Below are 72,089 nucleotides of genomic sequence, written 5' to 3' on the forward strand. Positions count from 1 at the left end.
CTGCACAACCCGATCTACTGCTTTTAATTCTCGTGGGGTTGGCAAGTATGCTGAGCTTTATCAAAGTACAAATTATATTGAACAATATGAAAGACCAAAAAGTATGACTCGGCCAAGATTAAACTCATTCAAATGTCTCACCCATGGGGTGGCACAGTGGTGTAGTGGTTAGCACGGTCGCCTCACAGCAAAAAGGTTCTGGGTTCGGGCCCAGTGGCCAACAGGGGCCTTTCTGTGTGGAGTTTGCATGTTTCCCCGTGTCTGCGTGGGGTGTTCCAGTTTCCCCCACAGTCCAAAGACATGCAGATTAGGTTAATTGGTGGCTCTAAATTGACCGTAGGTGTGAATGTGAGTGTGAATGGTTGTTTGTCTCTATGTGTCAGCCCTGCGATGATCTGGCGACTTGTCCAGGGCATACCCTGCCTCTCACCCATAGTCAGCTGGGATAGGCTCTAGCCTGCCCACGACCCTGCACAGGATAAGTGGTTACAGATAATGAATGGATGTCTCACCCTATTACTTACGCATTTGAGAGATCTTGGAAAAAAAACCCAGACTAATCTTCAGTAATGCACCTTTAGCATTAGACCTGCATCTTCATCCTCCACAAATATTATCAAGGGTTATACTGCTTTAGGAGATCATTAAAGGGTCAGAGGAAGTCCTCAGAATGGGTTCTGCTTCTTTAGGAGATCCACTAGACCAGGGCTTTTCAAAGTGTGGGGCGCGCCTCCCCTGGGGGGCGCCAGAGTTCTTCGGGGGGGGCGCAACATGAGGAAACATAAACCAGAATAAGTTACTATTGCGGACATTTAGCGAACTTCAGCTAGACTTTGCCAGAGACAAAATGGATTGATTTTTAGTACCTAAAGCTACAGTGAGTGAGGAGACAGAGTATGGGCCAAGCAAAAAAACAGACCCTCCAGGATTTCGCGATGTTGCGATTTGCAACTTCAACGCAAATTCAACCAATCCTCGCGAATTCAGGGCGGTGTTGCAATTATATCCAATCACCGCAACCTTCCTGCAAATTTGACCAATCGTTGGCGTCGTCTTGAGGTGACGTCGACAAACTACCTTCCGCCTTACTTCCGTGTATACGTTCAAGAGAAGCAGCATGCTCGCAGTGTTGCCAGATTGGGTGGTTTCAAGTGCATTTTGGCGGGTTTTGAACATAGTTTGGACTGGAAAATGTCAGCAGTATCTGGCAACACTGCATGTGCGAGACAATGTTCTGTTACTGAAAGTGTGTAATGTTTACAGTGAAGGACTGTGTGCACTTTACATTACTTTTTTACTTAATACAAGAAATTAATGGACGCCAACATTTTTGCCAAAATGGTATTTTATTTTCCATTGTTTAGGCAGCTTCGGCATCATACTGTGAGATTCTGTTCAAATTGTTTTTTTTCTTCTATGAAGCCTGAGCCATTTATTTTATTAGTTTATAATTATTGTTTAATTTAGTCTTCAGGAGAGACTGCCTGCACACAGTACTAGTATTAATAGTTTTTTTTCTTACATGAAAGCTGAGGCATTTATATTATATTTTAAGGTAATTTCATGTTGTGCTGTGAGGTTCTCTGCACTTTTGAACCAACAGGTGCATTTGGATAAGTAAAGCCTATTTTTCTGCATTTTTGTAGTCCTGGTAATCTTTTATATTGGTAAAGTTGTTTATAGGACCATTTCTCATTGTCTTTGTTTTTTTAATCAATAGTTTTTCGGTAATAACTTAATATTTAACATATCACTCAATTTTAATCACAAAAAGAGAAAATCGCAACAATTTCTCGCAACTTTCACTTCCTCCCACAATGTAATCGCAACAAAAACCTAAAAAACACCGCAACTTTCATCGCAATTTTTTGGAAACCCCCCCGCAACATCAGACATTTTAGCCCGCAACAATCACAAAAAAGGCCCGCGAAATCCTGGGGGGACTGAAAAAAGAAGGAAGTATGACCACGATTATTTAAAGTTTGGATTTTCATGGACTGGATCTGAAGATGCTCCACTGCCACAGTGGAGCCAAGAGGTGCTAGCTAACGATGCTGAGATGTTTAAAGGAACAGTCCACCGTACTTCCATAATGAAATATGCTCTTAACTGAATTGAGATGAGCTGCTCCGTGCTCTCCGAGCTTTGCGCGACCTCCCAGTCAGTCAGACGCAGTCAGACGCACTGTCACTCCTGTTAGCAATGTAGCTAGGCTCAGTATGGCCAATGGTATTTTTTGGGGCTGTAGTTAGATGCGACCAAACTCTTCCACGTTTTTCCTGTTTACATAGGTTTATATGACCAGTGATATGAAAAAAGTTCAGTTACACAAATTGAAACGTAGCGATTTTCTATGCTATGGAAAGTCCGCACTATAATGACAGGCGTACTAACACCTTCTGCGTGCTTCGGCAGCGCATTGATACGGAGCTCAGATATCAATGCGCTGCCGAAGCACGCAGAAGGTGTTAGTACGCCTGTCATTATAGTGCGCACTTTCCATAGCATAGAAAATCGCTACGTTTCAATTTGTGTAACTGAACTTTTTTCATATCACTGGTCATATAAACCTATGTAAACAGGAAAAACGTGGAAGAGTTTGGTCGCATCTAACTACAGCCCCAAAAAATACCATTGGCCATGCTGAGCCTAGCTACATTGCTAACAGGAGTGACAGCGCGTCTGACTGCGTCTGACTGACTGGGAGGTCGCGCAAAGCTTGGAGAGGTACGGAGCAGCTCGTCTCAATTCAGATAAGAGCATATTTCATTATGGAAGTACGGTGGATTGTTCCTTTAAAATGTGTAAAACAAGATGTTTTAAAAAGAAAAGCACAGATGTTGAAAATGTGTAAAAAAGATGTTTTAAAAAGCACAAATGTTAAAATGTGTAAAAGAAAAAAATAAAAATGTGTACAACAACCATTTTTTTTAAATACGAATGGAACATTAAGTATAGCAACAACAAAAATTGTGAGGGGGGTGCTGTTGTTTATTTGCTCTCTGAGGGGGGGCTGACTCTCCCACACTTTGAAAACCCCTGCACTAGACCATTCTGAGATCAAGTCATAAGTAGGACTTTACCTGATTTTCTTTTCCTTATCAAGCCACAAGCTGCTAAAGTGCAGGTCAGCTGGCCAGCAACAGCCAAATCTTGAGATGATGAAGACACATTGTAGCAAATGATAATGTGATTTTATTTACATATGAACCAAATGATAAGCCCATGTCAAGGTCCTTAACTGTAGCTACAGCAGCAGTCAAAGTCAGTCATGTTATCGGAGGCAGACTTATTACTCAACATTATTATTTTTTCATCAGTCTTTCATTTTGTGTAGCTGCACTGATAAATCTGTCCTGAAAAGTATAACTGTGTCGTCAGCATCATGAATGCCAGTGTTATGTTTGTGAATTCTATTATTCAAGAGGTTGAATATGAAAAGAAATCAACAAGGGACCTAAGCTTGCACCTTGAGGGACACCATATCAGAAGACTCTACATTAATGCAAATAAACTAGTAACCTTTTGTCAAATAAGCTCTAAAGCGGGAAACTGATAAAGGGAGGAAGGGAATGAGAAAAAGACATTATGTGATGAAGAAACGGGAAAAGAAAGGGGTGCGTGAAAAGGAGGCGGTAGAAAAAGAGAAAGAAGAGGTGGAAGATGGTGTGAGAGGGAAAGAAAAAAAATGGACCTAGAACAGAGCCTTGTGGGACACCATACAGCACATTTTTCAAAGAACGTTCATTAATGTGAATTAACTCGTAACAGTATTATCAGATCTACACGAGATACGTTTTCAAGCCTGTCTAGCATAATATCATTAACGGATTTGGGATTAAGATGCTTCCATAAATCAGAATGACATTTCGAATGAAAAAGAATAAGAGCTGTTGGATTAAAATTTTCTAAAATAATAAATGTTTTAAATAATTTCATAAGAATATCCTGGAAAAGAAGACATTATTTTTCTGTGTATGATTTTTACTATTAGTTAATAGAGTAATGCTGACACATTTTTTGTGCTTTATCCATTTAAATGAGTAAATATTACAATCATACAATCACCTCAATAAAAGAAATCATTATTTATACGAGTTCCGTTCATTCGTTTCACTTGTTCCGTCTATCAGGTCACGTTTGAGTGTAAATATCAGTCATGTGAAATATTTCAGTTTGGTTGTTTCAGGATTGTTCTTCCTCTCCAAAAGGATGATAGTGTCCTGTTATAACAAGTTCTAAAATAAAGTGGAAGCGTTTATCCACTCTAGAGATGAAGCTGATGATGATGGTGAAGAAGACCTCTCGGTTTCATTACGAGTGGAAAAAATGGGTCGGTATGTAGAGGATGAGTTCAGTGTTCCTGATGACGCCATTGTGTACAAAAGTGTATGAAGGTGTGTATAAGCGTGTTTCCTCAGAAGCCTTTGATGTGGCAGTACGCCTCCAGGCTGGAGACGGTGATGTAGAAGAGCCACAGGCAGGTGAACAGCATGGACGTGAGGATTTTGAAGACTTTAGGCCCACCCAGTTCTCCGCCCACAGAGGGGCGGCGCCGCAGCATGAGCACGCCCATGCTGACGAAGGCGCAGATGGTGAAGAGTGTAACAGAGAAGGCCAGCGAGCCTGGCTCCACGTGGAACGACTGACCTTTGACCTCCCAGTAGATTGCTGAGATGGACCAGGCCACACCGATCCCCAGGAAGACGTTCACGGCGTTGCTGCCGGTCACGTTTCCCACCGAGGCGTCGGCGTACTGATCCTGAACCGCCGCGACCTTACTTGCAAAGGTATCTGAGAGAGACAGGTGGAAAGGTAGAAAAATGAAAAAAGAAGATGCGAAAGAGTCAGAAAACAACAAAGAGGAAGAAAGGAAAGAAATAAAAATTAGATCAATAAAAGAAGGGGGACATAAAAAAATAGAAAAAGAAAGAAAAAGAAAGTGAAGGAATGACAGGGAAAACAAAAAAAGAAAAAATAGAGGGAGAGGATGAAATTAATAAACAGAAAAAAAATGAAAAGCAAAAAAGGAGAGAAGTATCATTAAGTGTTGAAAATATCCTAATTAAAGAAAGCAAAACAACACACACACACACACACACACACACACACACACCAGGGATGGAGGTGCCGAGGGCGACGAACACCACAGCCGTGACGGTGTCCCGTAGCCCCACGGTGCAGCCGAAGTGAGACGCCAGGTCTCCGATGACGGCCGTGAGGAGGCCAATGACGGAGATGGAGACAATGAAGCAGGCCCAGCCATTCCAGTACCCAGTGGGCGGGACAAAGGCGAATATCAGCTTCCAGAACACCGTCATCATGTGCATGAAGTAATCGCAGTAGGACGGCCGGCGTGGCTCGCCCCCTTCACCCTCATCGTTCTCTCCTGAGAGACACAAACAACAATTCATGACACAACTTCCTCTGCTCTCCAGCGACTCCGCCCACAAACACACTTTACACACTTGACATACTTTCAGCATTTCATCTTTCCCAGAAGAAGGGCAACATTTTGTGGAAGAAGCCCGTAGTTTCAGCTTCAAACGCTCCTCCCATGGCCCACAAACCATCCCGTACGTGTTGTACACGTTTCTGGCCACAAGCTTCAGAATCTTCAGAAAGTTCAGTGCACTGTTTTTGGAATTTTTTAAGACTTTCAAAGCAAGACGCTGATTAAAACTAGTTCATTGCATCATGTTCTTAAATCTTATTCAACATTTTATTTGACACAACTGAAAGTCACGTTAGGCCACACCCCCAAACTGGACTGAATGATAAAAAACTCTGTGCTGAGGAAGAAAGTGATTCAGCTTCAGGATGGAACGATGACTGTTTTTAGATCTGTGATGCCTTTTTGCCCGCTTATAGATAATAGTTTATCATACAGTGTAACACACACACACACACACACACACACACACACACACACACACACACACACACACACAGTACCTGCACTAACAGTGACAGCCTCAATGAACTGTTCTCTCCATGAGTGTGTTCCAATCACTTCAGCCAGGTTAGTGTCCTTTAACAGACGATCGACTGTGTCCTACACACACACACATACACACACACAGGGATCATTGTAAAATATGTTAATTCATCAGAGTTTTGGTTTGCACACATCAATCCTTCTGAACACACACACTCACACACCAATCTGAAAAGTGAAACGAGACTGAAAGAAGGAAAGAATCATTGGTCAGTCACGACAATCCGAATACACACGGGTGACTCTGATTGGTCAGTGCTTTCTTTTGACAGCCCAATCGCCAGCGTCCTGAGGACGGAACCCGAGACTCAAAAGCATCCAATCAGAGTTCTGACCAATAAACTATCTACCAATCCATGAACATGTCTCATGCAGAGGGGTGGAGCCTTCTCTACCGGGTCTATCGTGCCATTGGGGGCCATTCCCTGGCGGATCTAGGGAAGTGGGAGAGGAAGTGTGTGGTGTTAGCACAAAACACACACGCGTACAAAGAAACTAACAGGCCGCTGGGAATTAATGCATCCGTCCACATCAACTAAATGACAACAAGTCTCAAAGTATAAATATTGGCACCCCCATTCAATGTGTGTGTACCTTAAAGGCCATACTCTCTTCAATAATGACCTCCAACTTGCTGTGTTCCCCCAGAACCGGCCGCCCCTTCTCAGCGATCCTCCTCGCCTCTTCCTGCTCAGCACTGGGAGTACCTGAGAATGTCAGAGAGAGAGAGAGAGAGAGAGAGAGAAAGGAAAATCACACAACCCCTCTCAAAATATAGTATAGTACTGTAGAGCATGTACTATATTTAGTGTTATAATAAAAAAATTCTAATAATACATCATCATTTCCATAGCAACAGCTCATTCTCAGGGACTTGTACAGCTCAACAGAAATGGATCGTTTCACATAAATGGCGAAGTTTACTTAACATTTATGGAGTTTAAGGAGTCTCCAGCATCAGCACTGAAGTAAAGCTGTAACAATGTAAGTTTTCAGAGGCGTTTACACGCGTCGCGGTTTCTCAGTTACACGATAAGACATGGTTTTTTTTTTTTTGCCTTATTAACTTTAAGAGAGAGAAGAAAAATAGATGCTGGTGAGGAAACAACTGTTTATAATTCAGGCCTGGATCCATGGAGGGGCCAGGGTAGGCCTGGCCCACCCAATCACAAGGCTGGCCCATGCATCCAAGAAGAAGAAAGAACATTTTTAGATATATTATATCTGTATATACAGTGGTGCTTGAAAGTTGGTGAACCCTTTAGAATTTTATATATTTCTGCATAAATATGACCGAAAACATCATCAGATTTTCACACAAGTCCTAAAAGTAGATAAAGAGAACCCAGTTAAAGAAAGGAGACAAAATATTACACTTGGTCATTTATTTATTGAGGAAAATGATCCAATATTACATATCTGTGAGTGGCAAAAGTATGTGAACCTTTGCTTTCAGTATCTGGTGTGACCCCCTTGTGCAGCAATAACTGCAACTAAATGTTTCCGATAACTGTTGATCAGTCCTGCACACCGGCTTGGAGGAATTTTAGCCCATTCCTCCATACAGAACAGCTTCAACTCTGGGATGTTGGTGAGTTTCCTCACATGAACTACTCGCTTCAGGTCCTTCCACAACATTTCCATTGGATTAAGGTCAGGACTTTGACTTGGCCATTCCAAAACATTAACTTTATTCTTCTTTAACCATTCTTTGGTAGAACGACTTGTGTGCTTAGGGTTGTCGTCTTGCTGCATGACCCACCTTCTCTTGAGATTCAGTTCATGGACAGATGTCCTGACATTTTCCTTTAGAATTTGCAGGTATAATTCAGAATTCATTGTTCCATCAATGATGGCAAGCCGTCCTGGCCCAGATGCAGCAAAACAGGCCCAAACCATGATACTACCACCACCATGTTTCACAGATGGTGAAACATGAACGAACTTCCGTGAGTGAACTTCCGGTTGTGAGTGAACGCTGGAGCGCGTCTGGCTGCCGCTGCTCCCCCGGAATTCGGAATTTGTTTGCGGCTACCTTTAAAACTTTGTTGTGGACTAACTCTGGCTATTTTCTGCACTATTGGTGCAGATAACGAACTACTTCACTCATGAGTCAGACTTGCTCCTGATTACTTTTCTGGATGAGATTTGCTGGTCTGTTTACCTGTGCGATGGCCTGTTCTACCTGTGCAACTCTGCCTGTGGATTACGAGTAGACTGTGTTGCTGCTGTGGATTACTTGTGGGCTGTATTATACCTGGACCATCTGTCTCCGTGGGATGCTCTGGCGGTGTGCCTGCTTGTGCTTTTCTGTGCGAGCCCTCTCGTGAGTACTCTGCTGGGTCTGCTTGGTAAGTGCCTTGCTTGCTATTTTAGTGGGTGAGTCTCTTGCTTATGCATGTCGGTGGTTACTCGTGTTGGCTAACATACTAGATACGCATGTAGGTTTTATCTGTGCAAGCCCTCTCATGGTTCTCTGCTGGGTCTGCTTGGTTGGTGACTTGCCTGCTACTTTAGTGGATGAGTCTTTTACTTAGGCGGCTCAGTGGTCACTCGTGTTGGCTAACGTAATAGATTCTGCCTACTGGCTACCGCCAGAGATTAATGTCCCTGTTGTGAATAAATCGGTGACTGATTCCCACCCCTCTGATGCGACCTTCGATGGTGTTGCTCTGGCTCCTGGTTGAGCTTTGGCTGTTGTCACCAAAGCCCTGTCAAATTCCGCACAAACTGTTGCACTCGTCAACCATGGTGAAATACTCAGCTGCGTTCTTTCATAGCCTACGTAAAGACTCTTATAAACTCTCCGATGCCCTTAAAATGCACCAACATCTTGGCATTCTGCGTCGTCGGCCTAAATACATGCACAGAGGCTCTCGCAGAAAGTTTGCTCGTTTTTCTCACCCCAACAACATTGACTCTGTTTGGAGCCGGTGTCGCAACCACACTGGTCCTGATGCTGTGAAGCGTAATGCGAATCAGGACAATCTATGTGCTGTAAAGTTTACCAAGCCCTCTCCAATCTGCGGCTCAAATGCACTGGCGATGTTTGCTCTCTGTAATGTGCGATCCCTTAATAACAAAGGGCCGTTCATTAATGATGTAATTACAGACTTGGACTTGGACTGTATGTGCCTAACAGAGACGTGGCAGCTTCCAAACGAACATATATCGCTAAATGAAGCTGTACCTCCAGGCTATACTTTTCTTGATAAACCCCGCCTGTCAGGGCGTGGGGGAGGTTTGGCTGTAATACATCGCTCTGGTTTTAAGGTTGTGGCTGTGCCCCTGCAGGATTTTACATCTTTTGAGTGTCTTGGCCTAAGTTTTACTGGCAGCCAACCTCTACTCATTTTACTGGTGAATAGGCCTCCAAAGGCATCCTCTGTTTTTATAAGTGAGCTTACTGAGCTACTCTCCTCTGTATGTCCCAAGTACTCCATCCTGGTTCTGGGTGATTTTAATATACATGTTGATTCTAATCATTGTAATTTTGCTGACCAATTTCTAAATGTTTTAAACTGCTTTGATTTTACCCAGCATGTTAATTTTCCTACACACTCAAAAGGTCACACTCTGGATCTCGTCTGCCCTAGTGGTACATTGCCGTCTGACATCTCACCTAAAGACCTCTCTATTGCCGCTTTTCCACTACCAACGCGTCTGAGTTGGGCTGAGCCGTGCCGTGCTGAGTTGGGCTGAGTCGAGCTGAGTGGGGCTGTTGGAGTTGCATTTTGACTACAACCGTGCTGAACCGTGCTGGCTGGAAGTGGGTGGACACATTGGGTGGAGTTAGCGAAAGTGGGTGGACGTCAGGTGATGTTGTTAGGCGGCGCAAACAGTGACATCAGTGACCTTTTAAGCGGTAGTCTCACAACCCGGAGAGTAAACAATAAACATGGAGGACATGGAGTCGTTAGTGTTGCTGGTCTTGGTGCTGTGGCTTGCTGTCGCCAACAACGCCAACAGATACTGGCAAGAGCGTATAGATGAGGCGAGGCGCATAAGGCTTCATAATTCTCTTAATTCTCCTTCTTCCGGGTTTACGGTGTTTGCAGATCCCAGCGTGCTCGCAGGGCGTGTGTGGGCGTGTGAGGACACTCCTCCTCACCAATCAGTGCACAGGGGAGTGTCTCCTCATGCCCCTAGCCCCACTCGGCTCGGTTTGGCTCGCTTCAGTCCCACTCCAAAACCGTGCGAGTTTTGGGGGCTGAGCAGGGCTGAAGCGAGCTGAGTCATGCTGTTCTTAGATAGTCGAAACGCGAGCCGTGTCAGGCTGAAGTGAGCTGAAGTGAGCTGAAAAAGGGTAGTGGAAAAGGGCCATAACTCAGATCACATAGCTGTTCTCTTCTGTATGGCTATCCCTGAGCCTCAGCACCGCCTCCGCCCCCTGCGCTCCATCACATACCGGAACACTAGGAATATCAACACGACTGAGTTAGCTAGCTTACTACGTTCACAGCTTTCAGTGCAACCACTCAGTTCATGCTCTGATGACCTAGTGTTTTCCTATAACTCAACCCTCACCAGTACATTGAATCAGTTTGCTCCCCTGAAAACCCACACTGTCTCTTTTTCTCACTCAGCTCCTTGGTATACACCTGAGCTGAGGGCAATGAAGGCTGCTGGCCGAAGGCTTGAGCGGCTCAGTAAAAAGACTGGGCTCACTGTCCATGCACAAGCTTTTAAAGACCATGTTCTGGTTTACAAGGAGGCCCTAAACAAGGCTAAGTCCTTGTATTACTCCACTGTCATTGCGAGAGGTCAGAAAACCCCAGAGCCCTGTTTTCCACTGTACATAAAATCCTTCAACCATCTAAATCCTTCCCACTTACTCCCTCAGCAGATCTCTGCTTTGATTTTCTAAATTATTTTGGAAATAAAATCAGCACCATCTACAGGCAGCTCCAGTCGTTCTCTTCTCCTACTCTGAGGGACGGTCCATCTCTGCCTGCAACACCTACTCAATCACTCTCCTGTTTCTCTGCTGTTGATGAGGAAACCGTCCATGATCTTGTCACCAAGGCAAGGCCTACTACCTGCCTCTTGGACCCCATGCCCACCCCTCTTGTTAAAGCCTGCTTGTCAGCTCTCTGTCCCCTTCTTGCCAAAATTATAAATACATCTCTCCAGACAGGTGTGGTCCCCCACTCCCTAAAAACTGCAGCCATTACGCCTGTCCTCAAAAAATTTGGAGCAGCTGTGGATGATTTTAAGAATTACCGCCCCATTTCAAATCTACCATTCATTTCTAAACTGCTAGAACATACTGTGGCCTCCCAGCTTCAAGACCACTTAACATCACACAGCCTGTGGGAGGAGCTTCAATCTGGCTTTAGGGCCAAGCACAGCACTGAAACGGCCCTGGTCAAGGTCGTAAATGACCTGCTGATTGCTGCTGACTCAGGCCACTTCAGCACCCTCCTACTGCTGGATCTAACAGCTGCATTTGACACTGTCCGCCACAGCACTCTATTCACACGGCTGGAATCACTTCTGGGCGTCACTGGCACTGCACTTTCCTGGTTTAGGTCATATCTCACAGGAAGGGAACAGTTTGTCTCCATTGGTGATTTCTGTTCCCCTAGTGCACGCCTCCCACATGGTGTTCCACAAGGTTCTGTCCTAGGTCCCTTGCTTTTCATCATCTATATCCTTCCCCTGGGTCATATCCTCCGTCAGCATGGCCTATATTTCCACTGCTATGCTGATGACACACAAATTTACATTCACACTAAACCCTCTCATCCACTCCCCCTCTCACAATTGTCCACCTGCCTGTCTGATATTAGTAATTGGATGACACACAATTTTCTTAAACTCAACCATCATAAGACCGAAGCCATAGTCATTGCCACTCCAACACTGCTGAAGAAGTTAAATCTTGCGCAGTTCTCCATCCCAGGTTACTTCACCACCATCTCCTCTGAAGTGAAAAACCTGGGCGTCATCATTGACTCAGCTCTTTCTTTTGACTCACACATAAAACACATTACTAAAACAGCATTTTTTCATCTCAAAACTATCTCCAAACTCTGCCCCTCACTAAGCCTCCCCACTGCAGAGACCCTAATTCATGCTTTCATTACCTCCAGACTTGATTACTGCAATGCCCTGCTCATTGGGCTTCCAAGTAAATCAATAAACAGACTGCAACACATCCAAAACTCTGCAGCTAGACTCCTCACCCATACTAGACCTTGGCATCACATCACACCCATTCTCCATCAGCTACACTGGCTTCCTGTTAAATTTCGCATCCATTTCAAAATCCTCCTCCTTGTTTACAAGGTCCAGCACAACCTAGCACCCACGTACATCTCTAGTCTTCTCACTCCATACTTACCCACCCAAAATTTACGCTCCTCTGATACACTCCTTCTCACCACCCCCTCCACAAATCTCCGATCTATGGGTGATAGGGCTTTTAGTGTGGCTTGCCCCAAACTCTGGAACAGCCTCCCACTTTCATTGCGTCAATGCACCTCCCTTTCATCTTTTAAAACCATGCTCAAAACTTATCTTTTTACCCTTGCTTTCTCATCATAATGCTGAATGATTGAGGTTATTATTTTTATTAATAATTTATTTTATTATTATTATTTTTAATTGTATTGCTGCATTATCTGTTTTTTTTTTTACTTTGTTGTTGTTTCTGTGTCATGCTTCTGTGCTTTTTAACTAGTTCTACTTTGACTTTTACTTACAATTTTTACACTCTTTGTAAAGTGTCCTTGGGTATCTTGAAAGGCGCTCCAAATAAAATTTATTATTATTATTATTATTATTATTATTATTATTATTAGATGGGATAAGGTTCTTATGCTGGAATGCAGTGTTTTCCTTTCTCCAAACATAACACTTCTCATTTAAACCAAAAAGTTCTATTTTGGTCTCATCCGTCCACAAACATTTTTCCAATAGCCTTCTGGCTTGTCCACGTGATCTTTAGCAAACTGCAGATGAGCAGCAATGTTCTTTTTGGAGAGCAGTGGCTTTCTCCTTGCAACCCTGCCATGCACACCATTGTTGTTCAGTGTTCTCCTGATGGTGGACTCATGAACATTAACATTAGCCAATGTGAGAGAGGCCCTCAGTTGCTTAGAAGTTACCCAGGGGTCCTTTGTGACCTCACCGACTATTACACGCCTTGCTCTTGGAGTGATCTTTGTTGATCAACCGCTCCTGGGGAGGGTAGCAATGGTCTTGAATTTCCTCCATTTGTACACAATCTGTCTGACTCTGGATTGGTGGAGTCCAAACTCTTTAGAGATGGTTTTGTAACCTTTTCCAGCCTGATGAGCATCAACAACGCTTTTTCTGAGGTCCTCAGAAATCTCCTTTGTTCGTGCCACGATACACTTCCATAAACATGTGTTATGAAGATCAGACTTTGATAGATCCTTGTTCTTTAAATAAAACAGGGTGCCCACTCACACCTGATTGTCATCCCATTGATTGAAAACACCTGACTCTAATTTCACCTTCAAATTAACTGCTAATCCTAGAGGTTCACATACTTTTGCCACTCACAGGTATGTAATATTGGATCATTTCCCCCAATAAATAAATGACCAAGTATAATATTTTTCTCTTCTTTGTTTAACTGGGTTCTCTTTATCTACTTTTAGGACTTGTGTGAAAATCTGATGTTTTCGGTCATATTTATGCAGAAATATAGAAAATTCTAAAGGGTTCACAAACTTTCAAGCACCACTGTAAGTATATAGAGCACAGCTGATGAAGGATTTCTGTCTGAAATATCCTATTTCTTCTGAATATACATGTAGATTTATATTATATATAATTTGCCCACCACAAAATCTTCCAGGCCCACCCCATTACCGAGAGCTAGAGCCAGGCCTGTTATAGCTGCTATAATGCAAGTGAGAACAGGAACTGACTTGTTTTGCAGACATTCCATGATATTCCATGGAATGAAACAGCTATTTATTCTATCCACATTCACTGGAAATGAGCAATTGCGTGCTCTGATTGGCTACTCTAGTACTAGGATATCAGCTCATATACCGTGAGTAGAGAAAAACAAAATGGCAGAGCGCATGAAGTCAGATATATCACTTTCAAGTATTTAAAAGAAACAGAAATAGCAAAAAGAATATGGTTATTTTCCCCTCCCAGTATCTCCTGTTCCACACTCCAGCCCAGTCGGTGGCAGTAATGCACCTTTAAGTTGGTTTGCCAACCACCAAAAAACCCAAAAGAGGAAGAAGAAAATGGCGGTGCATGCTGCTGAACCAACCGAGGACGAAATAAAAACTCTACTCGAAAACAAAACCGCAAAAAATACAAATAAAAAGCAACAAAATATGGAATAAAAGTATTTGATGGTAAGAACGTATCTTTTTATTTTTCAAGAATTATTATGATCACATTTTTCACAAATTGCTCCTGTCATTTCGCCCGTTTGTTTACGTTCTAAGCAGAAATAATTTTGTCGGACGTTTTGTATAAAGTTTTTATTTATCAAGTTTGCAAAAAAAAGCTCCATTTCTCAAAATCCAGTGAATGTGGATAGAATAAAACAGTTATTCCACTCAATCTCATCGTACATGGATTATAGCCAACTCAGTGCTACGCGCCTCGTCGCCTATCAGCTCATGTACAACTTGATTTTGTGGAATAAAACACTTATTATTGGGCGTGCTCTAGTAGGAAAATAATCAACTTCAGGGTGGTAGGAATAGCCCAGGTCATCCCAACACCCTGCTGTTGATTAGTTCCTGACTTGGGTGTTTTACTCCACGCTCAGGCCATGTAGAATGAAGAGGGTTTCAACAGCGTGAAATAAAAAGTACAAACTTATGGAAGGAAAGTAAACAAACACTCAGACTGCAAGTATGTACTGATGATGACGGACAGCTTACCCTGATTCAACAACAAATCTGCAGCATGACCCAAATCACACAATCAGTCAATCAATTAATCAACTGATAATGAAACACATTTGTAGTTTCAGTACTTTAAATTTTACGAGTAATATTCAATCCGTGTTGATTGATGAAATACACACACACACACACCTGAAATTCCTCTCTTGAGCCACCGAGGTTCTTTGAGGATGATGTAAAAGTTTTCTCGCTTATCAAGTTCCTGGACATTGATGATTGGCACCTGAATTGTCTTACTACACACACACACACACACACACACACACACACACACACAGAGAGAGAGAGAGAGAGAGAGAGAGAGAGAGAGAGAGAGAGAGAGAGACCCTGATGCTTAAGTCACATCAAAGATGAACTTGCATCAATACTTAACAACAGACTGTAAATTATTTAAACACACACACAGTGCATCAGAAGTTTGTGCATTTAAGTTGAATAGAAACCAGAAAACAATCACTGAATCACCACACAGCTGCTACAATGCTTTCACACAACTTAACTACAAAACTACCAGATAATTGCGACACAACTATTACAATATTGTACAACTCGGTAATTATTACGTAGCTACTCACCTAAAAGTTATCATACAACAACAAAACCACTGCCACAACATGACAAACCTGGGACAGTACTGAAGTCACAACATATAATTACGACATAACAAACACAAAAATACCAATGAAGGCTGAAAACACAAACTATCAGGACAGTACAACAAAACCATCACACAACAACCACACAACTGCATTTTTATCACAAAACTATGACCTAAAACTGCTGTAAAGCTACTACAAAACTACAACAACCACACCACAGAACTCCAAGTGCTGTACGAAAACAATTACCGCACCAGAAAACACACAATTATACACAGTTAATACAAAACGACCAAGCAGACCACCATCATCTCCAAACAACTACCATGAAATTAGCAATAACAAAAAAAAACACTATAATACAAATACGATCTGACTTTCGAATCGACCGTACAACAACCATAGAACTACATCTACCACACTAACGAAATGATACACAAGAAACACACAGCTATCATAACGTGAATACATAATTACATGACAAACCACCACAAACTACCAAATAACTCCCATAAAATTAGCAAAGAACAGTTCAAATTGTTGTTATTGTTGATTTGTAATCATTTAAAGTGCTGATGACACGTTTTTGACATCTTTGGCGATGTTTTATAACATAAAAAGTAATTCCCGATGATCCATATATTAATTCACGAAGGCGCCTATTTTACAAGTTATGATAAAAAACGCGGCTATTTGGGCAAATTTGATGGGGCTGCAGCACCCAGGAGACGAAAGAGGAGGAGGAGCTATATGACGTCAGCGAAAGAACCTTCCTCCTAACTTACCAGTTTGTTGTTGATGCGGCAGGTGTTCAGTTCATCATTATTAGTATTTTTATTATACATTATTATATATATGAGTGATTCCATGCTTATGGGTACTGAAATGGGGACATGAACTTATTCACCTAAAACCATTTCTTTTTTTACCATCAGGTCACAAAACATGTAATCTTTAATGAATGATATGTTAAAAGATAACTTTAATTTTCTGAGATGTAATAAAAACATTTATATGCCAAAGTCAAGCCTATGAGTTCCAAAATGATGTCTGTTACATTACTTCTGTTACGATTGTCCATCTCGCGTCTGTTACAAATTAATTATAATCTAGCTATATACCATGTTAATCTTATTGAAAGAATGTGTATGTTTATTCTACTACACATGTTTATTAATTATATTTGCTAAAACATCACCTTCCTACGTTTCGAAAAGTAATTCTACATTGTTAAAATTGAGAATATATATGTCCACAACACTTCTGTTACGTTCTGACTTTGGCAATATAAATATGTTTTTATTACATCTCAGAAAATTAAAGTTATCTTTTAACATATCATTCATTAAAGATTACATGTTTTGTGACCTGATGGTAAAAAAAAAAGAAATGGTTTTAGGTGAATTTTTAAAAATAAGTTCATGTTCCCATTTCAGTACCCATAAGCGTGGAATCACTCATATATATATATCGTATCGTCTCGTCTCGTCTCGTCTTCTTCCGCTTATCCGGGACCGGGTCGCGGAGGCAGCAGTCTAAGCATGGAAGCCCAAACTTCCCTTTCCCCAGACACCTCGGCCAGCTCCTCGGGAAGAACACCGAGGCGTTCCCAGGCCAGCCGAGAGACATAGTCCCTCCAGCGTGTCCTGGGTCTTCCCCGGGGCCTCCTCCCGGGGGGACATGCCTGGAACACCTCCCCAGGGAGGCGTCCAGGAGGCATCCGAAAAAGATGCCCGAGCCACCTCAGCTGGTTCCTCTCGATGTGGAGGAGCAGCGGCTCTACTCCGAGCTCCTCCCGAGTGACTGTGCTTCTCACCCTATCTCTAAGGGAGCACCCAGCCACCCTGCGAAGGAAACTCATTTCAGCCGCTTGTATCCGCGATCTTGTTCTTTCTGTCATTACCCAAAGCTCATGACCATAGGTGAGAGTCGGAACGTAGATCGACCGGTAAATTGAGAGCTTCGCCTTTTGGCTCAGCTCCTTCTTCACCACGATGGACCGGTAAAGCGACCGCATCACTGCGGAGGCTGCACCGATCCGCCTGTCGATCTCACGCTCCATCCTTCCCTCACTCGTGAACAAGATCCCGAGATACTTAAACTCCTCCACTTGAGGCAGGACTTCTCCACCAAACTGGAGAGGGCAAGCCACCCTTTTCCGGTCGAGAACCATGGCCTCGGACTTGGAGGTGCTGATTCTCATCCCAGCCGCTTCACACTCGACTGCAAACCGCCCCAGTGCATGCTGAAGGTCCTGGTTTGAAGAAGCCAACAGGACAACATCATCCGCAAAAAGCAGAGATGAAATCCTGTGGTTCCCAAACAGGATTCCTTCCGGCCCCTGGCTGCGCCTAGAAATTCTGTCCATAAAAATTATGAACAGAACCGGTGACAAAGGGCAGCCCTGCCGGAGTCCAACATGCACTGGGAACAGGTCTGACTTACTGCCGGCAATGCGAACCAGACTCCTGCTCCATTCGTACAGGGACCGGACAGCCCTTAGCAAAGAGCCCCGAACCCCATACTCCCGAAGCACCCCCCACAGAATACCACGGGGGACACGGTCGAATGCCTTCTCCAGATCCACAAAGCACATGTGGACTGGTTGGGCAAACTCCCATGAACCCTCGAGCACCCTATGAAGGGTATAGAGCTGGTCCAGTGTTCTGCGACCAGGACGAAAACCGCATTGTTCCTCCTGGATCCGAGGTTCGACTATTGGTCGAATTCTCCTCTCCAGTACCCTGGAGTAAACTTTCCCTGGGAGGCTGAGAAGTGTGATTCCCCTATAATTAGAGCACACTCTCTGGTCCCCTTTCTTAAAAAGAGGGACCACCACCCCAGTCTGCCACTCCAGAGGCACTGTCCCCGACCGCCACGCGATGTTGCAGAGGCGTGTCAACCAAGACAGCCCCACAACATCCAGAGACTTGAGATACTCAGGGCGGATCTCATCCACCCCCGGTGCCTTGCCACCGAGGAGCTTGCAAACCACCTCAGTGACTTCGGCTTGGGCAATGGACGAGTCCACCTCTGAGTCATCAGCCTCAGTCTCCTCAGTGGAAGACATGACGGTGGGATTGAGGAGATCCTCAAAGTATTCCTTCCACCGCCCGACAATGTCCCCAGTCGAGGTCAACAGCTCCCCACCCGCACTGTAAACAGTGTTGGCAGAGTACTGCTTCCCCCTCCTGAGGCGCCGGACGGTTTGCCAGAATTTCTTCGAGGCCGACCGATAGTCCTTCTCCATGGCCTCCCCGAACTCCTCCCAGTTCCGAGTTTTTGCCTCCGCAACTGCCCGAGCTGCAGCACGCCTGGCCTGCCGATACCCATCAGCTGCCTCAGGAGTCCCGGAGGTCAACATGGCCCGATAGGACTCCTTCTTCAGCTTGACGGCATCCCTTACTTCCGGTGTCCACCACCGGGTTCGGGGATTGCCGCCACGACAGGCACGACAGAGACCTTGCGGCCACAGCTCCGAACAGCTGCGTCCACAATGGAGGTAGAGAACATGGTCCACTCAGACTCAATGTCCCCCACCTCCCTTGGAAGCTGGGAAAAGCTCTCCCGGAGGTGGGAGTTAAAGACCTCCCCAACAGAGTGCTCGGCCAGACGTTCCCAGCAGACCCTCACCATACGTTTAGGCCTGCCAGGTCTGTCCAACTTCCTCCTCCGCCAGCGGATCCAACTCACCACCAGGTGGTGATCAGTTGACAGCTCAGCCCCTCTCTTCACCCGAGTGTCCAAGACATAGGGCCGGAGATCAGATGAAACGACTACAAAGTCGATCATCGACCTCCGACCTAAGGTGTCCTGGTGCCACATGCACTTATGGACACCCCTATGCTCGAACATGGTGTTCGTTATGGACAAACCGTGATTAGCACAGAAGTCCAATAACAAAACACCACTTGGGTTCAGATCGGGGAGGCCGTTCCTCCCAACCACGCCCCTCCAGGTGACATTGTCATCGCCCACGTGAGCATTGAAGTCCCCCAGTAGCACAATGGAGTCCCCAGTCTGAGCACCCCTCAGTACCTCTCCCAGGGACTCCAAGAAGGCCGGATACTCTATACTGCTATTTGGCCCGTAGGCACAAACAACAGCAAGAGCCCTCTCCCCAATCCGAAGGCGCAGAGAGGCGACCCTCTCGTTCACTGGGGTAAACTCCAACACATGGCGGCTGAGCTGGGGAGCTATAAGCAAGCCCACACCAGCCCGCCGCCGCTCACCACGGGCGACTCCAGAGAAGTGGAAAGTCCAGCCCCTCTCGAGGAGCTGGGTTCCAGAGCCCAAGCTATGCGTGGAGGTGAGCCCGACTATCTCTAGCCGGTACCTCTCAACCTCCCGCACAAGCTCAGGCTCCTTCCCCCCCAGCGAAGTGACATTCCATGTCCCAACAGCCAGCCGCTGTGTCCGGGGATCAGGTCGTCGAGGCCCCTGCCTTCGACTGCCACCCAATCCACATTGCACCAAACCCCTACTGCTACCTCTGTGGGTGGTGAACCCACAGGAGGTCGGGCCCACGTCACCAATTAAATCAGCAATGCTTGGCATCCGTGCACAGCTTTCTTGCTAGCTGACTAGCCCCCTCAAGTTCAAGTTCAGTCACTCAAATAAACGAAATTTCTGGAACTAAGATAGCAAACTTGACAACACTATATTTACACTTTATTTACAATGAAAATATATACAAACTAAAAAAGCTGGTAGAAACCGTATGTAATGAATGAAATCGAAATGTAAGCTGATCTCTTACAATACACCACAGCACTTGCGAATCTGCATGGGACTGAACTGAGATTCACCGCTGCCTGTCTATAGTTGAAACGAGCTGTCAATCAAAGAAAATATCCGGCCGCTTTCACCAATCACCAGTCTCCTCGCGGAAAGCTTTGCCATATCCCGCCCATGTGAGGCTCGGAGTCCATAGGCGGGCATTTTCACAGTATTTGTCCAATAACCGTCTTGCATTTTAAGATTGAAAAGCGCATAGCTCCCAAATGCCATTGAAGTCCACTGAGGCTGCGCTGCATCGCGCTGTCACGAGGGGGAAAAAATCATGCACACATTAAAGTTATAATGGAATGCAGGGGTGATAGCGTTCCGGCGCCGCACCGGATTTCTGGCGCGCCGTGGATGGGGGAAAAAAAAAAATCTAGTTCGCCCATTGTCCTGTGTCATTCTGAGATGCGCAGATAGACAGTAAAGGGAATTCCGAATTCCCTTTACTGTCTATCTGCGCATCTCAGAATGACACAGGACAATGGGCGAACTAGATTTTTTTTTTCCCCCAGCCACGGCGCGCTGGAACACTATCACCCCTGGGAATGATTTCGCACTGTAGTTGGGTTGAGCACATAATGATTCTGGATCTGAAATAGCAATGTTATAAGGTCGGCTATAACATAAGCCTAGCGGAATTCATCCTACACTATGTTCGTCATTTTTAGAGGAGGCTGAGCCTCCCTCGTTGTCTTAGAGCAATCGCCCGTGATATATAGTTATTATGCCTTCGCGTTGTGTTGCTGGCTTTTGCTCCAAAACCCACAAGGATGGGGTAAGTTTATTCAAGTTTCCCAGAGATCCCGAGCTGCATCCGAAGTGGGTGAAGCAAGTCAGGCGCGCTTGTGACAAGTGGGAGCCCTCACCAACATCCGTCCTGTGCTCTGAACACTTCGATTTGGATTGTTTTGACACCCTTCCCAGCTTAAAGGAATCTCTTGGGTGTTCAGTTCAGCACAAACATGTGTTGCTGCCATCAGCAGTGCCTACAGTATTCCGGAGGGGGTCTACTAGTAGCTATGCCGGATCCAGCAGTCGCCTGGGACAAGGCGACTCCTCCAAAGACAGTCCTCCTGTCAGAACGTGTTGAGAAACGACATAAGATAAAGGTACGTAGAGCTATAGAGTGCTCCGACATGATGCTAAAAATAGTAACCATGCGGTCTGCGCGACCATCTTGGAAGCGACTCGCTCCAGAGTGCTCATAGAGTACACATCATAGAGTACACATTCATGATAATCATAAATGTAATCATAAAGTTGGCGTGATATCAGTCATGTATTTGCTTGTGAAAGCTTGTTTCTCAAAGCAAACACTGAGGGAAAGCTAACTTAGCCAGACAAGTAGGCTACAGATTGTCATTTGCTTACACTGATGTAGGTTATCAAATATTTTGCTTCATTCAAGGATAAAACTAAGAAGCCATAAACTAGAAGACGTGCCTGCCAATATTATCCTAAATGTATCACGGATCAGGCATAGTCGTAAGCTTATTATGTTAGCCGTTTGCATGCTCCATTAGGAACTATGTATTCAGTGTAGCATACGGCTTACATGATATAAGCAGTGTTTACACATGCAAGACAACAATACACAATATTAAAATATTGATTCCGTAACATTTTGAACAAATACGGGTTGACCTACCAATCCTTGTTATCCAACCTTGTGGTGTTCAATGCTGGGCTGTCTGCCTGTCCACTGTCCATCTCGGGGTCGGAGTCGCTCTCAGATTGCACAGTAACAGGTTCAAACCTGTACGGTTGGATGCACCCGTGTTCGTCATCACTTGATTCTTCCGATCTATCCCACTCACAACACAATTCTAGACTCCCAGAAGAGGAAGAGCTAGAGAGTTCACCGGCGTTTTCATGTGCCATTTCCATTGAGTAGAACAGCCAGTGAACCGCAGCGTGTTCTTCCACTGATGTCACAACATGGCCGCAAGCCACGGACCCAGTTTTCTTGCGCTGTGCAATTAAAAGTTGGATATTCGCGTAACAACAGCTTCTTTTCACATAATTATAACAGAAATCTAACATGTTTGCCATGTTGTATAGTTTATTTAAGAAATTGCATAGAGTCATGTTCGTGTCATCAGCCCTTTAACTCACAGCACCTTTTTACAAACGCCACGAAAGGTCGATGGAGAAGATAAACGTGAAAGAAACTTCTAGAACCAAGAGCACTGAAAAAAAGTTCAGTTGAAATTGTGTAAACGATAAAGCAGTTAATGTGATATGAAAGTTAAATATGACCTGGTTAATATCAAGCTGTACCTTCGGTGCTTATGTGCAGGGAATGATACATGAATGTAAAAGGAAAAACATTATAAAATATAAGTATAAATTTAAAAACTGTACAAAGTTAAATTCTAAATTATAACAAAAGATGAGGTCACAGTCACGATGTGCGTTAATGTCTGTGTTTTTTGAGCATTCACCGCTTACATCTTTAATGGGAAGAAGATCTGTCGCACACTAGACACTACACCATCAATAAAACACACTGTCACACACACACACACACACACACACATTGAACAAATTGATCATTTTCTGTCATTGCGTACTACACTTACATACAGGGAATTTGTATATATATATATATATATGTGTGTGTGTGTGTGTGTGTGTGTGTGTGTGTGTGTGTGTGTGCGTGCGTACCAGTTCTCCTCATTGTTGAACTCCAGTTCGCCGTGTGTTTGTTGGTAGTCGACTCCACTGCGCGCCGTTCCATCCTCAGTGTGAAACGGGATGACCACAGTGCCCCGTGTTCCCGTCTCCCGAGTGACAGTTGCCTCAGCGAAACCCCCACACTCAGCAACAAGGATCTCGCGCCGCCCAAATGAAAACACGCCAGCGTGGTCATCATCCAGAATTGTTACCGTGGCAACCACTGGTTCCACCAGTTGGACGGCCTCTGTGGCTTCGACCCCTGACTCACGCAGGTTTGAGAGATGAACAAAGAAATGCTCGTCTTCCTCGAAAACATCATCATCTATGATACCAATCTATAACACACACACACACACACACACACACATCACTCATACATTAATAATATAACAGTAAGATACACACACATAACTGCCTTATTCAATTGAAACCCATATATGCTCCTGCACAAGGGATTCCTCAAGGCTCAGTTCTTGGTCCAAATATTTTGTTTACAGATCATATAATTTTGTTTTGAGTTCACCATAAAAATTTACCAACTCACTAACCATAAAGCTGTAACTTTTATCTGCTCTCCTTCTCTACCAGTCTACCCAAACTACCAGAGCCTCCGTGACTGGATTGCTTGCTATTCCTCCATCTTCCTGCTTCCAGCTTAAGCCACACACATTCTCTACCTTTATTTCTTTGCGTGTATCTCCAGGTTGAAACTCTAGCATTCCCTCACAGTAATCGTAATCCACTCCGGCGCTGGCTGAGCCATTTTCAGTCCGGTAGTCCACCTGGAATGTTCCGGAGCCACTGCCTCCCCACAGTATAACCCATACACTCAACTGGCCACAGTTTTCGCTGCAGCGATAATGATCCTGCTCAAAGGCCACACGTGCGCAAGTCAGTAGATCATCATTGGAGCCGGTGTTCATACGTTTGGCCTGTTCTGCTGCAGCATGCTTCTTTAACACATTTCCAGCTCCAATAATCATGCGTGTCGCCTGTATGCGGTAAAACGCACGACTCTTGGGTTGCTTTTGCAGGTTCGAATAGTTGGCCATCTCAATCAACTGGTCCAAGTCTTTCTCAGGATGTTGCTGTCGCAGGTCACGTAGCAACCGGATCACCTACAAAGATAAACAGAAACCTTATGAGCAATAGCTTAGCAAAAAGTTTTTTGTTGTCATTGAAACATAACTTTTAGAAATGAGCATTTCAATAACTGAATGTATTAGCATATCATTTTTTCAAGAACAACTAACACATTTCTGCAAGGTCTCAGCAATATGTTAAGAATGATTTCAGAAATTGCTAAGTAATGTTACATTGATGCAACTACTTAGCAACATCTTAGAAATGCTTTAGGAATAGTCAAGACAAGTTTTGTTCACATTATAGCAGTGTTACAGAAACCTTAAAGCAAAATGCCAGCAAGATTTCAAAACTGACTAATCTGTAAGGCTAACTACTGTTGAGAGTTTCTCCTATTCAGCTTCATTTTCTCAGATTTCTCCTAATCTTGCTGTCTCAGTCTCTGTCTGTCTTTCCTTGTCTGTTTTTCTTTCCCACTTTCTCTGTACCTCCTCACGGTCTTGCTCAGGGTCTTTGCTTTTCTCCATGTTGTTGACGTTGCTAGGGCCACCATTGGCATTGCCATGAAATTTCCCCTCCATGATGATGTCAATGCCATTGGGTGCCAGATCGCCCTCCGTCTCCACAATGATGCCGTGGCGCTTGTCGGAACGGTATCGCCGATGAAGATATTTGTAGAGGAGGAGCCGTCGGTCTGCAATCCATGCCATCAGGACACAAACGGGGAAGAACAAGAGGGTGAGCAGGGCTTCCCACACCTGCCACAAAAAGAAAAACATGTACAGTCTGATGGTGTATTGAATGAGAGTTTCCCCCAGAAGCACAGGATCTGATCTTCCTAACACCCTCACATCTAGCAAAAGTGGAAAACAGAAGAGAAGATGATTTGGCAGCAGCCAGCACAATCGACCTGTCCAGTAATCCATGCATGGAAGCAGCAGTCTTTGAGAAGAAAAATGATGGCACATGGTGTTTCTGTATAGACTACCAATATCTGGACGGCATTGCTAAACAGGACTCCTACACCACTGAAACGGGATGATGCTCTCTCTGGTCTTCCTGCACCTGAAAAGTGGGAGAAATCAGCTTTTATCCTAGAGCAGAGGCTTTAGCAGTTTATGGTTATGTCGTTTGGGCTGTGTAACACTCCAGCTCCCTTTGCTTGGTCAAGGGTGTGCATTTTCACGAGCATAAAATTTGCTTTCTGCCAAATCTCAAGCATTCACTGTGTTGTCTACCTTGATGACTTGTTGATGCATGGTCTAATCAAATTCTTACATCTTCATGGCCATAAGGGCAGTCTGTCTTAAACTTCACTTGCCTCATTGCAAACATTTCCAAAGACAGGTGAAGCTCCAGGACCATAAACTCAACTAAAGTATCGCTGAAACAGGCCACTAGAAGACTAACACACTACAGGAGAGCTGCAGTTTCTTGGGATTTGCACCACTACTGAGTGTAACTCATGGTGCTTGAAATGGTCTTAGGGAGAGTTGTTGTGCCTTTTCAAGTACCCATGCCTTGCAAATAGACCCAACTTGGCATGTCCCAACCCCACTTCCCTTCAGGGTGGTGATGGCTCAATGGTTAAGTCTCTAGGTTACTGTTTAGAACAGGGGTCACCAAACTACGGCCCGCGGGCCAGATCCGGCCCACTACCCCCCTTTGACCGGCCCCCCAGCCCCTCTGCCCCCCATCACTTGAACCGGCCCTATGAGGCAATCCCCAAAAGTGGTCATGGCCTATTTTTTTAAATTGCTTTTTGGCAAATAATAACATGTCTGCATCTTGTATTTTGTTGATTTTATCAATTAAAATTGATATTTAGTTATAAAATGAACTATTCATATTTTCCGAATTTTCGTCATATGCTCGCGATCAAGCAGTGACAGGCAGCGCACGCGCAGAGAACTGTCAGTGTTCAGGACAGCAAAATGGCTAGCGGTCAGCGAAAAGCTGACAGAGAGTGCAGAGTTTTTAAAGAACAGTGGGCCACCGATTATTTTTTCGTTCAGTGTAAGGACTGTGCAGTTTGTCTTGTATGTAAAGAAAGTGTGCCGGTTTTCAAAGAATATAATCTGCGTCGTCACTATGAAACCCGCCACAAAGCAGGGTTCGAATTATAAATTTGACCCTATGGGGGTCTCTATTTAAAAAAAAAAAAGCAATGCATACTCGCTCTCCTGGACCAGCGCACTTTTGCGCACTGCAGTGCACAGCTTTCACACACAGGCGCGCGCATGCACGCACACGGTGTTGCATATATATATATATATATATATATATATATATATATATATATATATATTGTTAAACAAAGGAAGATCGTTGTGAGATAGAGGACAAGTCTTCTTCGGACTTACCTTCACATTCGATTTCGCAGGCTGCAAATTTCAGTTTGCGCGCATAGTGGTGTGGTGGTGAAGTACAGCCGTACATGTTGCGGTTTAATAACACGTTCAATACAAAGTTATGGCTGCATGGTGATCGGAAATGAAATGAGTTTTATTTATATGGTGATATAGGCTATTCAAGCTTATTATGGTGATTATATGACGTATTTGAGAGACTTCCACAGAAAATTAAGTTTGCTTCTTTCATGGGAGCCTGAGGGAATGGGAGCTCAGCTCCCATTGGCTCCCACGTAATTCGAACTATGCCACAAAGAGTATGCTAGTTTGCGAGGGCAAACAAGAGCAGACAGGATTCGGAGGATGAAATGCGGACTGGCTGCACAACAGAATGTATTCCTTCGCCAAACCCAGATCAACCAGGCTGCTGTCCGAGCGAGCTATAAGGTAGCTCACCTACTAGCTACCCATGGAAAGCCGTTTACTGATGGGGACTTTGTTAAAGTATGCATGCTTGCTGTGGCCGAGGAGGTGTGTCCCGACAAGAAGGATGCGCTCAACGCGGTGAGTCTCTCCGCACCTACAGTACTATGACCAGGCGAACCGAAGATTTGGGGGACAACGTGTAGGACCAGCTGAATGAGAGAGCGTCAGAATTCGAGTTTTTTGCTTTGGCCATGGATGAGAGCAATGACGTGCAGGACACAGCACAACTGCTGTGATCTATTGCTCATATTATAATTTCACTGTTTTTTAAAATGTATTTATTTTATAGGCCTATTTATTTGACCTTTATTAAGTGCTGCATACAATTATTATTAATATTATTAATGATATCAACAGGCTTACCTACAATTTATAATTTTCCACTCACCTTTGCCAGTGTCAATCACCTCAACTAGGCAGATGTTTCTTACCTTGACAGCTTTGATATTATTTTTATTAGAAAATAAATAAATGGAATATCTGTGGTATTTCAAATTAAAACAAAGTGTGAAGACTCGATTACTACTTTTGCAAACCACTAGTAAAGATAAACAAATATGTGCCAGGAATCAAGTGTTGATATAGTAGTATGGATATAGTAGTGGGGATGGCCGTGCCAGGCTAGTAATCTCTACTACATAAGGAGGCCTGCTGGTGGTCATATTTGTCTGGGTTATACAATTCTATGTGATATAGCTGACCCGACCCCGGCCCCCATCACAGTCAGGAACGACAATGTGGCCCCCAGAGAAAAAAGTTTGGTGACCCCTGGTTTAGAAGGTCAGAGGTTCAAACCCCAGCACCACAACTGCTGGGCCCTTGAGTAAAGACCTCTGCACCAGGGGTGCTGCATCATGTCTGATCCCAGCTTTCTAATAAGCTTGGATAGGCAGATAAAATAATTTCATTGTGCTGTAATGTATCTGTGACAGATAAAGGTTTCTTTTTTGAATGGCAATATAAATATCTTGAATAAATTGACTGAGCATCATATGCATTTCCATAAAATGTCAAATATTGTTTGAAAGAATTTGAAGCATAATTAAGCATAATTCTTTTTTTGTTTCCGTTTTCGGTTGAGAGTACATCGTGCGCGTTCTGGCTGCCGCTTCTCACCAGAGCTTTTTTATTTTATTTCTTTTTCTATTTTTTTTCTGTGTGTTTGTGTAGTTTGATGTTTGTTTGAGTGTTTTGTCTGCCGGTTGTGGTGTAGCTCCAGACCCAGTTTTGGGCGTCGGTTCCCTCCAGGCCTTGGTTCGCCATGGGCGATGCCTGCGCTCCCAGCTATGGACTGCAGTAAGCTCGTTGCTCATTTTACATCGTGGTTGTCCAGCACTCTGCGCTTTAACGCTTGGCGTGATGTTCCGAGCGATGTTGCTCAGTGGTGTCGCTGCGGCTGTGCAGGCGGTTTGGGACACACCAGTGCTCTGCATGGCGGAGCTTCTCTGCTCGCTGTGTGGATCCATGGTGTGGTGTTCGAGCGATGTTGCTGACGGCATCACGGCGGCGGTGCTGGAGATGTGGGACTTGTTTTCGTGCGCCTTTTGGTGGGACTGTGACTGCTACACCACGGGAATTACATCCTGACCCCTACTTGGTGGACTTTTTATTTTTTATTTATTTTTATTTTTTATTATCTCATCTCATCTCATTATCTCTAGCCACTTTATCCTGTTCTACAGGGTCGCAGGCAAGCTGGAGCCTATCCTAGCTGACTACGGGTGAAAGGTGGGGTACACCCTGGACAAGTCACCAGGTCATCGCAGGGCTGACACATAGACACAGACAGCCATTCACACTCACATTCACACCTACAGTCAATTTAGAGTCACCAGTTAACCTAACCTGCATGTCTTTGGACTGTGGGGGAAACCGGAGTACCCGGAGGAAACCCACACGGACACGGGGAGAACATGCAAACTCCGCACAGAAAGGCCCTCGCCGGCCACGGGGCTCGAACCCGGACCTTCTTGCCATGAGGCGACAGCGCTAACCACTACACCACCGTGCCGCCCTTATTTTTTATTATATTTTTTTATTTTTTTTTTCTTTCCTTGTTTATAATTGTAAAGCGTCCTTGGGTTTTTTGAAAGGTGCTATATAAATGTAACTTATTATTATTATTATTATTATTATTAATAATAATAATTTTGACTCAAATAGAACAGTTAAAAAGGAAACAAACAAACACATACCTCAACAATGCCCGGGGACATGACGGAGAGAATAAGGTAGAGCCAAATGTAGGCAAAGATACTCCAGGAGGCGGTGATGAAGAACACACGCAGGTGTTTGATCTTCCTCACCTCACCATCCGGGATTACAAACACACAGATTGCGATGATTATGAGCATGTTAAAGGCAGCACTGCCCACGATCGTGCCAGGGCCGAGCTCGCCCGATTTGAAGCCGTGCCCACATACCTGATGACACACAAACACACAATTCATCAATAACACACCCATATGCATACCAATAATGACCACACTAACATCATTAATGCTTGCACATATATACACACAGTTTTGGGGATTGGAAGAAAGACTCCATTGATTTGGCCATTTGTAGTTCCAGACGTGGGTGTTTGGTTTTTTGGTTTGTCTATGTCCTTCTCATTAGAGGAAATAAAAAGATAAGCCATGTTATTATCAGAAGGGATTTGTCTTTAAAGGAGATACATCGAACCATGGCTTCACTTTTTGTTTATAAATGCCTTGAGACCTCAAGAATGGCATAGGAATTGTTTTAAGCATTAGCAGTAAATATAATATAGTAATTTTTATGATTAAAGTGATTTCATATAGGTAGCAGTCTGAGTGAATGACCTTGACATCTGTGACGTCACAACAGGAAGGCTGTCGGTCTCATTGCCATTGTCGCTAGACTAAAACACAGAGCTGACTGCAACTTCGAGCTTCCATTTTGAGCTAATTTATCACCATGCCACGTAGATGCATTGCTGGTGGGTGCAGCACCACGACAAAAGGTGGCTTTATGTTGCATTCATGGCCCAAGAATGTACTAACTGCAAAGATTTGGACGCGTTTTGCGAGAAGTTCACGGGCACATTGGGCGTCTACAAAGTGGTCTCTCCTCTGCACATTTTACTGAGGACTCGTACAAAACCTCTGATCTGTTGAGGAGTATTGGCTATAAGCCTGTATTGAAAGAGGGTGCAGTACCAACAATTAAAGGAAAAGAAAACTACAAGAAAAGGAAAGTAAGTTCAGTTGCACCAGTTCTCCCGGAGTGTGACCGGCGAGCAGTAATGGTGGAGTACTCAGTATGGAGAAAATGGAGAATGAGTGGACCAGTCATCAGATTTCTCCGCTGGATATGCTTACCTCAGCAGCAATATCTTGGCCTTATGTGGAAGAAGCGAATGAACAAAGAACCGAACGAAGAACTGAAAGTCAGATTGTTTCAAAACAATCAGCCACAAGATCGGCCTTCAAGAAGCGAAAACGCAGATGAGTAAGATGCGACTCTCATTTGGTTGCATAACAACAACAACACTCGCTGTTTACCTGCATTTAGATTAATACATGTAACTTGTATTGTGTGTTTAAGTTACCGGTATGAAATTATTTAATTTGCTTCAGAATGTGATTGTCTCAGTTCATCTGATTATTTAATTAGCCTTTTATGTTTTATCAGTGAAAATGCATGCATGTACATGTATGTTGCATAAGTTATAACACCTATCGTGTTTTAATGAGAGTCACATGAGACTGTCAGTTCAATTCCATCCAATTCTCTAGATGGCTTTGTTCTCTGGCTTTATTTCATAAGGTGAGGGCCTCCGTGGCCGACGTGTTACTATCGGATTCACTTTCTGATGGTTTGAACTGATATGGTTCTATGTGTATAGCAGTAGCATGTACACACACTCCAATTTCAGGACTATCACAGTCAGATGTATTACTCAGACCCTCCAGGATTTTGCGATGTTGCGATTTGCAACTTCAATGCAAATTCAACCAATCCCCGCGAATTCAGGGCGGTGTCGCAATTATATCCAATCACCACAACTTTCCCGCAAATTTGACCAATCGTTGGCGTCGTCTTGAGGTGATGTCGACAAACCACCTTCCGCCTTACTTCCGTGTATACGTTCAAGAGAAGCAGCATGTGCGAGTCAGTGTTTATGTAGGCTTAAATTCTGTTACTGAAAGTGTGTTATGTTTACAGTGAAGGACTGTGCGCATTTTATATTATTTTTTTGCTTAATACAAGAAATTAATGGACGCCAACGTTTTTGCCAAAATGGTATTTTATTTTCCATTGTTTAGGCAGCTTCAGCATCATACTGTGAGATTCTGTTCAAATTGGTTTTTTTTCTTCTATGAAGCCTGAGCCATTTATTTTATTAGTTTATAATTATTGTTTAATTTAGTCTTCAGGAGAGACTGCCTGCACACAGTACTAATATTAATAGTTTTTTTTCTTACATGAAAGCTGAGGCATTTATATTATATTTTAAGGTAACTTCATGTTGTGCTGTGAGGTTCTCTGTACTTTAACTTTTGAACCAACAGGTGCATTTGGATAAGTAAAGCCTATTTTTCTGCATTTTTGTAGTCCTGGTAATTTTTTATATTGGTAAAGTTGTTTATAGGACCATTTCTCAGTGTCTTTGTTTTTTTAATCAATAGTTTTTCAGTAATAACTTTAATATTTAACATATCACTCAATTTTAATCACAAAAAGAGAAAATCACAACAATTTCTCGCAACTTTCACTTCCTCCCGCAATGTAATCGCAACAAAAACCTAAAAAACACCGCGACTTTCATCGCAATTTTTTGGAAAACCCCCCGCAACATCAGACATTTTAGCCCGCAACAATCACAAAAAAGGCCCGTGAAATCCTGGGGGGACTGATTACTATCTGAGGAATCCGAAGAATCTCCAATAAATCTGAATGAAGAGGCCATTGCAACCACTCTTACCAGCCAAGTCTGTCTTTGGTCTATAGCTATAAAAGGCCTCGGCCTTAAAACCAGTTCCTGCTGTGATGTCACGCACTCAGGGCTGGCTGGCTCAGCAGGGCAGCTCCAATGCCAACTTTGCGGTCGATTTTAACTCTCAAAAATATATTTTTTATTCCCGTTTATGCAGCATACAAGAGCCAGGGATGGAGATACTATCCACTCAGGAATGTATTTAAAAATAAAGGTTCTGCGTATCTCCTTTAAGGGACTTTTGTTTCTTAGATTAATATTTTTTGTTCAGAAAGCCAACTCTAGGCTTGATCAAACCCCAGTTGTTCTTACAATATACTATATGTCTGTATTACTTGCTTGCTTGCTTCCCAGGTCCCAACACCTGTCTTCTCCCAATTCCTCCACGATTCTTACATCCACGTCTCTTAAAAACCCAGTCCCCCCAGTTTAATAATCACTTCTCATACCACTATTGATTAAAGTAACGATCTGCTCTGGCAAAATTGACACGAGCCCTTCATTCTTGTATAGTCTTTAATGAGCTCTTGTTGACTGATTATGGTATGGAGATCATTCAGAACTTCTAAGGCTCAGGTAACAAGCTTCATTAGAGCTAATAATGTATTGGGCATGGCCCTTATCTGGGAATCATGAGAGGAAATAGAGCCAAAAATCAAGTTGAAATGCAGGGCAGATGTGGCTGACAGAGGGCACAAGACGAGAGAGGGCACAAGACGAGAGAGGGCAGAAAGGTCAATCAGTGGACAGTGGAGGACAATTGTCAATTTCATGTGTCAAATGGAAAAAAGCATTGTGGCTATTTCCAGTAGTCTGAGGTTAATGAGCATCTACAGGCACAGGGAACGTGAGTTTGGTAATAAGACAATTTTCCAAAAGAGTTAATGTTTAATGGGAAAGTAAATGAAGATGAGCTTGTGTGTGTGTGTGTGTGTGTGTGTGTGTGTGTGTGTGTGTGTGTGTGTGTGTGTGTGTAGAAAAACAGTGTGTGAAATAGTTGCTTATTGCAAAGGTAACCACTGTGTTTGCTGTTTATCTTGTGTTAATAAGTATGTAGAGTGTGTGATATTACAGTGAGGTCAGAAAGGATCTGGAGAGTAAAGTGTGTGTGTGTGTGTGTGTGTGTGTGTGTGTGTGTGTGTGTGTGTGTGTGTGTGTGTGTGCTTACTTGCTGCATATTTAGAACCGGAATATATATTTTAAAAACTGTAATTGGCGCAATATATTTGGGGCCACTGTAATTGGTGCAAGCTGTAGTAGTTTCCCACTCTTATGTATGTGCATATATAGATCTTGCTATGGCAAAGCTAATAAATAAACAAATAAATAAATAAACAGTGTGAGGGCATTTTTGGGAAGTGAGGACATTTTGGCTTGTCCTCACTTCTTCAAAGGGCTGTTTGAGGGTTAAGACTTGTTTTAGGGTTCAGGTTAGAATGGGGTTGAGGTTAGGGTTAGGGGTGGGGTTAGGGTAAGGGTAAGGGGTGGAGTTAGGCATTTAGTTGTGATGGTTAATGTTAGAGTCAGGGTCTAGGGAATTATGTATTATGTCAATGAGTGTCCCCACAATGATAGAAGTACAAGAATGTGTGTGTGTGTGTGTGTGTGTGTGCGTGCGTGCGTGCGTGCGTGCGTGCGTGCGTGCGTGTGTGTACGATCTGCTACTGACACTATCGCAAGAGAAGATGACAGAGATGACCCAGGGCAGAAGTGTGCGTGTGTGTGTGTGTGTGTGTGTGTGTGTGTGTGTGTGTGTGTGTGTGTGTGTGTGTGTGTACCTCTATAACTGACAGGAGGATCTCTGGAGCGGAGGAGCCAAGGGCCATCAGAGTGAGATTGGATACAGTTTCGTTCCATATCCGTACCATTATCACTGTCTGTTCCCCATTTGGCCCTGTAATGGTCACCTCTTTCTCCTACAGGATCACACACACACACACACACACACACACACACACACACACACACACACACACTTTGAAATTATATTCTCTGATTAGTATTAAAGTACACTGTAGAGAGTGACTATACAAGAGACAGACAAACAGGTAAACAGATGGATAGATAGACAGACAGACAAGCAAACAAGCAGACAGACAGACATATGAATAGCTAAATAAATACAGACAGAATAGATAGATAGATAGATAGATAGATAGATAGATAGATAGATAGATAGATAGATAGATAGAAACAGACAGATAAACAGATAGACAGACTGACATACATACAGACATACTGTACATACATACATACATACATACATACATACAAACATATGGGCAACTGAATAAATCCAAAGATAGATAGATAGATAGATAGATAGATAGATAGATAGATAGATAGATAGAAGTATTGGCACCCTTGGTAAAAAAAATGGGGAAAAAGTTTTGAAAAATACGTCTGTCGTTAATTAACTGAATCTCACACTAAAAATAAAAATAGATTTATTCTTAAAAAATATCAAAATATATCTTTAACAGAACAAGGAAGTATCAGAATCATTGACACCCCAATGATAGATATTGTTATTTACGTGTGATAATATGAATATGAAATTCTGCGTATGAGATGCGTGTGTATAGGATGTTTAAATGGTATGGTCCAACTGCAAAATAAAATAGGGGTGAAAGTGGATTCAAGTGACAGAGGGCTTGGAGTTACAGCTACACTCATACAATTATTTCTTATTTTTGTGTACACCAAGTTGCTGTGGAAAAGCCACAAAGTTATTTCATGAGAAGAGGGTGATGTGCAAGCACCAAAAATCTCTCAATATAAAACCCCAAAACTATAAGATGTATAAGTGATATAAATCTGTTATTTCTGATGTGATGAACAAGTCTTTATGATGAAAACTCTCCTCAAATACAGCTCTGTGTGTGTGTGTGTGTACCTGTGAGGTGATGACCTCGATGGAGGCCATAAAGCGGTCAGCAATGATGGACACGCCCAGGAACATGTACAGCAGAAACAGGAAGTAGATCACAGCCCGAATCACCTGCTGGGGCAGCGGGGGGTTGTGAGGGAGCCAAACAGGAAGTAGAATCCCTTCGGAGCACTCCACCTTCACCATACAGCTCTGCTTAGCACTGGTGTTCACCTCAGCGCTGCCGCACACACACAACACGGACAGGACGAGGAGGAGCAGGAGGAGAGGAGACGCCATGACCACAAAGGAGCAGGCAGGAGAGAGACAGTCTCCTCCTGCATAGAGAGAGAATCAGAGTTATTACGTTTTATATATACAGTGGTGTGAAAAAGTGTTTGGCCCCTTCCTGATTTCTTATTTTTTTTGCATGTTTGTCACACTTAAATATTTCAGATCATCAAACAAATTTAAATATTAGACAAAGATAACACAAGTAAACACAAAATGCAGTTTTTAAATTAAGGTTTTTATTATTAAGGGGAAAAAAATCCAAACCTACATGACCCTGTGAACTAGAAAATATGACCACATCACCCCTGTCTTATCCACACTGCACTGGCTCCCAATCAAATTTCGTATTGATTATAAAATACTACTATTGACCTTTAAAGCACTGAATGGTCTTGCACCACAGTACCTGAGTGAACTTCTGCTCCTCTATGACCCGCCACGCCTACTTAGATCAAAAGGTGCAGGCTATCTGCTGGTACCTCGTATAGTGAAGGCTACATCGGGGGTGGAGCCTTTTCTTACAAAGCCCCACAGTTATGGAACAGCCTTCCAAGTAGTGTTCGGGAATCAGACACAGTCTCAGTGTTTAAGTCTCGGCTGAAAACATATCTGTTTAGTCAAGCCTTGTGTTAATGGTGTTTATGAGGTAAAGGTGTAGATCTGGAGGATCCTCAGACAGAGTGTTTTGGTAAACTGGGATGTATGGATGCTGTCAGTCCCCACTCGCTTGCTCACTCGAGTTTGTTGATGGTGTAGTGGCTGCTGCTTTATGTCCCGGGGCCCCTCATGCCTGTGTTACCTTCTGGCTCTCCCCTTTTAGTTATGCTGTCATAGTTAGTTGCCGGAGTCCCTGCTTGTACTCAGTACAATATGTATACTGTTCCTACTTATTCAGGTGACATTAGGCATACCTAACAACCTGTGTTTTTTCTCTCCCTCTCCCCCCCTCCCCCCAAATCTGTCCCTCTGAGTTACATGGAGTCAACAGGAAATCTTTTGGTGGAGAGGGTGGAGACCTCGACTGGCTCTCGTAGCCTGCAGGGAACCGATCGTCAGACATTCTGTCGCATGTCCCAGACCCGGTGAAATGTAACTGAATTGTCTTGGCCAGCCCTAAGGGTCCCATCTGCATCCCATCATTGCTGAGGAGTGTGCTCCCATCACCCAATCAAGCATCCAGCCAGAGCAGGTCATGATATTTTTTAACCATATTAACATGCCATTGTTGTGTATTATGCCTGATGTCAGGACTCTCGTCTCTGCGAGCCTACCACACAGACTTAATACTTGTGTTATTTTTAGACATTGACACCTGTTGCCTACACTTATTCAGGTGACATTGGGCATACCTAACAACCTGTATTTTCTCTCCCCCCCAAAAAAATCTGTCCCTCTGAGTTACATGTCGGTCCTGGGATCGAGATGCTGACCTCTTCTGCTCCTCGGACCTGCCTGATCCATCCTGGTGTCCTGTGTCTGGTTGGAGTCTCATCGCATCGCTCCTGTGGAGGACGGCCCCATGAGGACAGTTGAAAGTCACACCTGGAGGATGCTCTGGACTCTTACAGTAATGCTTTTATGGCTGAGGACTACAGTTGACTTGCTAACTTTAGGACTGCAGTTGTCATGAACAGTTTTGCACTCAAGTTTCCATCAATGAAGAGTTTATAACATCAACAAAACTGACTTCATGTTAAAACTGTTAATATTATAGTCATGCTGTCTGTTGTTGCCCAAATGAGGATGGGTTCCCTTTTGAGTCTGGTTCCTCTCAAGGTTTCTTCCTCATGTCATCTGAGGGAGTTTTTCCTTGCCACCGTCGCCACAGGCTTGCTCATTTGGGATAGATTAGGGATAAAATTAGTTCATGTTTTAAGTTGTTCAAATTCTGTAAAGCTGCCTTGCGACAATGTTTATTGTTAAAAGCGCTATACAAATAAACTTGACTTGACCCTGTGTGAAAAAGTGATTGCCCCCTAAACCTAATAACTGGTTGGGCCACCTTTAGCAGCAATAACTGCAATCAAGCGTTTGCGATAACTGGCAATGAGTCTTTTACAGTGCTGTGGAGGAATTTTGGCCCACTCATCTTTGCAGAATTGTTGTAATTCAGCCACATTGGAGGGTTTTTGAGCATGAACCACCTTTTTAAGGTCATGCCACAGCATCTCAATTGGATTCAGGTCAGGACTTTGACTAGGCCACTCCAAAGTCTTCATTTTGTTTTTCTTAAGCCATTCAGAGGTGGACTTGCTGGTGTGTTTTGGATCATTGTCCTGCTGCAGAACCCAAGTGCGCTTCAGCTTGAGATTACGAACAGATGGCCGGACATTCTCCTTCAGGATTTTTTGGTAGACAGCAGAATTCATGGTTCCATTTACCACAGCAAGTCTTCCAGGTCCTGAAGCAGCAAAACAGCCCCAGACCATCACGCTACCACCACCATATTTTACTGTTGGTATGATGTTCCTTTTCTGAAATGCTGTGTTACTTTTACGCCAGATGTAATGGGACATACACCTTCCAAAAAGTTCAACTTTTGTCTCGTCAGTCTACAGAGTATTTTCTCAAAAGTCTTGGGGATCATCAAGATGTTTTCTGGCAAAACTGAGATGAGCCTTTATGTTCTTTTTGCTCAGTAGTGGTTTTCATCTTGGAACTCTGCCATGCAGGCCATTTTTGCCCAGTCTCTTTCTTATGGTGGAGTCAAGAACATTGACCTTAACTGAGGCAAGTGAGGCCTGCAGTTCTTTGGATGTTGTTGTGGGGTCTTTTGTGACCTCTTGGATGAGTCGTCGCTGCACTCTTGGGGTAATTTTGATCGGACAGCCACTCCTGGGAAGGTTCGCCACTGTTCCATTTTGTTGCCATTTGTGGATAATGGCTCTTACTGTGGTTCGCTGGAGTCCCAAAGCTTTAGAAATGGCTTTATAACCTTTTCTAGACTGATAGATCTCAATTACTTTGTTTCTCATTTGTTCCTGAATTTCTTTGGATCGCAGCATAATGTCTAGCTTTTGAGGATCTTTTGGTCTACTTCACTTTGTCAAGCAGGTCCTATTTAAGTGATTTCTTGATTGAGAACAGGTGTGGCAGTCATCAGGCCTGGATGTGGCTCGAGAAATTGAACTCAGCTTTCCAAAGATGTGATAAACCACAGTTAATTTATGTTTTAACGGGGGGCAATCACTTTTTCACACAGGGTCATGTAGGTTTGGATTTTTTCCCCTTAATAATAAAAACCTTCATTTAAAAACTGCATTTTGTGTTTACTTGTGTTATCTTTGTCTAATATTTAAATTTGTTTGATGATCTGGAACATTTAAGTGTGACAAACATCTCATCTCATCTCATCTCATCTCATCTCATCTCATCTCATCTCATCTCATCTCATTATCTCTAGCCACTTTATCCTGTTCTACAGGGTCGCAGGCAAGCTGGAGCCTATCCCAGCTGACTACGGGTGAAAGGCGGGGTACACCCTGGACAAGTCGCCACGTCATCACAGGGCTGACACATAGACACAGACAACCATTCACACTCACATTCACACCTGTGACAAACATGCAAAAAAAATAAGAAATCAGGAAGGGGGCAAACACTTTTTCACACCACTGTATTTATATCCATCCATCATCTGTAGCTGCTTATCCTGTTCTACAGGGTCACAGGCAAGCTGGATCCTATCCCAGCTGACTATGGGTGAGAGGTCCATCCTGGACAAGTCACCAGGTCATCACAGGGCTGACACATGTCCCTTTTCCACCAAAGCAGTTCCAGGGCTGGTTCGGGGCCAGTGCTTAGTTTGGAACTGGATTTTCTGTTTCCACTGACAAAGAACTGGCTCTGGGGCCAGAAAAACCGGTTCCAGGCTAGCACCAGCTCTTTGCTGGGCCAGAGGAAAGAACCGCTTACGTCAGCGGGGGGGCGGAGTTGTTAAGACCAACAACAATAGCAAGACCGCGAAAGGTCGCCATTTTTAAGCGACGAGAAGCAGCAGCTGTACAAACGCGAAGTCATCCATTATTGTTGTTGTTGCTGCTTCGATGTTCGCGCCAAGGTTTATGCAAACGCAGCGACGTAACTGATGTGGCTCCCCTTAGCACCCCGAGCTATGGAAAAGCAAACTGGTTCTCAGCTGGCTCGCAAGTTGAACGAATTGTGAACCAGCACCGGCCCCGAACCAGCCCTGGAACTGATTTGGTGGAAAAGGGGTAACAGAAAGGCCCTCGTCAGCCACTGGGCTCGAACCCAGGACCTTCTTGTTCTGAGGTAACAGTGCTAACCACTGTGCCACCCATATATTCATATTACTTTTTACCTCTGCCAAGGAGGTTATGTTTTCGGTAGCGTTTGTTTGTTTGTTTGTTTGTTGGCTTGTCTGTTAGCAACATTACAGAAAAAGTAATGAACGGATTGCTCTGAAATTTTTTTCCAGAGGTGTGACTGGGCACAAGTAACAATCCATTAAATTTTGGCGGTGATCCGGATCACCTTCTGGATCCCGGATTTTTTTAAAGGATTCTTGTTATATTTATATTTTAAACTGCAATTTTTTAAGATGATATCTTAGTTATTTTATCCAAAATGTTCAGTGAAAGCTCAGGTTCTCATTTACAAGAGTTTTATTAAATTTGTATTAAGTCAGACATTCCTATAGGTGGCAGTGTGGAATTATTGTCAGCACTTCCTGTTGTCTTTCATCTGGAATATGAGGTTTTGTGAAATAGGAAAGTGCCTGTTGCTGCAGAACCAAAAGTCCATGGGGTGGAGACAGGTGGAAAAGTGTTTGTTCTTGAGTTGTACAGCATGTTGTGGGTGGGTTAGAGGCTAGGGGGTTGGGCTAAGGCTTATAAGAGGAGTTGGATCAGGTCCAGCTCCACCCCCTGGACTTTTGATTCCGCAGTGAGGATGACTATCTCCCAATAAACAGTGATTTCGTCCATCCTGGGGCTTCAGAAAGCAGCAAAAGACTCTGTGGAACGCGCTATCTTCCCTCTTCTGCATACATGAGTTCACAGACGCCCATGATTAGCGAGTGTCCCTGGGACTGACAGGAGAGAGTATGCTCTTCTGACATTGACAGTTAAAAAGTATTTCATTGAATTAACTACACTGTTGTTGCATTGACGAAAGAAACTCTATTTTGGAACAAAAGCAGTTTCAAAGTGTATTTCATCCTCTTCCTCCTCCTCATCATCATGATCATCATCAAGCAAAGATGCGTCCAGACCACATCTCTGTCTATTAAGAATGTATGAGCTAACTTTAATATGTGTCCGTGTGTGTGTGTGTGTGTGTGTGTGTGTGTGCAGTTGAGATTGACACGAGGAGCGTTCGCCTCACAGTGGGGTCACGTTTCACTTTCCAAGCTGTGCTATGGTTACCTGCACTCTCTGCAACCCTACACCTGCAACAAAAATAGCCCCCCACCACATACACATGCACACAAACTACACAAGCTCAATCCACATCAGCAGCAGAAACACTCCTCCTTTAGCTAAACGATTGGTGCCGGTAAATTCCTTCGACCAATCCGATGCCCCAGTTCCTTCCTGTGTTCAGCTTCCATTTTTGTGGTGTAAAAAGAAGGGGAAAAAGCGTGAGCGAGTCTGTCTTTCATTAGCGCCCATCAGTACCTACGGTGGCGTGAAACTGGGATCTAGGCCACATCCCAAACCACATACAACTGCACTAAACCATATATCAGTTTATATAGTCACCAGTGGAAGAACTGATACTGATATGTTATTTTTGAAGTACTATTTACAGATATACCGTAGTCTTTCAGGCAGTGGTAAGTTTTTTGAGAACACTTCCAAAATAAATATGAATACAGACAGGAACAATAGGAGGAGGGTTTTTTCTGATGGTACGTTCAGAACAAAAGTGGCGAGGGCGTCAAAATTTGCTGGACGCTCTGTGACGTAGATGAAATAAACGGCTTCGAGTTCATTCAGAATGCTTGGTGTTGCTAATTTTATTTAAAGCGGCCGCAAAGCAAACAGACGCCAAATGGTATCTTTGTGCCGACTGATCACGTAACTTCATGAAGTTGTTTAAATGTGACGGTAAGAAATTAATCGACGAAAGAAATAATGACAATTATGATGGCATGTTGGGTATGTTTGGTGTTGATTCTAAGTGCTAAGTCAAATTTCAGCATGTAGTTTATAGGATATGTTTACGAGGCTTGGTCTTTAATTCGCGTTAACGTTACTTTGAGTGTAGCCAACATTAAAGTAGCTGTGATCCTGGTTGAAGTTTCGTGGCTAATTACTGTAATTGGTCAAATCGGTGTTGTTTTGAGCCAATGAATTGAATTCATGCTTTAAAACAAGCATTCTAGAGAGAAAACGTTGCTTATAAATCGTGTGACAAACAGGGACACATCATTAATCATCAGGAAACCCGTCACCGTAATTATTAATTTCTCTTCCATTGCACTTGGGAACGGTTTGAACGGAACTAAAATTTACACGTTCGTTCTCTCACGTATTCTCTCGAGTGGAGCACTGCTAAATTCCAGTTGGTTGCCGCCAAACCACATCATAGCTCATTACTATTAAGTTGCCCGGGCTTCAAATTTATTCTCACGCCCCTCCCCCAAGACAGACATGTTGCTGGCTCTCGTAGACAGCGAATAACTTCTAGTGGGTATCATTCAGCTAGCATGATATTGAACGAGTCAAAGACGAGTAGCTGAATGGAATATATCTGATATGCCACAAAAAAAGCCAGCCAATATTATTATTATTTTATAGAGACATTCGCTGGAACAATTATGGCAACAACAATGATCTCTTCCATATTTAACAAAGCAAACCTGGCAGCCATGTTTGTTTACAAATTGTCACAGTCGCTCACTAGCGCGGAAGTTTTACATCTCTGATGTGTGATGTCATGTTGTCTTGACAACCATGCAATATTGTAAACCATATTCAGCACTCGTTCTCCATTGGGTAGAGTGACATAATACACATAGGATAAGTGATATGCTAACAATATCACATGCTATCAAGCCAAATGAATGAAACCTGCTAGAAGGGAATAGAACGCATGTTCTTATTCCATTGAAAAAGTGTCCTGTAGGTATAATAATTCCTGATATTTCATGCCAATGTCGTCACTCCCAGTGTTTTCCCGCTGACTAGACATGCATTGTCAAAATGGTGAACCAGTTCAAAATGAAAATCCTTTTGATTAACTTGCATATTTTTTTTTTGTGGATGTGTCCATATAATATAAAGAACGCTACATGGTGGCACAAAGATATGAAGTTTATCTTCTTGTGTTGAAAAATATATCACTCGTTTGCTTCACCACTTGAAGATAAACTTAATATCTTCCCATAACCTTGTAATATCTTCTATATATAGATATAATCCTGCCCCCTGGTGGCTTTTGGGAATAAACTAACATTAACTGTTATCTTTGCTTTATGTTCGAGTAGGTATATCAGACGTTCGCTGGCCGTGGTGTGAAAATTGTGCATGCAGACGCTCATCTAAGTTTCCACATGTGTCATTGCTTAACTCTTGAATATTTTCTATCGTGAATACTATCATTAAAAAGCTTATCATTTCTGCTTTCCAAAGAAATGTATTGAATTTGAAATTTTACCTGATACGCCTAATTCAAGGGTAACTTCAAACAGAAGACATGAGATGTCATTCTTGGTTGGCGCGAGTTCCTGTTTAAAGTTTTTGCATACAATGTATAACTGCGGGGTTTTTTTTTCTCAAAACTTAAAAAAAGCTGGACAGGCCACACCCACAAGAAAGTAACATCACGAAGTGGTTTCTTGCCTGGTGAAAGAACGGACTAGTTAGGTATAAATGTGTAGTGTTATGTGTGTATCTGTTGTGCACGTGTGTGTATGTGTGTGTGTGTGTGAGAGAGAGAGAATCTTGAGTTACTGCAGTGACACTGTCTCTGTCTTCCAGTGTTGGCAAAAAGTGATTGGTCGGATTGGTTTACATGCGAGGCTCTGACAACTTAGGGGGAGTTAGCACCTTTTAACGGTTAATATTACACACGCGGACACACACGCTGAGATACAACAGGATTCCATGAGGGGAAAGAAGGAGAGGGTTACAGGGATGAAGGGACAGAAAGCAGGAGAGATCTGATCATGGACATAATGAGGGTAATTAGTGCCAAGGAAGGAAAAGAGACAAGAAGACCAAGAGACAGAGAGAGAGAGAGAGAGAGAGAGAGAGAGAGAGAGAAGTTGTCATTTCAAACTGAATGGTGGTGCTTCAGCATGCTCCTGTGGCCCATTTGGTGAGGATGATAACTAAAACCTTTCACATAATTCGTACAGTTAACTACCTCATGGCTATCCCATAATCCCAGACATAACCCCACCCCACCCTCCTATGTGACGTGACGACATTCCAATTACCCAAATAACACTCTATACCTGCCTGATCAACCAATCAGCATTGAGCTGTCCTCCATCATTAACCAATCAACAACAACAGCAAAGTCTGTTCACCATCGCAGTGTATCAAGAGTGTCTATGTCGTCATCATCATCATGCTGTGTTCAGATCTCACACACACACACACACACACACACACACACACACACACACACACACACACACACAATTATTAGTCGGCTGTAACTGAGCCCTGACGACCTGGTGTCCTGGCTGTCTCCGGTTAGCAGCTATCACTCTGACACACACACACACACACACGTCTGCTATCAGTATCAGTGCTCCATAATCTCACCTTGTCTCTTTCTCTCACGCTTTGTAGCCAGTTCTATTTTCTATTCTGTTTTGACTATTTAGCTGTGTATTTTTTATTTTTTTAAAGAAATCCACCCCCATGTAGGTCACTTTGTAGGTGTACAATTACTGTCTCTCTTCCATTTGTTGCTTTGCACAATGTATTTGACATACCTGCACAAAACCTCCATCAGTGGAAAGCAGACCACCGCTGAGCACATCCAGCACAGCGCTCTTGAGTTCTGGATTCTTACTGGCCAGAAAGTGTTGGTTTGTTATCGTTTTCGAGAACATCAGCTCTGATATTAGTGCAACTACAAATCACGGGATGTTCTCTGCATAACTGAACACAATTCACCTAACCGATCAGTGAAAGGTTTTCTGTGAGGAGATTTGCTTTGTAACAGTCAGAGGTGAAGCTGGAACTTCAGGTTTTCTGACATCTTCAGGACAGAGTAGTTTACATCATTGCTGCAGAATTGTTTTTGTCTTATTAACTTCAAGAGAGAGAGAAAAAAAAACAGAGCTTGGTGAAGGAACGACTGGTTATCGTTGCTGTAACTTAACTATGAACAGAAAATGGATTTGTGGACATTACATGGCATTAAATGTAACTGTAAATGGATAAAAGATTGTAGACGATAGAGCAGGCTCAGCAGTCTGTGTGTTTTTACATGTTAATCGAGGAAAATAAAATATCTGATTGTGCTCTGTTTTGGCGTTCAGGTTACTAAGCAGACTTTTCACAGCAGAATCTGATTAACGAGGCCGTTTCAGGAAATCAAGCTATTGTTACTTAAAGCGTGTGGATAATTGGAGCCGGCAAACATCAGACACGCTTGGCTCGGGATCAGGGGTGTCGGAGTGCAGTGTTTTATCCTGCTCCAAAATACAAGTGTTTCAATTCACCAGCTAAGTATCGCGCGCTTCAGGAGTCCAAGAGGGTGTGTTAGAGATCTGAAACCTGGCTAAATGTGTTGAGATAAGCAGCGGGGGAAATTCTGTTTCTGCTTTATAACACCTTAAAAACCCAATGATCCCTGGACCTGTCATTCTCAATGAAGGAGGTGTGGCCTCTGTGCCTGTTAGTGTTAGTGAAGGAGGTGTGGCCTCTGTGCCTGTCAGGCTCAATGAAGGAGGCATGGCCTCTGTGCCTGTCAGTCTCAATGAAGGAGATGTGGCCTCTGTGCCTGTCAGGCTCAATGAAGGAGGCATGGCCTCATTGCTTGGCAGTCTCAATGAAGGAGGCGTGGCATCTGTGCCTTGACAATCAAAAAGTGAAGAGGACAATTGTAATCTCTCTGTCTGTCTTATTGTCTCTCTGTCTGTCTGAGAGAGAGGCATGTAACAAAGACGCAGACTCCCACACACATAACACACACACGAGCCGTGTCAGACGGAGAGAGCTCAGGTCCCGTGGTGTGTGTTACACCTGCCACTCTCACCTGAACACGGCGATACGGTCACTCTAGAAGGAGCCGCTGTCTCAACTTCAACTGCCTTTCGCCACAACGCGGACATTATGCAATATTCAACACCGCGGCACGACAATGAATCTACAGCCCCCCACACTCACACACACACAAGCAAACTCCAATCTTCTGACAGATGCACATTCATATTTTATGCATGCCGTTCATCAGAAGGTGACACGTGAAAAATTCAGTAAATGACATAACTGGATTGGGGAATCAGTGAACAAGGTGCAAGTTGGCTGCATACAAACAGCTTCCCTTTCAGAGAGAGTCGCAAATGTTTAAGGTTACGCTTCATAGCGACGTCTTTTACATGCACAAGTAACTGAACACATGTAACAGGATTATGTACTTAAAAATAAAAACGCAAGAAGCAATATTCTCAGTGTCTAATAGCAGATCAGATGCTGTTAGTGCTTACAGAGCGCAAGAAGAGTGCTGGAATAAGAGAACCCTCCAAACTTGTTACTTTTTTCCAGAGGATAACTTTTAACTTTATATACAGTACCAGTCAAAGGTCCGGACACACATACTGTACTCATTCATAGGTTTTTCTGTATTTTGATGACTGGTTCCTCTATCCTGCTCCTGGGCATGTTTTCCATCTTTCCCTGCCCTACCTACCTGACTGCACTCATCAGCGGCACTTCTGATGATCTAAGCACACCTGATTTAATCACGAGCATGTTAATCACACTAACTTCAATCAGGTGTGTTTGGTTTGGCGCAAGGAAAGATAGAAGATCTGCAGGACGGGGAGGGGCTCCAAGAGGAGGATTGAGAAACACTACGTACATTGTAGAACAATACCGAAGACATCCAAACTATGAAATTACATATGGAACATATTTCGAGGATACAGTGGTGTGAAGATATGAAATTTACCTTTGAGTGATGAACATATTCACAAGTGAGTGAAGTGAACAAGTGAAAATATTTTCAACACGAGAAGATAAACTTCATACCTTTGCGTCACCTTGTAATGTTCTTTATATTATATGGACACATCCACCAAAAAAAAATACGCAAGTTAATCAAAAGAATTTTAATTTTGAACCGGTTCACCATTTTGACAACACGCATCTAGTCAGCGGGAAAACACTGGGAGTGACATCATCAGAGTGAAATATCGGGAATTATTATCCATACAGGACACTTTTTTGATGGAATAAAAACGTGTTCTATTCCCTTCTAGCGGGTTTCATTCATTTGGTTTGATAGCATGCAATATTGTTAGCATATCGCTGATCCTACGTGTATTACATCACTCTACCCATTGGAGGATGAGCATTGAATATGGTTTATGATATTGCATGTTGTCAAGACAACATGACGTCACATGTCGGAGACAAAAAACTTCCACTTTAGCAAGCGACTGTGACAGTTTGTAAACAAACATGGCCGCCAGGTTTGCTTCGTTAAAAGCGGAAGATTTTGAGAGAATTTTAGGTGCCAGATCGCTCTGTTGTGTGTAGCTGTCAATGTTGATATTAAAAGTAACTAAGTAAATTACACAGGCAAAATAATAATAATAATAATAATAATAATAATAATAATAATAATAATCAGCTTGACTGTACTAGCGTTGGCCTTCGCTAACACTACACTGGCTGGAAGGTAACTGGACTGCTGTGCTAACAGCACCGAGTCGCAGGTAAGCTAGCATTGGCCTTCAAAAATGCTGATATGAAGAGAATGTGTATGTATAATAATAATAATAATAATAATAATAATAATAATAATAATAATAATAATAATGGCTTTTTTTTCGTGGTTTATCAGATATATTCCATTCAGCTACTCGTCTCCGACTCATTCAGTATCATGCTAGCTGAATGGAATATATCTAATAGACCACAAAAAAATCCAGCCAATATTATTTAAATATGTCACTCAGATCCGCAATGTATTTCATATGAGAAATACAAGTTTTTCAACACGAGAATATAAACTTCATATCTTCAAGCTAACGTGTGATTTTCTTTTTATTATATTGACACATTCACAAACAAAAAGTCCCCAAATTTATCAAAACAATTCATCGATTTCCTCACAAGTGACATATACAGTGGTGCTTGAAAGTTTGTGAACTCTTAAGAATTTTCTATATTTCTGCATAAATATGGACTAAAACATCATCAGATTTTCACACAAGTCCTAAAAGTAGATAAAGAGGACCCAGTTAAACAAATGAGACAAAAATAATCATACTTAGTCATTTATTTATTGAGGAAAATGATCCAATATTATATATCTGTGAGTGGCAAAAGTATGTGAACCTGTAGGATTAGCAGTTAATTTGAAGGTGAAATTAGAGTCAGGTGTTTTCAATCAATGAGATGACAATCAGGTGTAAGTGGGCACCCTGTTTTATTTAAAGAGCAGGGTTCTATCAAAGTCTAATCTTCACAACACATGTTTGTGGAAGTGTACAGTATCATGGCACAAAGGAGATTTCTGAGGACCTCAGAGTTTGGACTCCACCAATCCACAGTCAGACAGATTGTGTACAAATGGAGAAAATTCAAGACCATTGTTACCCTCCCCAGGAATGGGCAACCAACAAAGATCACTCCAAGAGCAAGGCGTATAATAGTCGGCAAGGTCACAAAGGACCCCAGGGTAACTTCTAAGCAACTGAAGGCCTCTCTCACATTGGCTAATGTTAATGTTCATGAGTCCACCATCAGGAGAACACTGAACAACAATGGTGTACATGGCAGGGTTGCAAGGAGAAAGCCACTGCTCTCCAAAAAGAACATTGCTGCTCGTCTGTAGTTTGCTAAAGATCACATGGACAAGCCAGAAGGCTATTGGAAAAATGTTTTGTGGATGGATGAGACCAAAATAGAACTTTTTGGTTTAAATGAGAAATGTTATGTTTGGAGAAAGGAAAACACTGCATTCCAGCATAAGAACCTTATCCCATCTGTGAAACATGGTGGTGGTAGTATCATGGTTTGGGCCTGTTTTGCTGCATCTGGGCCAGGATGGCTTGCCATCATTGATGGAACAATGAATTCTGAATTATACCAGCAAATTCTAAAGGAAAATGTCAGGACATCTGTCCATGAACTGAATCTCAAGAGAAGGTGGGTCATGCAGCAAGACAACGATCCTAAGCACACAAGCTGTTCTACCAAAGAATGGTTAAAGAAGAATAAAGTTAATGTTTTGGAACATTAATGGCCAAGTCAAAGTCCTGACCTTAATCCAATTGAAATGTTGTGGAAGGACCTGAAGTGAGCAGTTCATGTGAGGAAACCCACCAACATCCCAGAGTTGAAGCTGTTCTGTACGGAGGAACGGGCTAAAATTCCTCCAAGCCGGTGTGCAGGACTGATCAACAGTTACCGCAAATGTTTAGTTGCAGTTATTGCTGCACAAGGGGGTCACACCAGATACTGAAAGCAAAGGTTCACATACTTTTGCCACTCACAGATATGTAATATTGGATCATTTTCCTCAATAAATAAATGACCAAGTATAATATTTTTTATCTCATTTGTTTAACTGGGTTCTCTTTATCTACTTTTAGGACTTGTGTGAAAATCTGATGATGTTTTAGGTCATATTTATGCAGAAATATAGAAAATTCTAAAGGGTTCACAAACTTTCAAGCACCACTGTAGAGATTTAGGTCACAGTTTTTGTTCTCCATGTCCCGGATGTAACGTTTGAAAACTACAAGTGGCACATTTCCCAGTAAAACACTTGTGTCGATGTAATATATGAAATTACTCTTTGTAGTAAACAAAAAAAGTGTTTAAAAAAACAGTATGCTTGATATTTTAGATTCTTCAGCATATCCAGTGTTTGCCTTGATGACGCTTTGCACACTATTAACAGGTGAGCCTCGTCAAAAGGTAATTAGTAGATGAGTTTCTTGCCTTCTTAACACATTTGAGACAGTAAATAATAAAAATACCAAATAAAGAAATAGCCCTATTCCATCCACAACTGTAGTAACCCATATGTGTTATGTCAAGAACCGAACAATGAAGTAAAAAGAAATGACATCCCTCATTAGTTTAAGACAAGACGTGACTTTAATAAAGAAAAAACATTGAATTAGAAGGCATGTACAACTTTTGACTGGTCCGGTATGTAAAAAAAATGAGTTTTTATTTTAAACGTTGTCATTATAACTTGTCCTTACAGTATCATTGCTTCACATTTGGAAGTTTGTTGTGCCATTTACAGCTAATTTATCTGATACACTGAAAAAACAAGTGACCAGTTTTGCAAAATTGTGGCATTTTGCCACAAGTTGCAAACTGATGCTAGCTAATTTCCAAACTAGAACTTAACTTTGCAACAAGAATGAGTGCCAACAACACTATGCTCACGTTTTCCCCTCAATATTTCCTTTTTTTTTTTTAAATTCCAAGACTTCTTTTCTGTCAAGTACATTTTTAAGGTATCCTTGCTGAGGCATACATTCCAATTTGGTTATTTTCATACATGCCAACCTATACGGAATGTCCGTATTTTATACGGATTTGATTCAATAAACGTAGTATACGGGCATACAAATAAAGTTATATGGATTCTTTAAAAAAACTTCAATATTTATTTAGAGCTATAATCAATTCCCACGATGATAAAAGAGCGCATAACATTTACAAACGTACTGTACACCACAGAAAACACAGACAGACAGTAAAGAGTCTTATGAAATGTGGTAGCGAGACTTTGTTCCACTTTTGATCATGCGCACACCGCATTGCGAGAATCCCGCCAACCACGAAGTAACATTTTGTTTGAAACGCGTATTTCCACCTGAGTGACTTTCAGTAGCTACTGAAAAGATTCTGAATGGGCGCTCCGGCAAGATCAACACAGACACTTGCTGTGACATGCAGCCTCGTGAGGTATTGGTGCAGAGCGCTAAAAAAGCTGTCATGGAGTACAATTCAGAACATTAGAGTGACACTTTGTGTTTTTGTCAAACATTGGAGCTTTGTATTCATTCAGAAGGTTTATTGTTATTAATATTGAATAAAAAGTAACTTGGATATATCATTGTTAATTATCATTCAAATTTTAGGCAAATTATTTTAATTTGCATCTTATATGGATTTTATAAGGGAAATACGGATTTTGGAGGTTGGTTATACAGGTTTGATTGACCAAAGGTTGACATGTATGTATTTTATCAGATAAAATTAGGGTTTTTTTTTGTTGAAGAATGCTTTTATGAAAAAAAGGTGATGACAGTTAACTTGTTGCAAACTGATACGAGCAAATTTCCAAGCTAGATTCTGTAACAATAAAAATAGTGTGAATCACACCATAGCCACCCGTTTTCCCTCAAAAAACCCAATTAATCCACAGGATGGATTGTTCTTTTAATGATACATTCGATTTAACTCAGAAGTGACTTTCAAGCTTGGTGAGTTCGAGCTACAAACTGGTGAACAAACCACGGATGCCTCCATGAACACAAGTGTTTAGCAATCCAGCTAACATTATTCATCATGAGTTTATGATGTACTTAGCTCAAAACAGCAAACTCATTTCAAGTAGTGAAGTGATATTTTATTTACTGTTGGTCGTGCGAGCAGCCATGCTGACATGACATTATATATTGAACCCCAGGTTGAGGACATTTTCCTCACCTCTTCCCGAGTAGGAAGTTAAAGTTGACAGGGGTGTTTTTCCCCTTTTCTTTTCTTGTTTTTTCCTCGTCGGAGGTTACAAGATATGCGCTTTAGTCAAACGCAGAATTATTTGTCTCACTTTCCAGTCTGGGGCGGCACGGTGGTGTAGTGGTTAGCGCTGTCACCTCACAGCAAGAAGGTCCGGGTTCGAGCCCCGTGGCCGGCGAGGGCCTTTCTGTGTGGAGTTTGCATGTTCTCCCCATGTCCGCATGGGTTTCCTCCGGGTGCTCCGGTTTCCCCCACAGTCCAAAGACATGCAGGTTAGGTTAACTGGTGACTCTAAATTGAGCGTAGGTGTGAATGTGAGTGTGAATGGTTGTCTGTGTCTATGTGTCAGCCCTGTGATGACCTGGCGACTTGTCCAGGGTGTACCCCGCCTTTCGCCCGTAGTCAGCTGGGATAGGCTCCAGCTTGCCTGCGACCCTGTAGAAGGATAAAGCGGCTAGAGATAATGAGATGAGATGAGTGCAAATCCGTGTCAGATGAGAAAGCACCAAATTTGGAAGATGGGATCAAAAATAAAAATCAAAGTGCTATATTTGTGGTTGTTGCTGATGGAAAAAAACTCTCATGACAAATCAATACGCAAGCACACCCAGGGATGAGTGCTTTTTTTCAAACCATAATGGATGTTCCAAGTAGAGTGGCATGCAGTTATTTTCCCTTTGTCTTGCATCCATGAGTCCGAACAGCAGAATTTATGATTCAATCAGCTTCCGGCTCAATAACCAAAAGCAACACCATAACAAATAGGCAGCATTAGAGCCTAATATAATAAAGCAACACATACTGCTGTGAAATGATGATAAACTTTTCTGAAGAGGGATCTCAGATAATATGGACGAATCAGGCTATTTTTTTGGACTAAAATTTAAGCGGTTGTATAGTTATAGGCCTTATTCCAAAAGCATCAAAACCTTTCCATTCGGCTGCTAACCACTGTGCCCATCACAATACAGTCAGCCAAATGTTTATACCCTTTACCTGCTTGATTTTTTAATTATTAAAATAAAACATTTCTCAGGTCATGTTGGCATATTTCTTACAACCCCATTCCAAAAAAGTTGGGAAAAAGTACAAATTGTAAATAAAAACGGAATGCAATAATTTACAAATCTCAAAAACTGATATTGTATTCACAATAGAACATAGACAACATATCAAATGTCGAAAGTCAGACATTTTGAAATTTCATGCCAAATATTGGCTCATTTGAAATTTCATGACAGCAACACATCTCAAAAAAGTTGGGACAGGGGCAATAAGAGGCTGGAAAAGTTAAAGGTACGAAAAAGGAACAGCTGGAGGACCAAATTGCAACTCATTAGGTCAATTAGCAATAGGTCATTAACATGACTGGGTATAAAAAGAGCATCTTGGAGTGGCAGCGGCTCTCAGAAGTAAAGTTGGGAAGAGGATCACCAATCCCCCTAATTCTGCGCCGACAAATAGTGGAGCAATATCAGAAAGAAGTTCGACAGTGTAAAATTGCAAAGAGTTTGAACATATCATCATCTACAGTGCATAATATCGTCAAAAGATTCAGAGAATCTGGAAGAATCTCTGTGCGTAAGGGTCAAGGCCGGAAAACCATACTGGGTGCCTGTGATCTTCGGGCCCTTAGACAACACTGCATCACATACAGGCATGCTTCTGTATTGGAAATCACAAAATGGGCTCAGGAATATTTCCAGAGAACATTATCTATGAACACAATTCACCGTGCCATCTGCCGTTGCCAGCTAAAACTATATAGTTCAAAGAAGAAGCCGTATCTAAACATGATCCAGAAGCGCAGACATCTTCTCTGGACCAAGGCTCATTTAAAATGGACTGTGGCAAAGTGGAAAACTGTTCTGTGGTCAGACGAATCAAAATTTGAAGTTCTTTATGGAAATCAGGGACGCCGTGTCATTCGGACTAAAGAGGAGAAGGACGGCCCAAGTTGTTATCAGCGTTCAGTTCAGAAGCCTGCATCTCTGATGGTATGGGGTTGCATTAGTGCGTGTGGCGTGGGCAGCTTACACATCTGGAAAGACACCATCAATGCTGAAAGGTATATCCAGGTTCTAGAGCAACATATGCTCCCATCCAGACGACGTCTCTTTCAGGGAAGACCTTGCATTTTCCAACATGACAATGCCAAACCACATACTGCATCAATTACAGCATCATGGCTGCGTAGAAGAAGGGTCCGGGTACTGAACTGGCCAGCCTGCAGTCCAGATCTTTCACCCATAGAAAACATTTGGCGCATCATAAAACGGAAGATACGACAAAAAAGACCTAAGACAGTTGAGCAACTAGAATCCTACATTAGACAAGAATGGGTTAACATTCCTATCCCTAAACTTGAGCAACTTGTCTCCTCAGTCCCCAGACGTTTACAGACTGTTGTAAAGAGAAAAGGGGATGTCTCACAGTGGGAAACATGGCCTTGTCCCAACTTTTTTGAGATGTGTTGTTGTCATGAAATTTAAAATCACCTAATTTTTCTCTTTAAATGATAAATTTTCTCAGTTTAAACATTTGATGTCATCTATGTTCTATTCTGAATAAAATATGGAATTTTGAAACTTCCACATCATTGCATTCCGTTTTTATTTACAATTTGTACTTTGTCCCAACTTTTTTGGAATTGGGGTTGTACATATTTTCTGCTTTTTGAAGATTAACTCACGTGAATAAAGGGTAAAACCTCAAAAACTTCCAAAGTTCAAAAACAACCAGACACAAGAACAGTTTCTTCCCTCAGGCTGTCTCTGTGATGAACAGCTAAAATCCAGATTCATATATCAGTAATATCACTTGCAAAATATCTGCACACTCATACTGTCATTCTGTGCTCACTGTTACTTATATTATATTTATACTTATTTAAATTTACTATTCATCTTTGCACTATGCACCATATTGCACCAAAAGGGAAATCCTTTCTGTGATGAACAGCTAAAATCCAGATTCATATATCAGTAATATCACTTGTAAAATATCTGAACACTTATACCGTCATTCTATGCACACTGTATACTTTATATTTATTTAACTATTCCATACTTGACTTACCTGGATTACTTTGCACTATGCACCTATTTTTGTTGTTGTTGTTGTTTGCTTGTTTGTTTGTGTCTATGCTTTTTTATCTGTTTTGTACTATGAGAGCTAAGTGAACCGGAGTCAAATTCCTCGTGTGTGTCCACATACCTGGCAATAAAAGTGTTTCTGATTCTGATTTCTGAAGTTCAAAAACATTTTACTGGCAGTGAGGCTATTTTTGGCTGACAGGAGTGGAACTGGATGTGGTCTTCTCTCGTTGTAGTCCATCCACCTCAAGGTTCAACATGTTGTGTGTTCTGAGATGCTTTTCTGCTTATCACGGTTGTTAAGAGTGATTATTTGAATTGATGTAGCCATCCTCACTTCCTTGCAAAGTTGTCCCCACACATAGAAGTGCTGCTCGTTGGATGTTTTTTGTTTTTCGCACCGTTCTGTATAAACTGTTGAGAATGTTGTACGTGAAACTCTGAAGAGATCCTAAGTTTTTCAAAACACTCAAACATGTCAAACATGTCATTTTCCCCATTCTGATCTCTGATGTGAATATCGACTGAAGATTGTGACCTGTAGCTTCATGCTTCATTCTTCATTTTATGCCTTGCTGTTATACATACACTGTATATTCACTGTTTGCATAATTGATTGACTTTTATTTGACAAAACAGTTCATAAAGCGATACGTTCAGAGATTTTTTTTTCAACAAACCAGTACAAAAATGTAAAAGAATAAAGGTCAAATTAAACGAATGGTACAGCAAGATATGTTGACATCGAGTGAGAAACAGAGGCGTAACAGCACTGACGTTTGATGATACACAGCTGACACAGAAGAGTGTTTTGTGATGTTAATATACTGCAATGTTAATATCATCTTGTTACATTGTCCCACCCTACATTCTTCGTTATTGTGTCACTACCTAGATCAAACCAACAACCATCTGTTATTATCCTATTAAAAACCACACACAGTGCTTCTTTTTGCACTGCATCATTGAAGCTCAATCCACTTTCCATGTAATAATGCAGCAAAGTGTGACTGGATATAATAGCTTGGTATATAAGTGGTTTTAGGTGATGTATTGATATTGATATGTGTGTGTGTGTGTGTGTTATACAGTACACGTGCCCCCCTACAGGGGTGTTGTGTCTATGTAGATCTATTAGGACTGAACACATGCTGAGTTTTATGTTCCAGTCCGGTGTGTTAGAGATCTGCATTGATCCCTAACAGTCTCACGATAGCATAGCTGTGTGTGTATGTGTCTGTATGTGTGTGTGAGATGCTAGGATATAACAAAAATATTCCATTTCTGCTTTTTTTTCCATCTGTGGATTACTGTTTAATCACTTCTACTCAGGGACTGACCCGAGACTTTGACCTCATGCATCACCATTTCGATGTAACTTCATGATTATTGCACTGATTCCAAATTACATAATGAATAACTCAGTGTAGTGATGATGTAACTGTTGGAAAATAATCAACGACAGTGTGCTGAAGCGATGTAACTGTTACCACCCCAAGTTCTGAAGTGCATGCATGTCCTGAAGGGTTTTATTCTTCTTATACCACAGGAGTGACATCATACCTTTTTTTAATCTGTTTATAGTTACATTTAACATTGCGGAACATATCTGCAAAACAAGTTAATTTTTGTTATCACGTATGTTAGAGCAGGTTTTTTTCCATCTCTCTTGAAGTTAATTATAGAAAATCACGCAGCTCGTCATGTTACAGAAAAATCCCAAAAGTGTCAAAGTCCAATCTTGAAGACTTTCGATGGTGGAAAAGTCCCAGCTTTACCCCGGACTGTTCCAAAGTGCTAACACTCTCTGACACTGGAGATTCCATTAATGTTAAATAAACATCATCTCACAAAAAAATGTCACTATGAGAGAGAGAGAGAGAGAGAGAGAGAGAGAGAGAGAGAGAGAGGATATTACACAGTCGCACAAAGATATGAAGTTTATCTTCGAGTGGTGAACATATTCACAAGTGAGTGAAGCGAACAAGTGAAAATATTTTCAACACAAAAAGATAAACTACATATCTTCGTGCCACCGTGTAATGTTCTTTATATTATATGGACACATCCACCAAAAAAAAATACAAGTTAATCAAAAGAATTTTAATTTTGAACCGGTTAGCCGTTTTGACAACGCGCATCTGGTCAGCAGGAAAACACTGGGAGTGACATCATTGGAGTGAAATATCGGGAATTATTATCCATGCAGGACACGTTTTTGATGGAATAAAAACGTGTTCTATTCCCTTCTAGCAGGTTTCATTCATTTGGTTTGATAGCATGCAATATTGTTAGCATATTGCTTATCCTATGTGTATTACGTCACTCTATCCAATGGAGAATGAGCGTTGAATATGGTTTACGATATTGCATGGTTGTCAAGACGACATGACGTCACACGACGGAGACGTAAAACTTCTGCACTAGCGAGCGACTGGGACAATTTGTAAACAAACATCGCCGCCAGGTTTGCTTCGTTAAATATGGAAGACTTTGAGAGAATTTTTCAAGAGAAAGACGCGTTGAACACCCAAAAGGAATGTGTATGTTTAATAATAATAATAATAATAATATTGGCTGGCTTTTTGTCCTGGTATATCAGATATATTCCATTCAGCTACTCATCTTCGACTCGTTCAGTATCATGCTAGCTGAATGGAATATATCTGATATACCACGAAAAAAAGCCAGCTAATATTATTTAATTATGTCACTCAGCTCCACGATCCATTTCATATGAAAAATGCAAGTTTTTCAACATGAGAAGATAAACTTCATATCTTCAAGCCAATGTGTGATTTTCTTTTTATTATATAGACACATTCACAAACAAAATGTACCCAAATTTATCAAAACAATTCACCGATTTCCTCATGAGTGAGGATATTGAAAATTTTTTTTTCGCGATTTGGTTTCCATCAAATCGTGCGTTCTGATTGGCTCGTGAGCGGTCCGGAATCCTACGATCCGGACCCCGGTTACAGACCTTTGGCGATTCGCTCATTCACAACAACAAACATAGTAGCAATTTTTTGTCAACATTTATTTTCGCATTTCTCAGTATAATAGCATGAATTTTACAGCACGGATAGTGATAACGACAGTGTTCACAGTGAAAGCGAGTTTTACTACCCAAGACTAAATAAAAGAAAACATTTCAGGAGAAAGCCGAAAATGAGCTTGTAGCAGATTTGTTCTAAATATGGTTTCCCTTTCGGGTGCTCTCATTTACTATTAGAATTTGGTAAAGAAAAAAATAAATATATTATTTACCAGCTTAAGGTCAGTCCGTATCGTCAAATACCGTCACCTCGGCCCAGAGGCCTCGGTCAGTATTTTCAAGACATCGGTCACGGTATTTCACTATACGGACCTCCTAGTTGGTAAATAATATATAGTTATGCTACAATGACCTGCATAGCGCTTGTATTGTTTCTGCCTACCGCTAGCGGCCTGCAGTGGCTACTCATGCATCTCGTTTTGGTCTTTGCTTTCTACGTTATTGAATTCCGTGCGGATTTCCCCAGTACACAAATACTGATGACGTAGTCAGTATTCTCAGTAACCTCGTGGTTCTTGAATTTTCGGGATGTGACAACGGGAAGTGGAAAAAAATTGTTTATGAAGTAGACCCTCATCTTCCTACCATCAATGGTGAGTAGGTTGTATTTTCTAAACATATCGAAGTGATAGCTTTAGTATTTTTCTTGATTACTGCCAAGTTTTATTGTAATCAAAAGACTAGCACATAGTTTTCTAACGTTAGCAAAACCAATGTGTCCAAGTGCTGCCGGCGGACGGACAAAAAGTAGGACAAAAATTAAGCAAGTTATGGTCATTTACAGGTCGATGTTGTTGATATCGGTCACAGTTCTTCTCTTGTTTTAGTGTGTAATTAAGGGCTGAAAATCCCCTCGATTTTTCGAAATTAAAAAATTCATAACTTTATTAATATTTGTCATAGATAGTTGGTTCATGCATCATTTTAAAGGTCTTTTCTAGTGCTTTCTAGTATAGTAGAAATATTCTTAATCTAATAACATTGATTTTTATTGTCATATGCCTATAATATATATGTCCTGGTTGCAGTTCATATGAAAAATACGAGTGGCGTAATTCACAGTAAAACACTCGTGTTCATGTAATGTAAGACTATATGAGAATTTTTCTTGACTTTATAATACATAGGGCCAAATTACTCAATTCTGATTGGTCAGTCAAGGAGGGCTTTTTTCCTTAACACGGGGCCGTATTTCTGAAATGCTATTGGCTAGTTCGTTGCTTGGTTACAGTTACAAAAATGAGCAAATTTTGTCAACAAAATGGCCGACTCTGCTGACTCAGCAATGCCGTGTTTCGCTATATTTGACGAAGAAACGATAAGCCAATGGAAAGCTGCAAGCGAAAATGAAAATACCAAAAAAAGTATGAATTTTTGGCTTTCTGTGTTTAAGAAATGGGCCGCAGAAAGACAAATAAACGACTCTCTAGTGGAATATGAATGCTGTGAGTTAGACAAGGTGCTATCGCAGTTTTATGCAGAAGTGAGGAAAGAAAATGGGGAAAACTATGAACCAGACTCTCTTAAAGTAATGCAGGCAGCACTGGATCGGCATCTGAGACAAGAGAAATATCTGGGATCAATCCTGAAAGATGTTAAAATCCTGTCCAAAATCCTCGTGTCGTGTCGCCGTGTCATGATGAAAGACGCTTTAGAAACTGATTCAAACGTGCAAGATAGTCTTGCGCCCTGATTGGTTCAGAAAACGTGAATGACAAATGTTGTGAACTTGAACGGCTTCTGAAGTATGAATTTGGCCCGATATATTATAAACAAGTAATCGTATGGTTCCTCGTAAAATTAAGGATCAATTTCACTCGTGATTTCGAAGTTTTTAAATTTTCAAAACTTCGGAATCACTCGTGAAATTAATCCTTAATTTTACTCAGCCCCATACGATTACCTATACAAATATAAATGAAAAAGATGGAATATCTCTAAGTTGAAGAGTGAATAAAAGCAGGCTAGTCTATGCAGCTGATATCATGCTAATAACTGCTTTTGTTCATTTATTTAGCCTCATTAGCATTCGTATACAAATATCATACATGTCAACCTGTACGGATTGTCCGGAAATTATATGGATTTTAGCTCATTTCAAGGGCGTACAGGCATATAAACAAAGTCTTACGGATTTTCAGTATTTTCTGACCTAAATTTATTTTGTGTATCTTACTTGAACATCGTCAGCTGATCGTTGCAAAAACATACAAAAGCTCGATTTATAGACAAAGAACAGGGTGTATGCAGGGGCAGATAACCCACACTATGTGAAACCGGATGTTTATTCCTCAAGCCTCGTGTAGTATCGTGACTGCGAGACTTCACTTGTTCCGGTCATGCGCACGATCTGCATTTAAACGTGCCAAACAGTCATTGTTCGAATGATTTTCTCATTGTGCAGAGCGACACTGTTTACACCTGAGAGATTTTGAATAGCGTCTGCTGAGTGAAAGAATGGGAACGCCGAGAAAGAAAATGAGATACGGCGGGCGGTATCTTCCTGAATGGAAGGAGACGTTTAATGGTGTCATTGTTCAGCCGAAAAATGAGGAGTACGCGCACTGCACAGTTTGTGTGCGAGATATAAAAGTTGTGGCGTCTGGAGTTTACGACGTGAGGTCCAAACTACATCAGCGAAATTTGCACCAGAAACAGAATCAGCCGCAAATGACGATGTTTGCAAAGCCTAAGACCGATGATCAATCAACAAGTGTAATAAGAGCAGAAGTTATGATCTGTAATTTTATTGCTCAGCACAATTTGCCGCTAGCCGTTGCGGACCACCTGACAGAACTGTTGCCGCGAATTTGCATGGACAGTACGATTGAGAAATCTATCAGCTGTAGGCGCACCAAAACAACGCAAATAATCAAAAAGAGCTTGGCCCCCGAAGCTACACTACCGATCATCCAGCACTGCTGGACGTCGCCATTCTCCTTGATGATCGACGAATCCAATGACAAAAACATGGACAAGCGACTGGCCGTTTTGGTGCGGATCTTTGAGAGGCGCGAAGTCAAGAATCATAGACATGCCCGTGTGCAATATCGGCACGGGCGAGGCGATTTTCGACATGCTGGACGAAGTTCTCAGGCAAGTTATATTTATTTATTTATTAAGTTTGGTGCGATTCGAAGTCTATAAGGATTTTATGTTGATTTTATGGATTTCTTCCTCTGATACTACAGGTGGACGCCCAAAGGGGTTGACATGTATGAAATATGTTGAATTGTCATGTTTTCGTGCATAAGAGAAACTGGTTGGTTGAAGCTGATGATACAGACTTTATTTGGGGTCAGATTTATTCAGAATTTCTCTGCACCTCTTGACAGAACTGAAGAGTTTAGCTAAAGGTTGAGTGGATGACGATGAGGAGCTAGCTGTGTGCTAAGCTAGCCAAGGATTAGCTCGGGTTCGGTTAGCGAGGATGCTAGTCACAGAAAGAAAAAAATAACAATAAAAGTGAATTCTGTGGTAAACATGATTTATTTTGACTGCTGCTAAATAAATTACTGAGGAAACAGCGGTGTAAATCGAGCCTCTGCTCCTGAAATCCTACTCGTGTTGACCTGCGGCAAACGCCAGCGAGTTTAACTCGCAGTTGTGTGAAGACGTTTTAAATTTGCATAATCATGAATATTCATCCGTAGCCCCTGCCGTTTTTACTGAGATATTCTTGAACTTTTATCATTTTTTTTTTTACACAGCAAACGCATATTGAACAGATTTTTAAATCTATTAATTCCTTCATCTTCAGATATTATTTTGAACCGGATAAAATGACGCAATTTGTGTATGACAACAGCTCATGAATATTCATAGATCATAGAGAAGATTTAAGCATAGAGAGAGTTTTTTTTATGTTAAAAGAGAGTGCTGAGAAAATGATTACGCCATCATTCATTCATTCATTCGTCCTCAGGTTAATTTTAACTGGATAAACTGACATGTTTGCGGACACTGTGCATGCAAACAAGCTCATTAATATGTATTTATCAAACTAACTGATGTTTTATTTCATCGAGACGGAGGGAAGCACCTGCTGCACGCGGGACTCGGAAGTCTCAGGGTCTCGTGCATTCACGACTGAGCACGTGAAACTTACCGGAGAGTGTCTCTCTCTCTCTCTTAGTCAAGCATTCAGCTTTAACAAACCAGTGGAGGAAACATCTCTCACACACACACACACACTAATATATTTAAACATTTCTGTCAGGTCTTACCTCAGGTTCTATTGCAATGGCATGTGCATCGCTGGTGTGAAAGACTTTTTCTTCTTCTTCCCTTTTTTAAGGGCCAGTCCAACACCTTCAGCACCTTCTTAGATGTTGTCCTGGGTTATTAGTTTTTGTGCATGTGTGTGTGTGTGTGTGTGTCCTGTCACCAGAAAGCATCCCTGAAAACGACACACACCGCGGCGCGCGCACGACTCCGTTACCCGACACGAGGAGCGGTGCGTCAAACGGGCCATTATAATAAGGCGAAGCGACTTTGGACAGAAGCCAGTGGTTTTCGACCACCCAGATTCATTTGCATTCAGCACTCCACAGCGAGCTTAAGTTACATTTCAAAGTCAAGTCAAGTCAAGAATTATTGGCACCCTCCTGACAGAGCTGGACTGCAATTATTACAGAGCTCAGGTTCCCATCCCTGGTCCTGGAGAACCCCCAGTTATAATATAACACACTTAATTCATCTAATCAGCTAATTAACAACCCATCATGAGTTGAATAAGATGTGTTCCAGAGTGCAGGACCAAGGCTGGGAACATCTGGCAGAAAGTAATGCATTCAATGATCGATTTTTTTTTTTTTTACTCAAACAACTCATCTCATCTCATTATCTGTAGCCACTTTATCCTGTTCTACAGGGTCGCAGGCAAGCTGGAGCCTATCCCAGCTGACTACAGGCGAAAGGCGGGGTACACCCTGGACAAGTCGCCAGGTCATCACAGGGCTGACACATAGACACAGACAACCATTCACACTCACATTCACACCTACGCTCAATTTAGAGTCACCAGTTAACCTAACCTGCATGTCTTTGGACTGTGGGGGAAACCGGAGCACCCGGAGGAAACCCACGCGGACACGGGGAGAACATGCAAACTCCACACAGAAAGGCCCTCGCCGGCCACGGGGCTCGAACCCAGGACCTTCTTGCTGTGAGGCGACAGCGCTAACCACTACACCACTGTGCCACCACTCAAACAACTCCTTAAAAAAAAGAAACAAACACCTAAAGAGATATAAATCCTTGTGTTTGTCAAGCTTCAAAATCAATAGACACCATGTTTAAAAAGTGTATTTCAAAGAACCTGCCTGCTTTGGACATATAATCATGGATGTGATGCAAATACACTACCGTTCAAAAGTTTGGGGTCACTTTGAAATTTCCTTATTTTTGAAAGAAAAGCACTGTTCTTTTCAATGAAGATCATTTTAAACTATACACTCTATACATTGCTAATGTGGTAACTGACTATTCTAGCTGCAAATGTCTGGTTTTTGGTGCAATATCTCCATAGGTGTATAGAGGCCCATTTCCAGCAACTATCACTCCAGTGTTCTAATGGTACAATGTGTTTGCTCATTGCCTCAGAAGGCTAATGGATGATTAGAAAACCCTTGTACAATCATGTTAGCACAGCTGAAAACAGTTTAGCTCTTTAGAGAAGCTATAAAACTGACCTTCCTTTGAGCAGATTGAGTTTCTGGAGCATCACATTTGTGGGGTCGATTAAATGCTCAAAATGGCCAGAAAAATGTCTTGACTATAGTTTCTATTCGTTTTACAACTTATGGTGGTAAATAAAAGTGTGACTTTTCATGGAAAACACAAAATTGTCTGGGTGACCCTAAACTTTTGAACAGTAGTGTAAATAAAAAAAAAAAGTAGCCTTTTGTATTTACTCCTTATGAATTTACTGCAGTCGCTCAGGTTCCTTCGTAGTTTTCTCCAGAATGAAGGGCAAGTCAGAAATGAAGGTATTTTTCCTTGTCATGGGGGTCAGTGTACCACTATAATGCACAGTCACCTCACAGCAAGAAGGTTCTGGGTTCGAGCTCAGTGGCCAACAGAGGCCTTTCTGTGTGGAGGTTGCATGTTCTCCCTGTATCTGCATGGATTTCCTCCGGGTGCTCCATTCCCCCCCAGTCCAAGGACATGCAGTTTGGCTAATTCTCGACTCTAAATTGTCCGTAACCAAAAGCAGTGCAGCAGAGGCGTGGCTCGCCGACTGGACTTACCTAGCCAAGAAACCCTAGGAAAGGGACCCAACCCAGAATACACTGGATGGGCGAAGATGATAATTACCCTTGATAGTACCAGTCCAGTGACAACAGTAAAGTTTGCTAGCATAATTTTTCTGATGAGTATATATACACACACACACACCCCATTGTGTTTATGTCCACATTAAAATGCAATTCTGCTTATTTGAACTTTTCAAACAATCATGACTTGTTACTGTGAGGTATAAAAGTGGAGCACGCACATAAAACTCCACGTTGTACCGTTATAGGAAAATAATCAACAGGATGTCAGGATGAAGTGGAGTCACTCTTGTTACCCCAAAGTTAATCTTGCTGTGTTTTATTGTGCACAGCAATTTGCCATTATTAATTGATTTATGAACACAGCTGTTTATGGTTACATCTTATATTGTAGAAAGTCTGTGAGCTAAGCTAGCTCCTGTTATCACTTATGTTAATCAAATCATTCCATCACTACAGTCACTTTTTTCTGTTGTGAAGTTTTGTTTGTTTTTTGGTTTGTGTGTGTAATCTTTATCTGTTTTTTGCAAGTAAGGTGAGAGACAAAGAATCTTTGAATCTTAATAAGGGGGAAAAAAAACCCTGCTAAGGTTCGCTTGTCATGAAACCACAAAGTATAAACTCCTAAAACAAAACCAAAGCACACAACACTTGAAAATCCTTTCCATTAAATGTTAAATAAACAAACATCACCATATCAATGATTATAGTTTTTCAGCTGGTGAAGGTTAAAAGGCTGCGAATCCGGGCCTGTGCTCATTTTGCTGCATTTGCTTCCCCCTGCTGGCTGAACCGAGGTATAACAGCACAGATAACTCGAGGCAAGAAAACATGCTTTGCTGAATAAAAGTTGACATAAAATCAAACAAACAATGCGAATCCATGCTGTTGAGAAACGCGTTGGTTTATTAAAGCATAAAATCACTCCATCTCCCACTAGTGCATCATCACTTCCCTGCAGACAAAATTAGACAGTAGACCTCCATCTGACGTGTTATGGGCTGGATTTGGTTGCCTTGACAACAACAGAGCTATCGGTGACCACGGTGTTGAAGAATTCGACCATGAACTTGGTTTTCACTTTGTGCTTGAAGTGAACATATCTCACGCCGGGTCCGTAGCCTGAGAACACATGGGAAACCTGCATGTGCACGCGCACACACAAGAAATCATATGTGATGCGAATTGTAATATAATCTCTGAATAGTAAAGGAAGTGTCATAGTAAAAGTGTAAAAGGTGTCAGTGTAATAACGTACTTCTATTCTAGTTGGAAAAATAGAGGAATTAAGATTTCTTCAGACGTGTATGCAATGCATGATGTGTGTGCATATGTGAGAGAGAGAGAGAGAGAGACACCTTTTTCCAGTTGTGAGAGTAGATCTCCAGGTTCTCTGTGGGATTGTATGTGTGTTCTTTAATCACTGTCTGTCCATCATCAGCCAAGAGTTTCACATGAAGCTCATAGATCGAGGCATTGAGCTGACTCTCCTCATACCTACACACACACACACACACACACCTCAATACTCCAGATTTCAACTGTCAGAAATAAACCACACCTTAACATGCCTGTAATCAGTGTTTATCCCACACCAGCTCTCCTGTCTACAAGTATAATAAGCGTTTATAACATACCAGTCCTCGATGGCTATGTCCGGCTGGAATGCGTCGAGAAGCTCTTCCCACAGTCCCTCAGCCTTCAGATCGACTCGCTGCTCCAAGGAGAACCAGCTGAAAGGAAACACCCAGGCCACACCAAGTCAAACAAACAAGCAGCAGATCATCCAAAGTCACACAGTGTTATCAGTACTTCAACAATATCCTGTTTATTGTTCTTGACTGTCATAACAATATAATTCTGTAAATGTGTGGTTTATAAATACTTTATTAATCATCTTGAAAACAAATTAACTCAATCAGTAGATCAATAGAGTGACAAGGAAGACAGAGTTTTGGATTTTCCACACCTCAAACCGTTTTTAACGTTTGAGAAGCAGAAGCTCAATGTGTGCAATCACAGTATGTGCAACACTGATTTCTTTGTTCTCCTGTGTCATTGTGTTTGAGAAAGGGGCTACAAGCTTATCATTATTATCCTCCCTGTGCAAGTTCTGTAAGAATGTGTGCAAATTGTTAACTTTTTTTTAACTCAACTGCATCTCTCTCATTGCATGCATTTTCTATTTTTATCTTACACGTGTTAAAGTTATACAGTGACAATAAACACATGAATCTCTAATCTGTTAAGATCGACTCTTTAAAGCACATGAGAGATCCATGACCGCAGTAAAGGCTTTTATGATCAGTCACTGCTTCCTGATCCAAGAACTCCACCCACCTGTAGACTGGCATGAAGCAGACTACGACGCCCGGAGGAATCCCGCTGGTGTCCTCTGGCAACCTCTCTGTACTGGTGCTCCAACCTGAGAAATCACCTGAAAGACGGACAAGACACATGATTAACAAATTCAGTGGTGATGACAATTTTATAGTTGTGTTACACACAATTCCGACCATGAATGAAAGCCCATTTTCTTTTATGCAGTTTGCTGTAAACGCAATCATGTCATGAAGAATTTTAAGATTTGGGCTATAAAGATTAAAACTATGAAATGCCATATGAGGCCAATATTAAATACAAACATGACTGTATGAATAAATATATTAATCAATAATTGGATCATCTCTTTTTGGGAGCTTGGGGGGGGGAAAAAACCTAAGAAAACTGTGTAACCGTCTCTGAATATGCGTAACTTTTCTTTGTGTAAATACTGACTTGAGTATTGACTTCAGATGCAAATCACCAAATCTGAATCCAGCCTAAAATTAATTAACCACAACTGACTCCGGTATTGGCAAATTCTGTTAAATAAACTCATTGTGTAAACGATAGATCTTTGTGTTTAATGACTTTGTGCATAAAATCAGAATCTCCACATTTACGCTTTTAACTGTATGACCAATTCAACCACCCGATCAAGGTTCCTGTTTGTTTTACCCGTCGGTTCAAACTGCTGTGGCAAGTCAGGATCCGGGCGTTCCCCAGTCACCTCACGTTCTGGAAGTGGTGTGTCATGAGACAAACCTGTTGACCAAACAGAAGAGGATTGTTAGGAAATATGATCATGTAAAAACAAGCCTTATTGCACAATTGCACAGAAACTCCAAGCAAAGCAACATGAGATCACACTCAAGTAAGTCATTGTTTAGATTCAGCTGACGAGCGACAATAAAATCTCCAAAGTCCAAAATATAAACTTGAAATAACGTCAAAAATTTCTAACTTGGTGAGTTTATAACTTCATAGTTGATATCGATTTTCTAAACCGTAGGCTTAATTCAGATGAGTCACAATCCAAAGCCAAAAGTTACAAGGCCAAATATGGAGCACAAACAAAAACCGTTTTGATTTGAAATCCAAATATTTGAAATTTAAACTGATTTACTAATCTAATCTCGCCTAATCAACACTTAAGTAAACAGGATCACAATGACAACAAGAAAGACTAGAGCTTACAGGCATTAGCTCTGAATTCTGTCGTTTACATTCTAAATAATTCAATTCCTCAAAAGCAATCGAATTAATGAAACAGTGTAAACGCAGCGATGCAGATTCCACGCAGTAGGGAAGCTGTGCAGTGACGTCACTACCACCCTACCGTAAGGCGCCGAGTTTTTCAGTAAATTTCGTTCCAGTGGTTTCTTCTCGAACACACTTTTCCAGTCCACGTCATCCGGTAAAGGAATTCCATGAGCCGCCAGCTGCCACTCGGAATCGCATTTCTGCTTCCAGTCCGCCATTAGAGACGGTTTTTCTCCCCTCAGCAGCTTCCTCTTTCTCCAGAAAACAGGAAGAACCCCAAACCGAGTCCATTTATCCGGCGCTGCCACGCCCATCAGCCTCGGGGTGTGTCCCAATCCGCATAAAGCCCATGTTGACGTAGACTACCCCAGATTTTATGTAGTTAGCTTAAAACTTTACTTAAAAGGTATCTAAACTTTTGGTGAGAATTGGCCAGGGCTAAAATGCCAAGTCAAGTCAAGTCGAGTTTATCTGTATAGCGCTTTTAACAATAAACATTGTCGCAAAGCAGCTTTACAGAATTTGAACGACTTAAAACATGAGCTAATTTTGTCCCTAATCTATCCCCAATGATGAAGCCTGTGGCGACGGTGGCAAGGAAAAACTCCCTCAGACGACATGAGGAAGAAACCTCGAGAGGAACCAGACTCAAAAGGGAACCCATCCTCATTTGGGCAACAACAGACAACATGACTATAACATTAACAGTTTTAACATGAAGTCAGTTTCGTTGATGCTATAAACCCCACACTAACGGAAACCCGAGCGCAAAACCGTTCACGACAACCGCAGTCCCAAAGTCACCAAGTCAACTGCAAGAGTCCAGAGCGTCCTCCAGGCGCGACCCCATACATGTCAACCTTTGGTCAATCAAACCTGTATAACCAACCTCCAAAATCCGTATTTCCCTTATAAAATCCTTATAATATGCAAATTAAAACAATTTACCTAAAATTTGAATGATAATTAACAATGATATATCCAAGTTACTTTTTATTCAATATTAATAACAATAAACCTTCTGAATGAATACAAAGCTCCAATGTTTGACAAAAACACAAAGTGTCACTCTAATGTTCTGAATTGTACTCCATGACAGCTTTTTAGCGCTCTGCAGCAATACCTCACTAGGCTGCATGTCACAGCAAGTGTCTGTGTTGATCTTGCCGGAGTGCCCATTCAGAATCTTTTCAGTCGCTAGTGAAAGTCGCTCAGGTGGAAATACACTTTTCAAACAAAATGTTACTTCCCGGTTGGCAGGATTCTCGCAATGCGGTGTGCGCATGATCAAAAGTGGAACGAAGTCTCACTACCACAAGATAATGCACGATTTCATAAGACTGTTTACTGGCTTTTTGTGCTTTCTGTGGTGTACAGTACGTTTGTAAATGTTATGCGCTCTTTTATCATCATGGGAATTGATTATAGCTCTAAATAAATATTGAAGTTTTTTTTAAAGAATCCGTATAACTTTATTTGTACGCCCGTATACTACGTTTATTGAATCAAATCTGTATAAAATACAGACATTCCGTATAGACATGTATGCGACCCCCAACTGTCCACATGGGGCCGTCCTCCACAGGAGCGATGCAATGAGACTCCAACCAGACACAGGGCACCAGGATGGATCAGGCAGGTCCGAGGAGCAGAAGAGGTTCAGCATCTTGATCCCAGGACTGACATGTAACTCAGAGGGACAGACTGAGGGGGAGAACACAGGTTGTTAGGTATGCCCAATGTCACCTGAATAAGTAGGAACAGTATACATATTGCACTGAGTACAAACAGGGACTCCGGCAACTAACTATGACGGCATAACTAAAAGGGGAGAGCCAGAAGGTAACACAGGCATGAGGGGCCCTGGGACATAAAGCAGCAACCACTACACTGTCAACAAACTCGAGTGAGCAAGCGAGTGGGGACTGACAGCATCCGTACATCCCAGTTTACCAAAACACTCTGTCTGAGGACCCTCCAGATCTACACCTTTACCTCATAAACACCATTAACAAAAAGGCTTGACTAAACAGATATGTTTTCAGCCTAGACTTAAACGCTGAGACTGTGTCTGATTCCTGAACATTACTTGAAAGAAAATGTAAAAACAAAACAAAAAACTAAGATTTCTAATTGTAAATTGTGACCATTTCCTAGCATTATACATATATTAAGTAGCTATAAGGTACCTGCCACCCTTGGCATAGCTTCTTTGCCACCCCAACTGCCACCCCACTTTAGAAAAAGAAATTCTCATTCACTGAGGTGAACAAGCTCATTTTGTTCAATTCATTCAAAAGATCCGTAGATGCTAAAGAAGGCAACTGGACTTGCTTGAAATCCTTGAAGACATTTCATTTCTCATCCGAAAGCCTTCAGTCTTCATCTCAATAACAAAGGACACTCGTTTCAGGACTGCAATGTACGCATTCTAGCCATGTTGTCTGTTGTTGCCCAAATGAGGATGGGTTCCCTTTTCAGTCTGGTTCCTCTTGAGGTTTCTTCCTCAAGACGTCTGAGGGAGTTTTTCCTTGCCACCGGCGCCACAGGCTTGCTCATTGGGGATAGATTAGGGATAAAATTAGCTCATGTTTTAAGTTGTTCAAATTCTGTAAAGCTGCTTTGCGATAATGTTTATTGTTAAAAGTGCTATACAAATAAACTTGACTTGACTAGCCAGAGAAGACCGGTAGTTTGAAAGAGGAGTAAAAGACGCCATCTTCATCAACCTGGAACGACCATCACTGAACAGAGGAGGTGGTCTGAGACCTGTCCAATACATTATGTATTATTCTGATATCTGATATTTATATGTTCCTGTTCCAACTTGGTTCTGTGTGACTATCATTTCAATCCCGCCTTTGAGTAAACATGACTAGCTACATAGGTACATACATGAAGCTGAATGTAAACGTTTAGTTGTTGTCCTGTACTTTAATGCTCGTAGTCAGGATGGATGATTTTCTCAGCTGGTCTTATTCAAAACCATGTCTTTTGTTTGGATAACAGGACGGGTGTGGTATTTGTAATTAGACTTGCTGTCAGTCTAGAATTTGCACCTCCCTGCTTTAAAGCCTTACAGATAGCCGGGGTGGTGGTGTTAAAGCTTAGCCATTTCTTCGGGCTTATGTTATATAAGGCTTCCATTCAAATGGCACAAAATTATAACCTAATTTTTAAAAAATTAAAAAAAAAAAGGCAGAAAAAATATCCCACACCTCTTTGAGGGGGTTCATGGAAAGCTGGAATTGTTGAGAGTAAGATTTTTTTTTTTTGCTTTGATATTTTTTTGTCATCCAAATAATTTGAAGTTAAATTAATTTCACACTGACTTCTTAATTATTTATTGGTGTCTCTGTAGTGAATAGGAAACATTTGAACAAAAATATTTAAACAAATCCAGGTCTCCGACACTTACAGTGTGTAGAAACTGAACATGAACCACAAGTTTTCTTTATTACTGGGTCTGAAATCTGTACCATCAAAAAGTCTATGTACCGTAAATAGGTTATGATGTGTGTGTGTGTAATTTTATTTTTATAATTGTATGACAATTTGTCATCGTAAAAGAACCAGGTACTGAATGAAACACACCCATAAGCCCTTACACACTCTAAACTGCTTGGCCAGTATGCCAAAGCTGACTAAACAAACATGATTGTGCTTTCAAAGAATGACGAGAGAGATGCAGAGTAATCTACTTCAAATACTGCTGTTTTTGTGCATATCTCAGTTACACCACAGGCTGATCAGTTAGAGCTCTGGAGGGTTTCTTTTTCTTTCTTTGAATGTGTCAATGGAACCAAGACAGAAGTGTGTGATGTATATTTGGGGATTCGTTGTGAATGATATGTGACAAATAAAAGTTCAATATTCAGTGATTCAGTCATTCCTGAGCTCTGAAGAAGATCAAGTTTTCTGCTGCCTTTATTGAATAAATCCAGCATGTTCACACATTTGCTTCATAATCACCTGCACATACAGGCAGAAGAATATCTCTTTCATCTAACACTGATCTCTTCATAGATTACATCATCAAGTGCTAAGATGAATAACCACAAGGTGGCAGCAGTGGTTGACTGGCCAGAACCATAAACAACCAAATAAGTCACTATGGCTTTGCACGATCACATGGCCTCATAGCAATGGTAACTACGCTGCCATGACGGGGGAATGCTTGTAGTGTTTCACTCAGCTGAGTTAGTTGTTATTGACTGGTATGGGAAGGTTTTGCTGTATTATTGGATGTGCAAATCATTTTGAATGAAACAAAGACATCAGATTTTTTCATTTACCAAAAGTAATTCATCATCGGGGGGACTAGAGAGAGTTCTGGCTTTTGGACTTGTTGCTGGTAACAGTCTGGATGGTCCTTTTTGTCTTTGGTCCAGAACACATGGCGTCCATTTCATCCAAAAAAAGACCTGGAATACTGATTCATGTGACCACAATACACGTTTCCACTATGTGGTGGTCCATCCCAGAGGCCTCCAAGCCCGGAGAAGTCAACTATGCTTCTGGACACAGTTAACATAAGGCATCCTTTTTGCACAAAGGTTTAACTGGCGTTTGTGGATGTAACTCCATATTGTAGAGCTTGACAAAGGTTTGCCAAAGTAATCCCAAGCCCATGTGGTTCTATCAGCTATAGATGAATGACGGTTCTTGATGCAGTGCCGTCTGAGGGATCAGAGATCATGGGTGTTCAGATTAGGCTTGCACCCTTGCCATCTACACACCGAAATTCCTCAAGATTCCTTGAATCCTTTAATGGTATTATGCACCATAGAGGGTGAAATATCCAAATCCCTTCCTATCTTTCTTTGAGGAACAGTGATTTTGAAGATTTCAATCATTTTCTCATGTTTGTTCACGAACTGGAGATCCTCGGCCCATCTTTGCTCATCAAAGACAGGGCTTTCCTGGACACTGATTTTGTACCAAATCATGATTACAGTCACCTGTTGACATCACCTGTTTCAAATCACATCATTATTTAATTGTTTTACCTCATGACTCGCCCTAAATTACCCTGTCCCAACTTTTTTGGAATGTGTTGCAGGACTGTGACACAGGAATGGATGTATATTAACAAATGAAATAAAGTTGACCAGATAAACCCATGAAATATCTTGGGTTCATTCTATTTGCAATGAAATACAAGTCAAAGTGAATTTAGAAATCA

The 72,089-nt window shown here is 41.9% G+C and overlaps 2 protein-coding genes across 6 annotated transcripts; both read right to left on the bottom strand.

Annotated features, from left to right (window-relative positions):
- Window positions 1–4,417: 4,417 nt before the first annotated feature.
- Window positions 4,418–35,025, bottom strand: slc8a2a (solute carrier family 8 member 2a). 5 transcript variants are annotated; one of them, XM_060912938.1, is made up of 13 exons: window positions 34,753–34,959; window positions 33,635–33,772; window positions 29,089–29,316; window positions 24,545–24,814; window positions 23,651–24,091; window positions 22,962–23,308; window positions 15,043–15,146; window positions 14,887–14,904; window positions 14,598–14,609; window positions 6,593–6,705; window positions 5,956–6,055; window positions 5,117–5,389; window positions 4,418–4,794 (listed from the first exon to the last, which is right to left on the bottom strand). In XM_060912938.1, the coding sequence occupies exons 1-13, from the start codon at window positions 34,930–34,932 to the stop codon at window positions 4,418–4,420; spliced, it is 2,601 nt and encodes an 866-aa protein (XP_060768921.1). In that variant the 5' UTR covers window positions 34,933–34,959. The 5 variants fall into 5 exon arrangements, with proteins under 5 accessions (XP_060768921.1, XP_060768919.1, XP_060768918.1 ...); XM_060912936.1 differs by lacking the exons at window positions 14,598–14,609; window positions 14,887–14,904 and adding exons at window positions 11,062–11,087; window positions 12,505–12,529 and having other exon boundaries at window positions 6,593–6,688; window positions 15,041–15,146; XM_060912935.1 differs by lacking the exons at window positions 14,598–14,609; window positions 14,887–14,904 and adding an exon at window positions 10,559–10,587 and having other exon boundaries at window positions 6,593–6,695; window positions 15,041–15,146.
- A 29,180-nt stretch (window positions 35,026–64,205) lies between these two features.
- Window positions 64,206–67,218, bottom strand: nccrp1 (P1, F-box associated domain containing). The gene is made up of 6 exons (XM_060912354.1): window positions 66,981–67,218; window positions 66,320–66,406; window positions 65,660–65,756; window positions 64,957–65,052; window positions 64,678–64,816; window positions 64,206–64,460 (listed from the first exon to the last, which is right to left on the bottom strand). Exons 1-6 carry the CDS (start codon window positions 67,216–67,218, stop codon window positions 64,314–64,316), a joined length of 804 nt encoding a protein of 267 aa, XP_060768337.1. The 3' UTR covers window positions 64,206–64,313.
- Between the last annotated feature and the right edge of the window lie 4,871 nt (window positions 67,219–72,089).

Source organism: Neoarius graeffei, chromosome 28, assembly GCF_027579695.1.
Source record: "Neoarius graeffei isolate fNeoGra1 chromosome 28, fNeoGra1.pri, whole genome shotgun sequence".
Classification (NCBI taxonomy): domain Eukaryota; kingdom Metazoa; phylum Chordata; class Actinopteri; order Siluriformes; family Ariidae; genus Neoarius; species Neoarius graeffei.

What these genes read in the sequence shown, in the direction of transcription:
- slc8a2a (XM_060912934.1), bottom strand. Translation starts at nt 35,025, where the DNA reads ATGGCGTCTCCTCTCCTCCTGCTCCTCCTCGTCCTGTCCGTGTTGTGT. An exon ending in CTGAGCAAGACCGTGAGGAG is followed by an intron (nt 24,092 to 24,544) that starts GTACAGAGAAAG and finishes TTATCTTTGTAG; the next exon opens with GTGATCCGGTTGCTACGTGA. An exon ending in ATACACGCAAAGAAATAAAG is followed by an intron (nt 23,309 to 23,650) that starts GTAGAGAATGTG and finishes TGTGTGTTATAG; the next exon opens with ATTGGTATCATAGATGATGA.
- nccrp1 (XM_060912354.1), bottom strand. Translation starts at nt 67,218, where the DNA reads ATGGGCGTGGCAGCGCCGGATAAATGGACTCGGTTTGGGGTTCTTCCT. An exon ending in GAAAAACTCGGCGCCTTACG is followed by an intron (nt 66,407 to 66,980) that starts GTAGGGTGGTAG and finishes TTTGGTCAACAG; the next exon opens with GTTTGTCTCATGACACACCA. An exon ending in TGCTTCATGCCAGTCTACAG is followed by an intron (nt 65,053 to 65,659) that starts GTGGGTGGAGTT and finishes GTTTCCTTTCAG; the next exon opens with CTGGTTCTCCTTGGAGCAGC.